At 37.0% G+C, this 72,089-nt stretch overlaps 2 protein-coding genes across 2 annotated transcripts; one reads left to right on the top strand and one right to left on the bottom strand.

The window, feature by feature from the left end:
• Window positions 1-33,688: 33,688 nt before the first annotated feature.
• KRR1 (KRR1 small subunit processome component homolog) lies at window positions 33,689-48,319 on the top strand. The gene is made up of 10 exons (XM_023216532.2): window positions 33,689-33,840; window positions 36,901-37,073; window positions 38,435-38,569; window positions 38,758-38,883; window positions 38,968-39,051; window positions 40,105-40,161; window positions 41,283-41,453; window positions 43,359-43,436; window positions 43,541-43,634; window positions 45,268-48,319. The coding sequence occupies exons 1-10, from the start codon at window positions 33,756-33,758 to the stop codon at window positions 45,408-45,410; spliced, it is 1,146 nt and encodes a 381-aa protein (XP_023072300.1). The 5' UTR covers window positions 33,689-33,755; the 3' UTR covers window positions 45,411-48,319.
• GLIPR1 (GLI pathogenesis related 1) lies at window positions 43,423-64,720 on the bottom strand. The gene is made up of 6 exons (XM_023216602.3): window positions 64,347-64,720; window positions 63,303-63,548; window positions 55,454-55,566; window positions 49,571-49,656; window positions 46,518-46,544; window positions 43,423-46,414 (listed from the first exon to the last, which is right to left on the bottom strand). Exons 1-6 carry the CDS (start codon window positions 64,518-64,520, stop codon window positions 46,260-46,262), a joined length of 801 nt encoding a protein of 266 aa, XP_023072370.1. The 5' UTR covers window positions 64,521-64,720; the 3' UTR covers window positions 43,423-46,259.
• Between the last annotated feature and the right edge of the window lie 7,369 nt (window positions 64,721-72,089).

The following is a 72,089-nucleotide window of genomic DNA, read 5'->3' as shown; positions in this document are numbered from 1 at the left end:
CTTTCAGTTTTACTATCTTAAAATCCAGCTGCCTTACGAGAAGATCCCAGCCAGCTTGCTGGAAAGCCCATGTGGAGGGGAACTGAGGCACACTAGCTGAAAGCCCTAGTCAACTGCCATCTGGGACCAGCTAGTAGCTAGGTGAACTGCACCTGACCACAAAATACATAAGTGAGCCCAGCAATACCCCAGGGAGCAGGGACAAGGTATCTCAGCTGATCTCTTCTTCAACTGCCAAACCCAGAATTGTGAGCAAATATATAGTGACTGTTTTAAGCTCCTGAGTTTTGGGTGTTTTTTTATATGGCAATAAATAACCGAAAGAGAAGCATAACAAGTTCTACTTTACCTAGGAGATAAGAAACAATCTTCGAAAGATTTTTAACACGGCAATGACCTCAACAGATTTTTATTTTAGGAATTTTACCCAAATGCCAGCATAGAGGGTTGATTGAATAATGTTACTGAAAACAAGTACGGAAGATAGAAGGTATTAGGAGTAATAGTTAAGTAAAACTTGATGAAGATCTGGACGATGGTAGAATAGCAAGAAAAAAGCTACTTGCCTGAATGAGGAACCTCAGAAATGGCCTGCACTCTTCATTGAATGCTCTGTAGAATCCTTCCTAAAATTCTTAATACTTTTTGAACAAAGAGCATGCAGTTTTACTTTGCACAGAGCCCCGAAAATTATGTAGCTGGTTCCAAGGAAGGAATTCACAGAAACTGAGTTTCAGGCCTGACATATTAGGAGGTAAAAAGGATCTGACTCAGTATGTTCTTGTTTGTGGCAGTTTTGAATTGTATAGCCACCAAGACTCTCAGGTTTGTGAATGTTTGGATCTCTCAGCGGCAGTCAAGCTTTGATTACTCTGAGGCTAAAATCAGTGGCAGTTCCACACAACAGAAACATCAAGAAAAAGAAAAGCATTTCCAATCTTCTCTTTCCTAAGAGCTACCTGAGCGGCCTTGAGTGAATCAACCTTCTCCAGCTTCCTCATTCATGAAATGCAGTGCTAATCTTGTCCCTACACAGCCACAGGATTGTGACAATTAAGCGGACATGTGAATGAAGCACTTTAAATTCCCCACAAAGGAATGCATTCAACTAAATAGAGGGACTAAAAATAATTCTATTAACAACCATAATCCTCAGGCAGTGTCCTCAGCTCAGGTCCTTCTGAGGTGGCTATGGCTGCTGTTTAGAATTTCTGAATCAAAATGCCTGACACTTTTCTGAGAGATAAAGAGAAGATGATAGATAGATAATTATTTGATTGGGCTGGCTATGTGTTTATACGTTATAAACTCCTTTTCCTTTTTATTTTTTTACACTGTCTCAATTTAAATTTTCTGCTGTATTCAATCATCAAACATTTATTGAACATATTGTTATGTACTGGGCACCATGCTTTGGGCTAGAAAAGAGGAACCAGTAAGGTCCCCTGTCCTCAAGGAACTTGTAGTATATAAATTGGAGATTGATACAAATAAATAACTAGAAAGTAATGTGCCAATGTTAAAAAAAAAAGTCATAAGCCAAGTGTCAGTGGAAAGAAACCATTTATAGTCTCGAGGGACAGAGAGAATAAAGGCTTCTCTGAAGAAGTAACATTGAGTTTTTAGGATTTCATTCTGGCATGTTAAGAAAAAACATAATCGGGCCGGGCACGGCGGCTCAAGCCTGTAATCCCAGCACTTTGGGAGGCCGAGACGGGTGGATCACAAGGTCAGGAGATCGAGACCATCCTGGCTAACACGGTGAAACCCTGTCTCTACTAAAAATACAAAAAACTAGCCAGGCGAGGTGGCAGGCACCTGTAGTCCCAGCTGCTCGGGAGGCTGAGGCAGGAGAATGGCGTGAACCCGGGAGGCGGAGATTGTAGTGAGCCGAGATCCGGCCACTGCACTCCAGCCTGGGCAACAGAGCGAGACTCCGTCTCAAAAAAAAAAAAAAAGAAAAAACATAATCAACATGGAATGAATTTTCAAGATTGAAAAATATGTCCAAAATGTGAAAATAACCTTACATTGATAATGCTATATACATAGGGGCTTTTTTTTTTTTCTTCCACCATGCTTCTGAGTTCGTCGTGTATTCTTCATGATTTGATACTGACTTACTGTAATGCTGATTTGGCAATTGAACCAATGTCAATGAATATTTATAGTCCCTAAACCTTCTGAGCCTGTTTCTTTTGAAAATAAGATATTTAGAAATAACACACAAGGTTGTTTTAAGATACAAATTCGAACAGATTTTTAAATGAATACATCAGAACTTACACTTGTGAAAATGTCAGAAATTTGAATATGGCTCTTCTGGGAGACTATATTCACATGCTAATGGTGTTACCATTGTTCAAAGCATTTTTTTGCAACCATACTTTAGAACTGACTTAATGATTTGAGGATTTGATAGAATAGGAGAACAACCCAAGGAATGGGGAAAATTCCTCTCTGGGATAAGAAATCCCCTTGGAGACAGAAAAATCAGAGTTTGCATCAGAGTGTATAAGCTCATTCTCTTTCTCTCTCTCTCTCTTTTTCTCTGTCTCCCTCAGGTTCTTTATAAGCCAGGCTTTGTTGTACCTACCCAGCCTAGTCTAAAGAATTGCAAGTAGATACAAATGGTAAGGTTATGTGAAATTGTAACCATGAAGCATAATATAAATATCTTCCTTTGAGTATAAACTTGATTTTGGATCTGAGCCAAAAGGCATATAAAGTATTGTCAGGTAAATAAAGTGGATGCTATTTTGGGTCATAAATGAGCATTGATTTTTGTCTTCAATTTGTAAATAGATCCCAAAGGTAACTCAACAGGATGACTTTTAAGAAATGAAAGAACTTCTTGTTAGTCCGAAGACATGGTATCCCAGCTGGGCATGGTGGCTCATGCCTGTAATCCCAACACTTTGGGAGACTGAGGCAAGAGGATTACTTGAGCCCAGGAGTTTGAGACCGGGCTGGACAACATAGGGAGGCCCTGTTTCTACCCAAAATAAAAATTAGCCAGGCACGGTGGTGTAAGACTGTAGTTTTAGCTACTTGTGAGACTGAGGTGGGAAGATCACCTGAGTCCAGGATGTCAAGGCTACAGGGAGCCGTAATTGCACCACTGCACTCCAGCCTGGGCAACAGAGTGAGATCTTGTTTAAAAAAAAAAAAAAAAATTGAAAACATGGTATCCCAAGATGACTACTTTTGAAACATTACCAATTTAAAAACAATTGTACTACCAATACTAGAGTCATAATTTATAAGGTGTGTTATGTATATGATTTTGAAAAATTATCAGTGATAGAGATTAGTATCATAAGTCATGTTTACAAAGGAGTGAACCACTCTAAAATGCTCAATGATACATTTGTATGAACTTTACCATTTAATAAGTGCTTTGTACAAATCATCTCATTTGAGCCTAATCACAACACTGTGAGGTATGTTTTAGTTTTATTCTCAGTTTACAGTTGAGGAAATTGAGGATTAGCTGAAAAATGATACTGGGCCAGTTGTTAAACTTCATGAGCCTTAAATTAGCCACAAGGCAGTGTTTCAGTCCCACAAAGCCTGAATCTGAAGTCCTTCCATGCTTATACACATATTTAGACTACCAGATATCTTCATTTTACTGATGAATTTATTAAAGCTATGTCAAATTCATCTGGATGTCTGGGACTGTCCAAACAGCTGTGTCTTCTCACCTACTCAGGATGCCAGTGATCTGGGTTTATGACATGTTTAAACTCATTTCTTTGTGTCTATGTCTTGGAAAGGGGCTGTTTCCCACCCTAAGGTTTCATCTGGTAGTCATGTGGCATAATGAATAATGGATTCTTTTCCCCTTTTTGAAGGTATGTAGCATGGCTAGAAACAGAGATTTGACTTGCTCATTTCCAACCTCTTCCTTCAATTGTGCTTAAGCCCTGGCCTTGAAATGAGGCACCTGTTAGTGCTCACATCGCGTGATAAATAGTCAGTAAGGCGGGGTTCCTAATGGACTCCTGGGCCCCCACCAGATTCCCTCTCTATGGTTTGCTAGCCACACCTATAAACTCTCTTGTCTTTTCCATCCTCCTTCTCTTCCTCCTTTTGTCACACACTCTAAGTGTCCACAGATGTCAAGTGTAGAAAAAGCCACGTGGTGCTAATGCTTTAGTGCTGGCACAAGTGTACTTCCTGGAGAAGATATGGCTCCTCACAGAGTTGCTCCGCAGGCTGCCCATCCGTATTTATCACTGCCTAGTGCTGATTCTTGATTCAAATGGCTTGACAACTTTTGAGCTGGCATGATGCCACCCAAGATATCAGTCAACGGGCCATCTAGCCGTATCAAGTGAGGCTGTTAAGGGCAGGAATCCTAGCCAGGAATTTCTAAGCTGCTGTCTGTGAAGAGGTTCTATGCATTTTGGCTGGGGAAAACTTCCAAAAATAAAAACTAGATACAGAGGCCATTTGTTTGGACTTTGTGAAAGAGTTATTAGTCACTGGGGAGAGGGAAAAGACAGCAAAGGAGACAGCATGAAATTAAATCTAATTAATCATTCTGACAAGCAGAGGGAGCACTGAGCCCACTCTTCCCAGAACAATTGTTGGAAACCTAGGAAATGGAAAAAAAAAAGCATTTAATCTTACTAAATTGTATTTATTTATTCAAAAATTGGAAAGTGCAGATGAAAATAAGTACATGAAAGTAAACGATGTAGTCATCCGAGGAGTATGTACACACTTTCTGAGACTTTAGATAGAAGAGGGTCAAAATGAAGACACTTGTTTCAATCTTTGTAATCTCCTTATTCCACATGATGTTTGCTAATTTAGACCTTCCTGTTGGAGGAGCAAATCCACTGCTCTTTTAAGTCAGGGCTGTGAGTGACTTTGAGGGTCTGTGAAGTCTCTCATCAGGGCATGAGGGAAGTTGATATATACCTTTGTTAAGAGCATGGGCTCTTGAGTCAAATAAAACTGGAATTAATCCTTGCCCCCTCATTGGAAAAATTGTTTTCCTTCTCTATATCTGTTTCTTTGTCTATTAAAAAGGGCTACTAGTGATTCAACTTCATAAGATTATTGTGAAAAACAAATAAGAAATTACACAAAGAGCTTCCTGGCATTAATAAGTTCTCAATAAATATTAATGAACATAAAATTGGTCCACTATATACATGACTCACATAGCAAAGGAGTTTTTGTGTTTGCCTTGTCTAAATATTCCCATGGCTTTTTATGCCTGTTTTCTTTTTCCTGGTCTCCCTGGGATATGCTGAAGTCACTTCGTGCTGCCCTGTGAAGGCAATTGTTACATTTTTTTTTTTTTTAATTGAGATCTGGTTGTTAAATACTGCCAATATTTAAAAAGATAAAAGAAATATACAATTAAATAAGTTATATTTGAAACAAAGTTGATAATTGAACCTCTGGCCAATCACCAAATAAAAATAATATAAGGTTCCAAATGTGTCATAAAAGTACGTGAAGCAAGATATGTTTCCTACCAGAGAGTAAAAGATTCTTTTTACTTATACAAAGATTCATAAAGAACAAATCTAAGACCAAGATTGATAAGCCAGTTTGTGATTTTATATCTATTCAATAGGCTTTCTTTACAAACAACTGAATATATCTAATTTACTCAGAAACTTTTGAAGTTGAGGCTTGTCTCAATTTTAGTTTGAATGAGTAAAAGAATGTATCTCTAGTAAACAGGGGAAAAATGGAAATTTCAGGTTTTTTTCTACTCAATGCTTTATAATAAATTAGAGTACTGGGGTGTAAGTAAGAGACCTAATTAACATTCATCAAGTTATATTTGGTTACATCTATTCTCTTCCTTTCTAGCTGACTTACCTTTCCGGTTCCACAGGTTCTTTTCAGTTTGGGCTCCTTGAGATCCTTTATCCTTACAACCCACCCCTCCCCACCAATCCAGAAAGTACCACAAGGATGAGTTAGAAGTAAGTAAGGAAAACAAAGGAATGCTTTGCAACTTTCTTTCTAACTGATCACTTTTTACTTATTTCTTTCTCTCTGAGCCATTAATTTTTACAGAACGGCTACGAGTACTCTTTTAATAAAAGTATGGCTGCATTTTCTAAATGCATTTAAAGGATAAATGCAGTAGAATTAAAAGTAAACACAAAATCATGCAGATCCAGAGTGGTTCAAAAGAAAATAAACTGGTAAAGAGACATGCAACAGTAACATGTCATGCAACTTTAGTGTGATAACAGAAGATGTATAGCCTTACCACATCCCTTTTTATTCATGTCCTATGATTTGTTCATAACTTCAAGAATCAAGATGCAAATCATGTTCATAAAAATTTATCCAAGCATGAAAAGCAGGTTGTGAAAGAAAATGTAAAAAACTGTAAATCTGGTATAAATCAAAATTTAGCCAGCTTCCAATATGTAAATTTTTTTCACAGCAGATTGAGAGGAACATCTTTAATTGATAATACCTGGTGCTTATGGAATTAGAGCAGGGATAACTACTTATGCTTTGCAGACATTATTCTATTCTGATCTGATTAGAAATTCATAAACGTGTCCTTTTATAAACATGAGGATTACACAGCAACCAGTAAGTAGTCTCAATGGGGATGTCCAGTGAAAAGCAGTAGAAAGAATAAAGGATTTTGCTATCATTTCTGCTTAAGTTGCCATTTCAAAGTCCCCATATTTGTATTTTTTTGCTTTGCACTAAAATAAACTCAAATTGCTTGAAATAAGTCAGTTGTTGGAAGCATAAAACAGAAAGATTGTAACAAAAGCATCCCATTGTTACAAATTCTCACTCTAATTCCCTTTAATTTTGTCTTTCTACCTTCGCCTACCATACACACACACATGTCAGATGCTTCTCTCTTTTATGATTTCTCTCACTTCATTCCTATGTCCTGACAATTCTCTTCTATTTTAAAATGAAATTTTCTGGCCCATAGAAAATGTAAATTTGGCTTCTTGTCTATTTTTATGCCTTCCATGTAAATGTAGTGCAGCAACTCAGATGGAGGCACTCAAAATTTTAGAACAAAATCAGAGCAGGAAAAGCCCTTAAAGTTGTGTAGAGCTTCTTCACTTTAATGTAGATATAAAAATGGACTGGGCGCTGTAGCTCATGCCTTTAATCCCAGCACTTGGGAGGTTGAGGTGGGCAGATCACCTGAGATCGGGAGTTGGAGACCAGCCTGACCAACATGGAGAAACTCCGTCTCTGCTAAAAATACAAAATTAGCCAGGGGTGGTGGCTCACACCTGTAATCCCAGCTACTCGGGAGGCTGAGTCAGGAAAATCACTTGAACATGGGAGGCGGAGGTTGCCCTGAGCTGAGATCGCGCCATTGCACTCCAGCCTGGGCAACAAGAGCGAAACTCCGTCTCAAAAGAAACAAACAAACAAAAAATCCATTTCTTTCCTTCTTGCCTCAAAACAGTCTGGTAAAGAGAAGGACCTTTGACTATAAATTTAATCTGATTTTTTGCAATTAAGTATTTCAAAACTTGGGCAGCTATGGGCAGTCATAAGAAATTTGTGCTATCAAACTCAGGTTTCCAGGTCTAGTATCCAGTCTCCTGCTCCTGCTTCTGGTTGGCTCTCTCTAATCCTCATGCACAATTTCAGTCTGTTTCATGTTGTTTTAAAAAGGATTGCTCAGCAGCATCATGCTTCAGGATGAAGGGTTGGAGTGCAGTGGTGTGATCTTGGCTCACTGCAACCTCTACTCCTCAGTCTCAAATGATCCTCCCACCTCAGCCTTCTGAGTAGCTGGGACAACAAGCATGTGCCACCACTCCTGACTAATTTTTTGTTGTATTTTTAGTAAAGACGGAGTTTCACCATGTTGTCCAGACTGGTCTTGAACTCCTGAGCTCAGGCGATCCACCCACTTTGGCCTCCCAAAGTACTGGGATTACAGGTATGAACCACTGTGCCCAGCCAAAAACTACTTCTTTTTAATGTCATCTTTTTTTAAATGACTCAATAAATGCTTCCAGTAACAAGTTTAATGCATACAACATTTAGGGAATAAAACTAGGGATCCAGTCGACCTTTGGTATCTAGTTTAATTCCATATAACTCTCTTAATACGTGGAAGCTGGGAATATCTTTAGAAAGGCATATTCCAAAGGAATCCTGAAAACATTGAAAATCATGAGCATGTCCCATATATGGTACCTTGGATCTGTGTATAAGAATGACGTTTCATTTGCACTTTTTCTTGCTGTCTCCTCTAGTAGCAAGATTATGAATTCTGTTAAGATTTGCTCTAATAACCTATCTTGTATTTTTTCTTAAGAAAACTTTTTTCCTTCCATTATTAAGCTATGCTAATCAGATCTGTTTTACTCTACCTGAGTATGTGACGACAATGTTGCCTTCATTCACTAAGCTCTGAGTCTCAGAGTCTACTGTGAATCCCCTTCAAATGAGTCATCAGTTTGCTCTCTTAACATATGTCATAGATTTACTAAATGTTTTGTCATCATGTGTGTCATTGGTTTAAGCAACTTCATTTCATTTCATTGACTTCTTGTCTGACGTTTCTGTTTTTCATGAACTAGAACAGAATGTCTTCCTAGACAAACATTGAGAACTTAGTAAACAGTAAACCAAATAAACAAACAAAAGCTGTGATTAGGCCCTGACTGTGAGTGGTGTTTTTCATTCATGAACAAGATTGCTAGTATCTTGAGGAATATGCTCTCTTAAAAATTCTGCATCAGTCATCCTTATATGCACTCTTTAGCTCCTCCCAATTCCCTTTCCTGTTACATTTTTTTCCCCTAGTTTTGCTTAATGTGGTCTAAAATGTTCTTAGGCTTTTATATGACTAGACTAAGAAACTCATAGACTTGTTTGAGCCTTATGGAAGATGGAGATGCTTTAGAGGTCAAAGGAATGTTTTACTCATTTAGAGAAACAAAAAAGTTCTTTAGACAATGATTCATCAAGTCACAGTGTGATTCTCTTAAAAAATCGTTCATATTAAAGATTCCTTAAGCAGTTACTACATATCAAATGGGTGCTAATAAAATGTCCCCTGTCTAGTGAACAGCTGTTATTATTGGTTAAGCTGATTGAAACAAGAGAGAATTATAGCCAGCTGCAAAACACATTCACGAGTGGTGAGAGAAACTGGCAGCTGTTATTCTACTTGCTATAAATACTTTTAATTAAAATTTGTCCCCTGGTTTTTAATTTGCGTAGTAGCAGGGATTTTTAGTTAGTTACTTTGCCATAAAGGGATGTCTCTCTCTTCAAAAAGAGCTTTTTAGTTCTTCCATTAACAATGACTGTTAACAACAGTGGCAGCACCCTGCTGGCCGACAGAAAAATGAACTGTGAAACTCTCATTCTTGTCTAGAATTATATTTACTCAGTGGTATTTTTCATTCATGGGCAAGATGACTAGTATCTTGAAAAATATGCTGTCTCGTAAGAAATACCAGAAATATTGCATCAAAGTCATCCTTGATATACTCTTTAGCTTCCCCCTACTCCCTTAACTGTTCCTTTTTGAAATTTCAGTTTTGTTTACTTTTAATACTTGCATTTTCATATAAAAGTTTCTGCTATGGATGGTGAATTCTTATAAAGAGTGAATATAGTGAATAGAATTACCTTAGAAGTATCTAAATGGGACCACCATTAGCAATAAAACATACACAGAAACACAACTCCATACATTTTCATACTGAAATTCTGCCCTTTTGGCTTATAGGACGCTCCTCCCACTCTTGACAGTCCACTTTAATCTCATCATCCATTTGCTCCTCAAACATCGATGCTAGCTAGAGTTTAGTTAACCATGATCTATATATTAATGATGAAAAAAAAAAAAAAATCTCATTCTGTAGCCTTGCCTGCTCACCTAAGCACCGTGCTTGTATATCTTGTTCCTGAAGGCACTTAAAAACTTATAAATTTCCTCATGTCTGCTTCTTTTTCTGTCTTCCTCATCTCATTTAATGGCACCACTATGCACTACATCACTGAAGCCAGAAGTCTTGGAGTCACCTGAAACTTCTTTTTTCCCCTCATATTCTTTGATAAATCTCATGAGTCTCTAAGCCCTAAAGATTTACTTCTTAAATATTTCTCAGTTCTGTTTCCTACACCTCCATTTCTATTGTGACAACCCATTATCTGTACTGATTCTTCCTTCGAATATTGAAAGAGCCTCCTAACTGGTATCCCTATCCCTAGATTCAGCCCTTCAAGTTTATCATCCACCTAAAATGAAATATGACTATATAGTCACTTCCTTGCTTAAAACTGTTCAATGGTTTTCAGTCATCTTCCAAATCAAGTTTGAAATTGTTAACATGGAATATAGGGCCCTGGACTCACATTATTTCTTCTGCCACTCCCTACTTTGTAGCTAAGGCTGAATGGTACTGCATTGTGGTAGTTTGTCACACATTATCCTTTGGAAGTGTAGCTCAAACATGTCAAAATATAATACTCTGTTTGCAAAACCCTAGCGAAGGACTACTTAATCAATAGTCCTGAGATGATTGGTTTTTTTATTTGGAAATAATACAGTTTGATTCCCACTTTACACTATGCACAAAAATCAATTTCAAGTGAATTAAGACAAAAATGTAAAAATAAAATCTGGATAGCCTTAGGAAAAAATGAGAATATTTTATGATAGTAGTCTGTGAAGAGAAAAAAATTTGAACAAGCTACATAAACCTCAAATCATAAAAAAGATATTTACAAATTAGAGTTATGAAAATTTTTAATGTCTATTCATCAAAGAAAACCATAAAAAATAAAAAGAAAAACTACATACTAGATGAAGTTGTTTGCAAGACAATGTGATACCATTCTATGATTATCAGACTGATACAATTTGAAGGCTAAAAACTGAATGTTGGTGAGGATATGGAGAAAAGAGAATACTTATTTACAGCAAAAATTGGCACTATTTATGAAAGATGAATATTCGACTATGACCCAGTTGCTTAATTTCTAAGTGTATTTTCTAGAGAAGTTCTTACACATTGCAGAATACATGTACAGAAAAGTTCATTGCTTTCATTACAGTAGCAAAAACTAATTAAAAGTATCTATAAACAATAAAAAATAAGTATATATATCACGTTGGAAGTTAAAGGAAATGAATGAGAGCTGTGTGTACTATGATGTATAAATCTCAATAATATAGAGTACAAAGCATGTTGCAAAATATGCTCAGTATACCATGTTTATCAATTAAAATGAACATAAAACAATACTGTATGATTTTACGGAGCATGCATATGTAATAAAAGCATAAAAGTATGCATGAGAATGACACTCTCCACCCTCAAGGTAGTGATAGTAATTGGGCCTGAAAGGTTAGGAATTCTGAAAAAAAAAAATGACAAAATGTTATTGTAGATACCGGGTACTAAGTGACTTTTGTTTCTGTAGTTTTCATATGCTTAAAATATTTCATAACTAAACAAAATCTAAATAGGCATTCAATTTAAAATAAATACATATACACATGTGTATATATTTGATTAATTGGAGGATATGTAAATTGCACGATACCTTCTAGTCAAAATTATATTGAATTTTTTTTTTTTTTTAGGGAAGCAATGGAAAAATTATTTCTAAGAAAAGTCTTATATACCTTAATCTGGACACCCAAATGTTAAGGCTATACTTGGCAAATAACTTTGATCCCTAGGAGGATGAAACAAATTGTGTTTTCAGCCCTTGCGCACACCTGCATCTTCACGTAGTGCTCTCTCTGAAATGATTTGGGTTCCAAAGATGAACTGGATAGAACGGAAAATTGGCGGTGGGTAAATCTGGTCTCCTAATAAATTGAATTACTGAAAATGTTGACGGATACAGATATAATTTATTGCTTTCAGCAAATTCGGCGTAAAGCCCAGGATTGGGGATAACTGAGTGAAATTTACGCTTGGATAGATTTCAGTTTACATTTTTCGTTTTAATGAGAATGCAGAAGAGGACCTAAACAGGGTCAGTGCAGTGATTTTTGTCTCTCTGGGTCACACCTTGCTGTCCCTTGTTTGACATTCAGACCAGCAACGTGAATGCATGTTAAAGAGCCCGCCTACTAAGCACTGATGGCTTTTCCTAGTTACTGGCCTAAGCCAGGTTTAGGAGCTTCTGTTTATGGGAGTGGCAGAACTGCCTCAAGGGTGCTGATGGGGCTGAAATGGTTCTCTGACGTGTAGTACAAGATTCTCAGGCCCTGCAGATCCCCTTCTATGCGGCCCTTGTCTCTCTCACACCACCTGGCAAAGAAAGTTTCAAGCCACCCTGGTTTTCCTCACTCCCTCTTCTCTTCTCAGGTTTACTTCTGTGATAGTACCTACCACCTGTAACATAGCATGTGTCTTTGGAGTTCTGTATTTATGGATTTGGGGCTCCTTTAGGGCAAGAACTATGTCTCAGACAATATGCAGGTAATTTGCACATTGTAGACCTACAGTAGTATCTGAGACAGGTCTCAATCAATTAAGAAGTCTACTTTGCCAAGGTTAAGGACACGCCTGGAAGAAGAAAACATGGAATCACAGAAATAATCTGTGGTCTATGACTTTCTCCAAGGATGAATTTGAGGGCTTCAATATTTAAAGGGGAAAAAGTGGGCCAGAGGGAAAGAAGGGTGGTTACAGTAACCCACATGTTGCAAGAAAATAGGATAGGTAGGGGAATACTCAATTATGTATTCATCTGCCAGTACTTTACATAAGATAAGGTGAATACAACCTTTTATTTGTAGCTATTTGCTTAGGAACAAAAGGAAAGGCAGCTTCTTGTATGACTCTGCTTTCAGTTTTATTTTTTCCTTTTGGCACAGTGAATTGGGGTCCTGAGTTTTTATTTTCCTTTCACAAATGTTTGCAGGAAAATATATCTGCTGCGTGGATACTATCTGGATACTCTAACAAAGAAATTAAGGGATTGTTGGCAGCAGTGAATCCATACAGGTCTGCAGCAACCTCACTTCTTGCCCCATCAGAAGAAATAATTCAACCAAGGGGCATAAGGCAGAGGGAGAGACTGAGGCAAGCTTTAAAGCAGGAGTGAAAGTTTGTTAAAAAGTTTTAGGGCAGGAATGAAAGGAAGTCAATTACACTTGGAAGAGGGTCAAGCGGGCAACTTGAGGGATTCAAGTGGCCAGTTTTACCTTTGACTTGGGGTTTTATACGTTAGCATTTCACATGTGCAGTGGCCTGCCAGAATTTTCGAGGGGCCTCATGCACAGTGTATTTACTGACGTTGTACACATGCTCTCTTGAGGCATTTCTTTCCTTACCAATCGAGTGTTCCTAGAGAAAGGTTATATATGAGTTAAATTCCACCATTTTGCCTCGTAGTATGCATGCTTGAACCCACTTGCCCAACTCCTGAGATCTTATTAGGAAGCTGCTCACCACCAGCTTCGGGTGCTTTTTATCTGTTGGGAGACTGCCTTTCCCTGGCACCAGGTGTGACCAGTTATTACTTTAGAGAGACACTTCAATAACTACCTGACCATCACCTGATGGTCACTTGACATTCCTGGGTGGTGGGGGGACCCTCTTCTGCCCTGCTCATGTCTGTCTAACTACTTACTCTAACAGGATTACATATTAAAATGTCTTTGTCAATTCCAATTTAGTGAGCCTGGGATGCGTGTGTGTGCACACACACACGCACACATACACGTATGAACACATTTTTAAACTGTTTTTTTAAATATATTGATGTTTCTGTTATATTTGTCCCTAAATCAATGTAGAATTCTATATTGCTTTTTAAAAATATTCTAGGCCAGGCATGGTGGCTCACACCCATAAGCCCAGCACTTGGGGAGGCCGAGGTGGGCAGATCACCTGAGGTTGGGAGTTTGAGACCAGCCTGACCAACATGGGGAGACCTCGTCTTTACTAAAAATACAGAGTTAGCCAGGAATGGTGGCGCATGCCTGTAATCCCAGCTACTCAGGATGCTGAGACAGGAGAATCACTTGAATCCGGGAAGCGGAGGTTGTGGTGAACTGAGATTGTGCCATTGCACTCTAGCCTGGAAAACAAGAGCGAAACTCCATCTCAAAAAAAAAAATTATAAATTGTGACAATGTTTTGTTATTAAGCAGAAATATAAATTTTGGAATTAGGTAAGAGTTCATTTTAATCAAAACAGCAAAACCATCACATGGAATTGCTTAAGTCTGCCAAATTTCTAGTTAAAATGCATGAGTTTGTTGGAAAAAATATTTAAGAATATTTGATAAGTTTATACCAATCTAGGACTGCTTATCTCTGGATACTTTACATGAAAGAAAATAATCTTCTAGGTAGTTTAACCTGCAGCTTTTTTAGTTTGTTTTGTTATTTGTAACCTAACAAAACTAATGGAATTCATAACAGATATAGTACCTAAGAATGTGTCAAACATTAACAAGGTAGCAGACATCAACTTTTTATCTAACCTGAAGTTTAGAAAATTGCAGTTCAGTGTCTTCAGGAATTTCTTGATTCTACCTGTTCTATAGTGACAGAACCTGAAATCATTGTTTTATTGTCTCTCTTTGCAAGAGGTTGGGTATCCCCAAGCATGCCTAAGGGAAATCAGGGACATATGTTGAGTTCCCTTCTCTCATCAGTTTACATTTTTATTTGTAGTTATATTTTTGTGTTTTAGGACAATACATGCCAGTCAACTACAGCATAAAACTGCTGAGGAAGGCCTATTGTTGGGCAAATCACTCTTTAGAAGACAAAAACATTAATCTATTATTAATACAGTGCCTGCAGAAATACTAAATTGGCTTCTTGAAACTTGAAATTTGTTTCTTGTCTGGTTCTGCTTTCCCCTGCTTGAACATGTTAGATTTTAATACATAGCTCATATGGTTTCAATTTAATTCCCACACAATTGCTATACTACTTGAACAGAACAAACAAAACTAATAAATAACAAAGAGAACCCAGGCAATTGAGGTCTTTTCAAGATGCTAGTAACACTGTAGATAAAAACAAGTTCTAGGAATTCAGAAGTTAGTATACAGAGACATTGAGTACTTTGTGCTCTAAATATAGCTCTTATATTGGCCCCTCATAAATGTAAAGTAACAAAGAGTTGCCCAAGGGATTTTCTTTATCTCCTTTCCTAGCACTCACTTGTTTATTTAACAAATGTTTGTTAAGCACCTACTATGTGCCAAACACTGTGCTCCACACTGGGCAAAAATGTTTCTTGCCTTCAAGGTGCTTCAAGGACTCCAAGGAGTCTAGTGGGCTTACATATCATCTACTTAAAAACACTACTGATGACTTTTTATCCATAAAGACCCACATAACTTAAACACAGGTAAAGAAATGTAATATCAACCAAAAATGAAACATAAACAAACCTTCAAGGTAAAGATTCTGTCACAATAATTGTAATTGATAACATTTACTGGAAATGTAACTGTTATCCAGTAGATGCAGTTTTAGGAGGTAATTGTTATAACTCCTTTTTACAAATGAGGAAACTGAACATTACTGAAGTTCCATAACTTGTCAAAATTGTACTGCCAGTGAGGGTTTAAAAAGGATTTTAGCCAGGTAGTATGACTCTAGAGCCTAGAGTGGTGATATTTTCAAAACATTTTGTTTAATAAGACATGAAGAACCTCTCCTATTCCCAAAACATTTAAATACCTGAGGGATGTTTATGGGAACTTTTGTTTAACATGCCCCATGATATGTAGCTTGAGACAATCTTGCATTTCTTAAAACAAATATTTTAGTCTTAGACTCTCTCCCTCTGAATGGGGAGCAGCACCTCACTGTTGAATTCAGAGTGATCACAATGCTGAACTTCTCAAAAGTAAAAGTATTTTAATCTTCTTGTCAGTAAAAGTAGGGACTGGCAGCTTTTTTTCCATTTAGTTTGAATATTCTAATATTTATTGATCAAAATCTTATATCTAGAAGATAAAATACTGTGAAATAACAAGGATGATTTTATACAACCTAAACAAGTATGAAGATATTCTGATCAATTTTAGGCTACTTCCAAGTAAACCAAGGCCACCCTGAAGTTTCTACATGTGAGCTTTCTGTATACAATCAGTATTATTTTTAGAAGTTGATAAGTTAGAATTATATTCATTATGACAAACAAAAACCCAGTAAACACTTACATATCAGGTTTAATGAAGATTGCTCAAGGCTGAGGCAGCTTCCGTAATATGTCATCAAAGAATCAAGTTCATTTTCTTTCTGTTCCATCAACTTCACCAGTTACTTTCATCCTCACAGTTTCATGATGGCTGCTGTATTTCCAGCCATCACATGCCTGTTCCAAACAGGAAAAATGAGAAAAGCAAAGCAATAGGAAGCCCTTTTGGTTTCTAGGGACTTCCACTACATCTGATAGGCCAGAATTGAGCTATCATGACGTATAAGAGGCTGAGAGCTAAGCATTTCCATTTTCTGGCCTCAGTAGTAGAGGAAAACAAAAGAAGGGTTGGAAAAGGTATTGAAAGAGCCATACTACAGCATCTACTACAGAAGTCATTTGCATCTTTACTTCAGAAACCATAGAAAACATAGGCAGGTTTCTATTTCTCTGTTTATGTGACTCTTCCCCTTATTTTGGTAATGAAAGGCTAACAAGAATAATTTGGGGTTCTTGTTTATCTATTTGATTACTTAAGGGAGAAAAATGAGAGGATACAACCTTCTGAGACAGCACCTTTAGGGTACGTGACAGCTCACTATGAATCAGAAGAGAGTAGTACCCCTACCCAGCTTGGTATACACATAGAAAAGGGGCATTTGGGAAACAGACAGTAAGACCCTACAGGATTCCATAAGGACTTTCTTCCTAGGGTATTTCCAGTAGAGATGAGTGAGCATCCCAGGATTCCAAAATCGAGCTTCACTGCTGGCACTCTAGGGATGGTCAAAGACATAACTATTGTCTGTACTTAGTCATTAACAAGTCCTCAAGTTATTCTTGTAGAGAATATGCCATGGGAATATGGTTTTGGGATTGGGAAGATTTGAAAAGGATTCCAGCACCTCATCACTGAAAGGGACTTTAGAAATCATTTATTCCAATTCCTCTTACTTTTATCCAAGGAAACCATAGCCCAGGAAATTAAGTCATTTGCACTTGGATACCCAGATGAGGGTCACTTTGGTGTCCTTTTCTATCAGTTGGAAGAAGGAAGGACATTCCTATAACAGGTTTCCATAGCACTATGTGCTTGCCATATGTAACACTTGACTGCAAACATGTGTTTAGCACTGCTTTTTAGTTTACTGTAGTTTAGTGTCTCCCTTCACCTCTACACTGCAAGTTCATAGGCAGGTTAGGAACAACATCTGTCTCATTAAATGCAGTATTTGTAGGGCCCAGTACACTTTGGGGAACAGAGAAGGCACTTGATATATTTTTATGGAATGAATAAAAGACTAGATGGTTCAAGAGATGCGAGCCAACATTGGATAGAAGTTGTAATTTTTATTTCAAATTACCAGCATCTCTAAGGCGATTGTGATTTAGGTCATCTGCAGAAATTGGATGAAGAGCCAATACTACATTCCACTAAGAGAACATATTTCTACCTGAACCGACCTCACCACCCACTTTCCCAGGACTAAGGATCATTTAATCCCCTACTGTGTGTGAATCTCTGAGTGAAGGCAAATAAAGATATTTTCAGTAACATGTTCCACCATCTGGGAAGACATTGGTTACCTGACAGTGATATCAACCCAGTAATTCTTGGTGGGGATTGAACCAAACATATGCTTTTAAGTGAGAGCTAAAGAAAGTGTAACAGTATCTGTCATAATAAATCCCAAGGAATCTTCACTGGGCTGTTTAGAGTGGTATGGAATGTGTAACCAGTTTTCATATTCTCCACCTTGTACCCTATATCCGGCTGGAGTTCAATGATATAAAAACACTTTTTTAAATTTTTGGCATATCTTTAGGATCTGCTGTTTATCTTATGTTTTTACCAGCTTACTTCTGTGAGGTAGTCTTAGTGTTTGTAAGGTTACAGGGATAATTTTCTATCTAATTTTATTCCAAATAGAGTTGCTATTTGGATGGCTGAAGGCTACAGAATGCCCTCAGATTGCCTGGTCAGAAAGGAATGCAAATAGTTGGAAAGCTTTCAGTTATTTGTTATCCAAGGTAAGAATGCAGTTTAGAAGGAGAAATAACTTGTTGCTATTTCTAAATCTATTTATAATTCTTATGTTCGCTGAAGGATGAGATACCCTAGAATTAGGACTGATACAGATTTTGAAAGATAGGATGGTTATTTTAATACCTTTTGAGAGCAGATAAGGCTCTCCCTAGAAGTTAAAAAAGAAGAAGTTCGAATCTTAAAGGTTATAATTTCTATCACTTAAAGGGATTATTATATAACCTGAATATTAGCATTATATTTTCTGTTAAATTACAGTCTAAACAAATGGCTCTGGATGTTAAGCTGATTGTCCTAACCAAAATGTTATCTCACTATCATTCATTTTCAAACACTGGTGCATCTCAACCACTATGTGTTCCCATTTTGCCAAATAATCCTATGCTCTAAAATTATAATTATAATAATATCTCATTGAATTTTGTTGAATTCTGTATCAGTAATTCCTCATCTACTTAGTCCACAAATATGTGACAAACATAAAAATGGCAAAAACTCTTAATTTATGTCATTTTTTTTTCTTTCTGTACCCTATTACCTTTCATTGAAGATCAATTTATTGTAAAATTTCTACTGGGATTCATTGTAGGCAAGGACATTTAACTTATCTCATTAATATCATGGGACTTTTCAAGGTTTTCATGAACAGGCATTGTAAGATTAACTCTTCTGGCATTAGACCTTTAGGTTGTAAAATACATCAAGTTTGCTGTTTCTTTCCTCTGTCCTCCTGCCTCATTTCCAACAATAGACTTCAACTACCACATAATTATTTTAAAACTAATATTATTAAGTTTTCAAAGTGGTGACTCTTGATAAAATATCATAGATGCTTAGATATTGCCAGTTATTGTTGGCCAACTTAGAAATTTGTCTTAGAAGACAGCAAAGTTTAAAAAGTCAGTATTTGGCCGGGCGCGGTGGCTCAAGCCTGTAATCCCAGCACTTTGGGAGGCCGAGACGGGCGGATCACAAGGTCAGGAGATCGAGACCATCCTGGCTAACCCGGGGAAACCCCGTCTCTACTAAAAAATACAAAAAACTAGCTGGGCGAGGTGGCGGGCGCCTGTAGTCCCAGCTACTCAGGAGGCTGAGGCAGGAGAATGGCGTAAACCCGGGAGGCGGAGCTTGCAGTGAGCTGAGATCCGGCCACTGCACTCCAGCCTGGGCAACAGAGCGAGACTCCGTCTCAAAAAATAAATAAATAAATAAAATAAAATAAATTAAAAAAATAAAAAGTCAGTATTTAAGTAAAAATACATTCAAATCGAATTCTAACAGTAACGATCTTCACTTTTCCCAGATTTTATCTAAAGGCAAATAACCTCTATGAGGGAAGGATTACATTTACAGGCACACACACATATATATATGTGTGTTTATATATATGTGTGTGTGTATATATATGTGTATATATACATATAAACATCTGTAGACATATATACATGTGTATATATACATACATGTGTACATATACATATATACATATGTGTATATATGTACATATGTACACATATATATGTATGCCTACAATTGATTGAAAATAATTAAAATACATAATACAAATATATACATATACGTGTGTATATGTATACATTATACACACACACACACAGTGTTGCCAGCATTAGCTGTCAATGGCTAAGTGTCTATTCTAATTTATCAAGAGTCACCATTTTGGAAACTTAATATTAATTTTAAAGTAACAATGTAGTGGTTGAGAGTAATTAAGAGTAACTTGACCAAGATCACACTGCTAGTAGCTCACAGAGCTGGGTTTCAAATGTAGGCACTGGTCTCTTAATCCGACATTCACTCATTTAACAAATATTTATTAAGCATGTACTATGGGCAGGATATGGTGTGACAGGATAAATAAGCAAATAAATTAAGACAGAATTTCCTCTTTCAAGGAAGTCATTGCTAATTTCAGAATAATGTGGAAGGGTCTCAACAGAACATTCACGGGATATCACAGAGAACCATGCTATGTATGTGAAAGAAGAGTGGTTTTTCTAATTGTTTTATGAAAAATGCCCTTTCTTCAGAAGAAAATAAGTAACTGAAGCCTTCCAGAAATGTAGGACTGGAAAATATCTAGTTCCTTGATTCTCTTGATTCAAATTTATTTTCATTTGAAGAAATAGTTTCAACTTCTATTTTAGATTTAGGAGCTACATCTACAGGTTTGTTAGCTGGGTATATTTTGTGATGCAGAGGTTTGGGATATAATTGATCCCATCACCTAGGTACTGAAAATAGTACCCAGTAGTTAGTTTTTCAACGCTTTTGCCCTCTCCCTTCTAGTAGTCTGGAGTGTCCATTGTTGCCATCTTTATGTCCATTAGTACCCAGTGTTTAGATCCTACTGGTTAAGTGAGAACATGTGGTATTGGGTTTTCTTTTCCTTCATTAATTTGCTTGGGGTAATGGCTTCCAGCTGTATCTGTGTTGTTGCCAAGGACATAATTTTATTCTGTTTTATGACTGCATAGTATTCCATGGCATGTATGCACCACATTTCATTATCCGATCTATCCTTGCAACTAAAACAAAAATTGACAAGTGAGACCTAATTAAACTAAAGAGCTTCTGTACAGCAAAAGAAACTATCAACAGAGTAAACACACAACCTACAGAATGGGATAAAATATTCACAAAGGTCTAATATCCAGAATCTATGAGGAACTTAAACAATCCAACAAGCAAAAACAAATAACCCCATTCAAAAGTGGGCAAAAGATATGGACAGACACTTCTCAAAAGCAGATATACAAGTGGCCAACAAACATATGAAAAAATGCTCAACATCACTAATCATCAGAGAAATACAAATCAAGTCCACAATGAGATACTATCTCACACCAGTCAGACTGGCTATTATTATTATTATTATTGTTATTATTATTTTAGATGAAGTTTCACTCTTGTCACCCAGGCTGCAGTGCAATGGTGTGATCTCCGCTCACTGCAACCTCTCTCTCCTGGGTCCAAGTGATTCTCCTGCCTCAGCCTCCCAAGTAGCTGGGATTACAGGTGCCCACCACCATGCCTGGCTAATTTTTTTTTTTGTATTTTTTCAGTAGAGATGGGGTTTCGCCATGTTTGCCAGGCTGGTCTTAGCCCCTGGCCTCAAGTGATCCGCCTGCCTCAGCCTCTCAAAATCCTGGAGTTACAAGCATGAGCCATCACGCCTGGCCTCAGACTGGCTATTATTAAAAAGTCAAAAAAACAACTGATGCTGGTAAGTCTATAGAAAAAAGGGGACACTTATACACTGCTGGTGGCAATGTGAATTAGTTCAGTCACTATGGAAAGCAGTTTGGAGATTTCTCAAAGAACTTAAAACAGAACTGCCATTTGACCCAGCAATTCCATTACTCAAAGGAAAATAAATTGTTCTGCCAAAGAGACATATGCACTCATATGTTCATCACAGTGCTATTCACAATAGTGAAGGCATGGAATCAGTCAAGGTGCCCATCAAATTCATTTTCTTTGAGTACATCAATGGCTCTGTCTTAGGGACTGTGTTAATAGACAGCATGTGGACCAGCAAAATACCTGTACCGCCAGTGCTAGCACATTCCATTTTTACTTCCCTAAAAAGCTAATAAGGTAGGAGAAAAACATCTAACTCACCAGATCAGTTTCAGTGTTAACAAAGCTAAGACTCAAAGTACAAAATGGGAAAGCTCTGCCCACACCATGAATTGTGGTATTTACTCATAAATAGAAACTGGTAATTACGTTACAGATAATTAAACTGTATTACCATCTCGGAGTGAACATTTTCTTTCTTTTTTTCTGTTTGTTAGTTTATTGCTGATGCATTGTGGGGAACCCTTAGAAAGACTCTGATGATAATGCCGTCACATTATCCTTCCCAGATTAATTGCATTATCACCAACTGAAATCATCGTTTTGCTTTGGTTGTTGTTATTTGTCTTCCCCAATTAGGATATAAACACTATGAGATCAGGGAGCTTATCGATCTCATTTAGCCCTACAGACATTTCTTAACTTATGATGGGATTGTGTCCTGATAAACCCATCATAAGTTAGAAAATATAATCTAAATTGGAAATGTACTTAATATACCTAACCTATAGAACATCAGAACTTAGCCTAGCCTATCTTAAATGTGCTCAGACACTTATACAAGCCTGCAACTGGGAAAAATAATCTAACACAAAGCCTATGTTATAATAAAGTGTTTGATATCTCATACAATTTATTGACTACTATACTGAAAGTGAAAAACAGGATGGCTCTCCAATTTATGAAGGTTATACTTGCAATTTTTTGACTTTCCGAGTACCATCAGAAAGTCAAAAAATTGTAAGTCTAACCATCATAAGTTGGAGACCGTCTGTGTATAATCCATATGTTAAATGTTGATAGGTGTTTCAAATATCTATTGCTGTATAAGAAACATGCCAGAACACGATGGCTTAAAAACAATCTGGACTGAACAGTTCTTTTGCTCCACATGGTATCTACTGAAGCTGAAATGTCTAAGATTGCTTCTTCACTCACTCACGTCCAGAACCTCAGCTGGGATGACTGGAATATCCGAGAGCTGGTCAGGCCTGTTTCTGTCCCTCTTTCCACATGGCTAGCTTGGGCTTTCTCATAGTGAGATGGGCTCAGGGTATTTGAACTTCTTATCCTGCATCATTCTTCTAAGATAGAGGAAGCAGAAGCTGCCAGTCTTTCTAAAGGCTTGACCTAGAATTAGCAGAGTCATAGTCCAGTATTCTATTGATCTAAACAAGTCACAGGGCCAGGCCAGAGTCAAGGGGGTAGACTCACTCTCTTGGTGTGAGGAGTAACATGCATATCAACAAGGAAGGAAGCTATCAATGGTGGCTATCTTTGGAGATTATATGCCACAATAATGAGGTGGTTCTTCTCGAATTGCCTGCCTGTCTGTCTTAGAAATGCTGTAACTCTGTCCCAGTGTGCGCCAAGCAGAGATGATGAACAAAGCAGTGTGTGAAGTAGGCTGCTATTGCACCCTCCTGGAGCCTAACTTGATGTGGCTGACATATTGACATTACTTTATTGCTTTGGTGTGGCAACAGCTCCAGCTAAGCCACCACTGCCAGACACTTGCCCATCTGTCCTAAAATATGACTAATTATCATTATAATGATTCTTTAGCTTTATTAAGCTTCTGTCTTCTGCAAAATCAAATGAGATTCATGAAGACTTTTTCATTAATCATCACAGCATCCCTGCTGAGAGCTTGAAAGAGGTAGGTGTATTCTTATTTTAAAAATGAAGAAGGTGCAACAAAATGAAGCTCTAGGAAGGTTAACCAATATCACAAAGCTGGTTCGCTGGAATAAAGAAAAGAAGCAATAAGTGTGTGTATGAGAGAGAGAGTGGTGTGTGTGTGTGTGTGTGTGTGTGTGTGTGTGAGAGAGAGAGAGAGAGAGAATTTTTCTGGGAAAAAAGGAAGGAAGGTCATCTTTTTTTTTTTTTCTTTTCCATTTCAGTGTTACATGGCAATCATTTAAATGTCTCAACAAACTGAAAGTTTCCAGAAGCAACAAACTTCTGGTATAATCAGAGGCTATGAGCTGTCCCCTAAGAAAAATATTGCAAAGAGATTTAACCTCTATGAGAATCAAATTTGTTTTCCTTCTTCTAGCTATGTGTCCTTTGACAAGACCCTGACCCTCATGCATTGATAGGCATAAGTTTCAAAGCTTCATTATATAGGTTAAGTGAAAAGACATGTAGCACATGTGTATAATAAGTTGTTCATAATAGGTACCCAATAAATAGCAATGGTTGTTATCATAAATTTTGTGATCTTAGGAATTTTAACATGCTAGTTGAAATGAAAAAGATAAAGCCTTCTTTATTTGTACCTTGTGACTCAGAAATAGCAGCATTAATTAATAGTTAACTGATTGGCACAATAGGGTGACTGTAGTCAATAATAATTTAATTGTACACTTTAAAGCAACTTAAAAAATAAAAAAATAAAAAATAAAAAAATTAAAATTAAAATAAAAAAAAATTAAAAAAAAAAAAACAACTTAAATAGTTTAATTGGATTTTTTGGAACTGAAATGATAAATGCCCAAGGGAATGGATAACCCATTCTCCATGATGTGCTTATTTCATATTGCATTCCTGTATCAAAACATCTCATGTACCCCATAAATATATATACCTATGTATAGATGTATAGGTGTATATCACAAAAATTAAAAATAGATGTATGGGTGTATGTCACAAAAATTTTTAAAAAAATGTTATTAACTGCAGCTGAGTTCTTACATTAAGATCTAGCCTGTGTGAATAAGTAAGTTAATGTCCGTGGGCATTTGTATACTCATCTGTAAGGCAACAGAGCAGATAGTCTCTTAAGAATTTTTGCATTCGACATCTGAGTTGTATGGAAATAGAAAAAACCATCATTTGTGACCATTTGCCCTCTAGTGGCAAGAACCAGGGAAAATTATTCCTACTGAGAAAAAGTTTCATGTCTGTATCCCCACCAAAGCCTGATACATTGATAGACCCTTAGATTTGCTTCAATATTGTGTTAGTTATGTTTGTCTGTGTAAAAATTATCCCCCAAATTAGCAACTTAAACATTTATACAGTTTCTGAGGGTCAGGAATTTGTGAGCAGCTCAGCTGGGAGCTTGCAGCTCAAGGTCTCCCAGGAGGCTGCAATTAGGTAGGGCTGTAGTCATCAGACACCTTGACTAAACTACATGAGCTGACTCCAAGCTCTCTCACGCGGCTGTTGACAGGTTTCAGTTCCTTACCACAGGGACCTCTCCACAGCGCTGCTCACAACACGACAGCTGGCTTTCCCCAGAATGAGTGATCCCAGAGAGACAGAGAGAGAGAAAGAGCTAGAGAGAGAATGCAACAAAGATGGAAGTACAATGTCTTTTATAAACTAATTTCAAAAGTTATTTACTGTGGATGAATGAACTAGCCTTACAAGGATTCAAGATGAATATATCTAAAAACAATATGTTCTACATAAAAAGCAAGTTTCATAAGTACATGCACATAATATATATATATACTTTTGTATATATAATATGCATATACATTATATGAATGTAACTAATATAAAATAGTTATATGATAATTATATACATATTTATTAAGTATTATGTACAATATGTTATATAGAATATGTAAATCCTACTTTATCTTGTTTAAAAATTGTATGTGTGTATGTGTGTGTGTAGTAGCCATAAAAACAAAAATATGCATGGAAATGATAGATACCAAACTAAATGTAAGTGGTCACCTGGGACTTTTGAGATAACTCTTCAGAAAAAGAAGCTCTTCTTCTGTTGAGAATGTACATCCTAGAACTGCTGATAGACACAGAAGGGGGACAGAAAGAAAGAGAGAGAGAACATGCCAGTGATTGAGAGAGGGCATGACTGTCTTGATGACACTGATGAGTTCCTCCAGGTTATAAGACTATACGTACTCTTTTTTACTTAAGTTACTTTGAGTTTCTATGACTTGGTGTCAAAGGAGTCTTGAGAAGTATAGTTTTATGCAACTATTTAATCATACTGAAATCATAATTGTAGAAGAAGGCATATGCTTATTTATTAAAGGTGAAGAGTCCTTCCATCCCGTCTGCCTCCCCTGGGCAACTCTAACAGCAGGACACTCTAGTGCTTGTAAGATCAGATTGAGGCTTCTGAGACACTCCTCTCATGTTGTGTTAAGACAAGGCCCCCTAAACTGGTAGCCTGATCCTCTAGGGACTCTATGGAAGAGTGCTATTATGTCTATGCAAACGTGTGCTCTTCTGGGGAAAGAGTCTGTATTTCATCATATAGTAAAGGGAATGGTAAACAAAAAGAGGTTAAAATCACTGTTGGGTGATAAAAAGTCCTATGTTAAAGCTTGCATTTACACCTCCCAGTGTCAGGTAGCTAGACTTTTTAAATAGATAATTTGAAATAATGAAGAAGCAAGGCCACCATCTTATTAACATCATGAAATCACTTTTAAAAATATAAATCTATTAAATGTTTAAAATATTTCACTTAAAATGTTCATTTTATTATGGGCCATCTGCAGTTACTGCCGTCTAAAGGATGGGAAAGGCATGTAGCTTCAACAAATGACTAAAGATCTGCTTTCCAGAAAATTTCAAATGTTCTTTCAGTGTTATGTTTACAAATAAAAGACTGTCATTTGCTTTTTATATTAGCATTAAATAATAATTCTCAGTAGTATCAATACATTTCACATGCCACTGATTAGATCCTGAATATTCATGCATGCATTAAAAAGCCTTCTGTTGCTATAGTGGAACCTAATATGATGGAATGTATTCCAGCTTTCCTTTAGGAGGAAGAATGTTCTAACTGAAAATTATATCAAAGTTGGTCCTTATCAATGAAAACAATCACAAAGAGAAAGAGGGAAGATTGCCTGTAAATTATAGGAGAGGCTAGATTCCCAATGAAAATATGAACCTTTTATTGGCTTGGGGCCTGAAGATACTAATATTCAAGTAGCAATGAGTGTCTTTCAACCCAAAGGGTCCACTGTATTTACAAATCCCAATGTTTTTTCAGGTCATGAGGCAACAGAATTCCACAATGATATGGTTGAGGAAAACGGAGAACTGTCCACTGAGGAGCCCAGCATAATAATGAACAACTATCTGGAATCTTTGGCTTTGGTACCAAGCTAATACTGCCCTAGGTAGGTTAAATTAAAAAAAAAAAAAAAGTGGAAAATAACTTTGCTTTCATGGCATGCTTGGTTAGGCACTTATTCGCCCTTTAAAGTAGAATAACAGCAACTTAGAACACCTTTAGGCCAGAGTGTCTTATCCTTGGCACTATTGATATTTTGGGTTCAATAATTCTTTGCTGTTGGGGGGCTGCAAATTCTCAGGGCCTACTACACTACTATAAAGTGAGAGTGGCGCCACCCCTCCAAGTGATTCTGAGGCTGGTTAAAGTTTGAGGAACAGTAATCTAACCCTACTCTCTTATTTTACAATAAAAGAAACCAGTTGGTTAAGTCTTATCTCAGATTAAGTGTCTGGTTAGAGTCAAAACAGTACATTATATCTTATTCTCCACAGAATTTGCTAAGTGTGGCCTTGGAGAAACAGGTGGGTATCCTGCAAAAGTATTTCATCCAGGCACCAACTACATGAAACATCCTGCTGCAAAGCAGAAAGCATTTCAAGACTTACTGAATATGTTTCATAAATCTGGTCTCCTAGATTCCCAGGTTCTTGGGTTACATGCAGAACAATTCACTTTTATCAACACTTTATTTTTCTAAAGATAGGTTAATAATATAAAAATTTTATGACTGATTATGTATAATTAGTTTACAGCTAGAGTACTTTTTTTGTGTGTACTTGACTAGATACCTATTTCATCATGAAATAGAGGACTTACTTTTACAGCCACAGGTATTATTACCGTTATTGATGTTGTTAGATATATTGATTTAGAATTTTAAACTTTTCCATAAAGTTGACTGGAATGAAAAGCAGCTAATATATGCTAGAAAATAAAAATGTGACTATGCAGCCATAAAAAAGAATGAGATCACGACTTTTGAGGCTCCATCCTCCAGCTCCATCCATTTTTCTGTTCCTACATTAGCAAACTAACACAGCAACAGAAAACCAAATACCGCATGTTCTCACTTATAAGTGGGAGCTAAATAATGAGAACTCATAGATATAAAGAGGGGAACAACAGACACTGGGGCCTACTTGAGGGTGGAGAGTTGGAGGAGAGAAGCAGAAAAAATAATTATATTGGGTACTAGGTTTAGTATCTGGGTGATGAAATAATCTGTACAAAAAACCCCTGTGACACGAGTTTAGCTACATAACAAGCTGACATATGTACCCCTAAACCTAAAACAAGATTTAAAAAAATAAAAGAAAAATGTGTCAACCTTATGTATTTGAGAAATCCTATCTAGATTATTTAAAAAAGAAAATAAAGTTAGCAAGAAAGTAGATTATTGTGCAAAATTAATTTTTATCTCTGATAAATGAGTGTAGAAATGTTAAATAAAAATAAACCACATTTATTTGCCACTTTCCTGTTTGCTTTAATAAGAGATAATGCATTCTCCAAAGACATTGTTAAATCTTATCCTTACTCTCTCTTTCCCCTCTATCCTCTGGTTACTGTGAGAATTAAGGTCTTTAATTCCAAAGGAGAGTTCTTGTGAGGCCAATTTGTGCTTTCCCTGGGAAAATGAATAAGCTGGGTAAGAACAGGTGGACCACATTTCCCACAGGAAGATGATGGTGGCTGCATGTGGGTCTAGATTGCCTAAGAAGCCAAAGGGGAGAGAAGTCACAATCAAAAATGGCCTGCCTGTAATCCCAGGACTTTGGAAAGCCGAGGTGGGTGGATCATCTGAGTTTAGGAGTTCAAGACCAGCCTGGCCAACATGGCAAAACCCCATCTCTACTAAAAATGCAAAAATTAGCCGGGCGTGGTAGCGGGCGCCTGTAGTCCAGCTTCTCCGGAGGGTGAGGCAGGAGAATTGCCTGAACCCAGGAGGCAAAGCTTGCAGTGAGCTGAGATTGCACCACTGCCCTCCAGTGTTGGCAACAGAGACTCTGTCTCCAAAAGGAAAAAAAAAGGGCCTGCCTGTGGCTGTGACCCCAGGACTTTCCAATCTAGATTCTAGATTTGTGCCAAGAAACCCTTTAGAGATGTCCATTTTTCTTTTCCCTTTTAGTATCATTTAAGTACATATTATATTTGTTTATTTATTTACATATTTATGTTCAGATTTCCAAGGATGTTAAAGAAAAATGATGTATATTGTGATTGATTTACAACTGTATTACTATTTAATTGCCATACTTTGAAATGTCTCTATATTGAGAGGTAACATAGTCAACATACAGATGACCATCTTTTCATGCAGAAACACACACACACAGTCATATGTAACAGGATCATATTATACATGCCATTTTATCATGGACATCTTCTTTTGTCTTTTTGCCTAGTTTCATCTTCTTTTCTAATCACCTTAATCTCTAAGTTAGCCAGTCTTAAAAGCTTAATGTGTATCCGTCCCAATTTTTTTATTGTACAATCACATACAAACTCATATATTCATATATTATGTTGAGCACATAGAATATAACCAAGTATTTAGAACAATGTCTTGAACATTATAGGTGATCAATAAATATTTGTTGAATAAATGGGTGGTTTGCCTTAGAAAAATGAGATCATATTATATATATATGTGTGTGTATGTGTATATGTATGTTTATATTACGTATCTGGCTTTTATTGCTCAATATTCTATGTATTTTTTTATATAGATTTAATTAATTCTTATAAATGGTTGTATAATAGCCCATGGTTATGAAAGTAACATCCATTTATTTAACTAGATCCCTAATTGATAGTTCAAATGCTTTTACTTTTTGCCAGTATAAACAATAATAGCTAACACCTATTGAGTGTTTACCATGTGCTAATTTATTTATTTACTTTTTGTACTTTACATGTATTAAGCTCTTGAGGGGTTAGTTATTCTTCCCATTTTGAAAAACTGAGCAGGAGTAGGTAAGAAATTTGCCGCAGGCTATATAGCCAATACATGGCAAACTAGTCAGTATGGCTCCAAAGCATATTTCACTAAACTACTTTCACAGAAGGTAATAAGCAACACTATTGTGCAAACATTGTAATGAATGGTCCTTTATTTCTATTCAATAGTTTATCTGGTATGGAATTACTGCAGAACCATATGTGTATATTTTATATTGCTAAACTGCTCTGCAAAAAGGCAGTAACAGTTTACATTTGCACTAGCCGTGTATGAGAGTATTATTTCCTCTAGCAGTATTATTTTTAAAACTGTATGTTTATTATTTCTTTTCTTTTTTTTCAATCTGGTGGGTGAGAAGTGATATTTCATTGTTAAGTCTGTATATTTGTTGACAGTAGTGAGGTTGAACATCATATGTTTGTCAATCATTTGGATTTGCTCTACCATAAATTGTTGTATTAATTAGCACTCTCCAGAGAAACAAAATGTATTAGGGCTCTCCAGAGAAACAAAACCTCTGTGTGTGTGTGTGTGTGTGTGTGTGTGTGTGTGTGTGTGTATGTGTAATTTATTTTTATTTATTTTAAAAAATTGGCTCACATGTTTATGTTTATGGAGACTGGCAAGTCCAAAATCTGCAGGGTAGGCTGGCAGGTTGGAGACTAAAAGACGAGACAATACTATAATCCAAGTCCAAGGGACTTCTGCTGCAGAATTCTTCTTTCTCACCAGAGGTCAATGTTTTTTCTCTATTCAGGTCTTCAACTGATTGGATGAGGACCACCCACAGTATAGATGACAATCTGCCTTACTCAAAGTTCACTGATTTAAATGTTAATCTCATCTAAAAGTACTCTCACAGAAACATCCATAATATTGTAGGACCAAATATTGGGACAACATTACCCAGTCAAGTTTACACTTACAATTAACCATCATAAATATCTACTAATATATTTTCCGTTTTTCTTTTTTTTCCCTTTTTTTTGAGACGGAGTCTTGCTCTGTCACCCAGGCTGGAATGCAGCAGCATGATCTCGGCTCACCATAACCTTTACCTCTTGGGTTCAAGCAATTCTCCTGCCTCAGCCTCCTTAGTAGCTGGGACTACAGGTATGTGCCACCATGCCCGGCTAATTTTTTGTATTTTTAGTGGAGATGGGGTTTCACCATGTTAGCCAGAATGGCCTCAATCTCCTAACCTCGTGATCCGCCCGCCTTGGCCTCCCAAAGTGCTGGGATTACAGGCATGAGTCACCGCACTTGGCCTTTCCTTATTTTCAATGGAATTGCTTATATCTTTTTATCACCTTGAATATTATTGTAATCAATCATTAAATGTTTTGTGAATATTTTGCCCCATCTCTCTTATATCCTTTATTTTTCGTATCCTATTTCTCATCATTTTAAATTTTAAATTATTATTTTGAATACTTTATAATCAGTGAATCACTGAAAATGAGATGAAAATTTGGACACTATCATTTTGATAATCACTTTGAGTTTATAGTCTTTTAAGGTGATTTTAGGAGATTTTTCAATATTTAGTTTCAATATGTATTCAATAAATATTTATCGTATTTAGTTATTATTCAATATTTATTTAAAATTAAATTGTTCTTTCAATTCTAATGAATTTTTGGAAGATGTTGAAATTAGATCCGCTCTTTTCCAAAGTAAGGAATCTAGAGCAAATAGCTCCTACAGTAGTTTATGTGGAAACTATTGTTTAGAGGTTTTAAAAGTTTAAACCATTCATATGTAATATCGTGGTTATAATGTTTAATTCTTAGAAGAACTAGTCGAATTAATTTCTGAATTTATTTATTCCATACCATGTTTATTTTAAAATTTTTCTTCACTTCTTATAACTGCTAGCATCAAATTAGTATCTTGCTATATTTTTATCTCATATTATCACAGAGAAAAAGTACTGTATAATTATATACACTCTTCAGTATATGATTATTAGTAATTACAATTAATATTTTTAAATTAGTGATTTTTGTTGCAGGATTTATTTTTTAGTAAAAGTTTTTATATCCTATATGTAAGATAACTCCCTGTTCCTGTGATATAACTTGTATTAGATTATTGGCTTCTGGAAGGCAAGTAACAGACTTTTAAAAAAAATTCACTTAACTTCCAATCATATATTGTTTTTATATTGTATATTCAGTTGGTTGACAACGTGAGGGCTTTTGAATTAGGCAAGAGAAAGAATCATTTAATATTGAAATAACTTATTGTAGGAACCTGATGAATCTTTTCCTTTGGAAAGCAGACAGGACAGTTTTAGTGTGGTGTCATCTATAATAGGAGGTCTAGAAGAGCTTAGAGAATCTTAGAACTCAATTGTTATCTATGTTGTTACATCCCTTTCAGTAATGATTTGGAAAAAAATGTAAAAATTTCAAAAAGGGAAAGATGAACCCTGGGCTCTGCATAGTATGGTAATTAAAAGGTTGGATTTTACAGACTCAATATTGACAAGAAAATGATGGGTGGGTTTCATTTTCCCATCTCCATCATATTCTCAATATTTCTCAAATAATAGCAATACTAAGATTTAAAATATACATGTAAATGGGAAGAAAAGCCTATGTAGAAAATTTTGCTAGAAAATAAAGGGCTTTTAACACAAATATTACTTCTAGACTATTCCCTCCCCTTCACCCCTATCAGCCCTCTTTCTAACACGTTTGAAGCTCCTAATGAATAGTAGCCCCCTGAAGCTGCTAGGTCAAACTGCCTGGACTTGAAGACGAGCCTTCCACTTATTAGTGATTGAGTTACTTAAAATAAGGATGATAAAAACCTGCTTCATGAGGTGTACTCCTCACTTTATAAGTTTCACCTGTTGCTATTTGTTTTATTTTAGGGATTTATCATTATTTTTTGAGGAAATTAAAAGAACAGAGATAAAATTCCTGTCATTTATAAAACGCACAGGATAAAAGCAAAAAACCTTTGCTCTGTCGTTTGGGTTCTTCTGTCTATATGTAACAATCTGTTTCATACATGGATCTCATATATGAAAACCTAAATTTTTGTATAAGATACAAGAGAGTGGATTTACCAGATAAACGTGTATTTCACTAATGCAAGGAATTTAACCTATCAAAGACTTTCCCTATTTGCTGCAGAAAATTTTAGAAATGCATGCAATAAAATCAATAATTTAAAAAAATCTTGTCTTTGGCACGTCGAAGAACTTTTATACTTCTAAAAGTGTAGTTATTTGTAGTCAGTGATGAACCTCTCTACACATCTTAGCCCTATGCAATGTTGGGGGTAGAAAACGAGTAGAGATGTTGAGAAATCTTAGGCTAGTTGAAATACTTCAGAAACGTCAGAATGTTGAATTACCATCCCTCTGACTTAGAAAGAGAAATACCAACACTCGGGAAGGTTACCATCAGAAACAACTTTGGAAAGTTTAATTTGGTCATTGTTTTTAAAATTAGAAATAATGTACAGAAAGTACTGAAACAAAGCATTCTCACAATAAATAGTAGCTATTCCTGTCACTTCTTATAGTGGAGGCCCAATATACATTGTATTCTCATATTTGTACTTCCTTCCCACATGTAGCGCATATTTGGCCAACATATAAATTTTCATCCAAAGAATGAATGACATCAATGACAGGCTGGTCGCACTCCGCACTCCGGTGGTCCAGGTTAGACCCTGAGGCCACGAGGAAACTGCGGATAAGACAGTGTCCAATTTGCCTATACCGCCTGCTAAACTACAAGTCCCAGTACGCAAACTCCATGGTTGCAGTGCATACTGGGAGAAAGTCTCCAGCTCTTCATTGGCCACGTAGGAGAAGCTCCGGTGTGTGTAAAAGCGCGGGCTTTAACGCACGTACGCACGGAGACTGCGCAGATCTCCTCGTCTGAGTTCCGCGGAACTCATTTTGAGTGTAGGCGTTTCAGCCGGTAGGATTTCAGAACAGGTTCATTTCCGGCGTCACCGGAAGCAGCTTGGAAATGGCGTCTCCCACCTTAGAGCGGCGAGAAAAAGGGGCTGGAAAAAGTGAATTTCGTAACCAGAAGCCAAAGCCGGAGAACCAAGGTGATGTTATGTGGGAACCGAAGGCTGGGGTTTTTGGACGTTGAGTTGCAATGTTTTTTTTTTCTCGTTGCTTGTGGACTTATAAAACCACCTGGAGCCTGTGCGGTGTGTTTGAGTACCAGAATAATCGCTGAAAAGATTGTTGGCCGGGCCCACAGGAACGACTGGCCGATATGATGCCACCCACGTGTTCCTAATTCATTCCTTTTGCTAAAGGGTCCCCAAAGCGAAGCCGTTGCGGAATACGTCTTCTGTAAAAGGATGAGTATTAAGAAAATGCCGAGGGCGCCGCGGAACCTTGTAGCCTACAGGGGACTGAAAGTCATTGAGGGAATGAGGAATAGGGTGAGGTGGGAGCAGGTAGTTCTGATATACAGGAGTGGACCCTGATAATGGGGTGAGATATGGGGAAAGGAGCTATCTGACATGTCCTTAGCTCTAGTTTGTCAGTAAAGACATTTTGAAAGATTTATCAATTCTTGTTTGTCAGATTGCTAAAATATTAGACGACACAGCCCTTACTCTTTAGGTTGTGCTACCTTTTAATTGTGAACTCCTGCGTTGTTGTCTGGTTTTACCCGTTTTCTTCAGTATGAATGACAGAGAAGTCAGAAATAGCCTAGGGATCTGTTCAACCAGGCTCATAGGAAGTGTTAAAAACATTGAACTCTCAATTTAGATGCATTGGGAAAGTATTCAAGGCTTTGTTGTTGCTCATTAAATGATTATGTAACGTACATAGCAGAGGATACAACTTATATATAGTTTAATAAAACCATGCAAGAAACTAGCATTCAGACTGTTAAGTAAAATAGAGCATTACCATACCCCTCAAACCCTTACGTGCACTTCTCAGATCATATTCTCTTTTCCTGTATCAGAAGTAACCACTCTGAATTGTGTTGCATTCATCTTCCTCTTCTTGTAGTCACGAAGTGGCTTAATTTTGGCTCTTTTTAAATTTTATATACATGAAAGTGGACCGTATGCATTTTTCTGTGTCTTAGATTTAGCTTTGTTTTTCAAACAGGGTGATACTTGTAGGTGTAGTTTTAGTCTTTTCACTGTTATGTGGTGTTTCCTTGTATGAAAATACCCCAATTTTTTTTTTTCATTTTACAATTGGTGGACATTTGGATTGTTCCTATTGCTCGCAATTATAAACAGTACTGCTAAAACATCTTTGTACATGTCTTCTGGTTAACATGTTCAAGGGTTTCTTTAGGATGTGAACATAGAATTGGAATCACTGAAGTGTAGGGTGTGTGTAAGTAATGCTAACCTTTTTCCAAAGTGCTAGTTTTAGTGTCAGTTTTGTTCCCACTAGCAGTGGACGAAAGTTCTCATTGCCTTACATTCATATGAATACATAGTGTTATCTGAATTTTGAATTTCTGTCATTTTGGTAGGTGTGAAATGGGATCTGGTTGCAGTTTTAATTTCCATTTTCTGGTCACGTATGAGGTTGCGTATCTTTTCACATGTTTTGGGGCTTCCTTAATTGTGAAAATCCTGTGTATTTCTTATGTCAGTTTTTTTTCTGAGGTTGTAGTGGGGACTTAAATTGATCCATAGCCTTTGAAGTGTTTAAATTGGATAGGGACTTGGTCAGGTAAGCATTGTAAGTAACCAGTTGCAGTGACTCATGCCTACAATCCCAGCACTTTGGCAAGCTGAGGAGGGGGGATTGCTTGAGCCCAGGAGACGAGCCTGGGCAACATGGCAAAACCCTTTCCCTACAAAAAAAAAAATACAAAAATTAATCAGCCTCACAAGTAGCTGGTACTACTTGTGGTACTACTTGTGGTACTACTACAAGTAGCTGGTACTACTTGTGGTACCAGCTGGTACTACTTGTGGTACCACTGGACCAGGAGGTCCAGGCTGCAGTGAGCTGGGATGAAGCCACTGCACTCCAGCCTGGGTGACAGAGCGAGGCCCTGTCTTAAAAAAAAAAAAAAAAAAAAAGTATATAAGTAATCACTTTTGTGGAATTTGTGTTCTTTAAAGAACATTGGAGCGTCCTTTATATGAAGACTAGCCAGTTGTCTGTGATTTGAACCAGAAATAGAAATAGAAAAGTGGATGTGAGTATAAGCAGAAAGTTTACCTGTCTGAGGTTGATAACATAGGGTAATGCCCTGCTTTTCAAATTTTACTGTGCTTAAGAGTCTCCTGTTGAGCATGGTAAAACACAGACTTCTGTCCCTCGTCGAAGAGATTGTGATTCAGTAGGTCTGGAGTGGGGCCCAATAATTGCATTTCTGACAGACTTAACAGTTTATGCTGATACTGCAAGTCTATGGAGCATACCTTTTAGTGTAACTGAATTAGAGCATAGCTGTTGAATTTAAGGAGTTCTTAAAATTCAGTACCAAGTTTTTAAAATATATGATTCAGAAGATAATTTATGGCCCTTAGGCATTTTCTTGTAGTGAAAGGAGTCCCAGGCTGAGTCAACTTTGTGTTCCCTTAGGCAAGTCACTTAGCCTTCTTAGACCATCTTCTGTAAAATGAGAATAATAATACAGATTCTACCTTTTATAGTTATGAAAGGCATGTGGAAATAAGGAACTCAAAACGCTTAGGAAAATCTATAATTAACAGAGATTATTAACTGAAAGATAAACTAGAATCCTCTTTCAGAAGTTGTATACAAACACACACACCCAGGTTCCATACACTCCAGGAAAGTCAGAAAGGTTAATTGTATTTAAAATACTAAACAAAATGGCATTGAGATCTTCAGTTTTATGATAGTGTAATGCAGTACACGTTTCTGGAGTGCCCACTGTCTGTCTGGCATGTGCCAACTGGCATGAAGAGGGATTCTGCTCTTAAGGAACTTTGTCTTATGAGGCAACTGAAGTGTGTACAGATAATTTTAATACAGTGAATTGATAATGACAGAGGAATGTTCTTCGACTCTTGAATCATATAAAAAACGGGGAAAAGGAAATGCAAGGAGTACTGGAAAGCTTGTGAATATGTGCATAGGATGTTCATAAAGTGTCCAAAAGATAGTTAAAATGTGATGTATAAATTTTTTCCTTTCTGTAGATGAATCAGAACTCCTTACTGTTCCCGATGGTTGGAAGGAACCAGCTTTTTCCAAAGAGGACAATCCCAGAGGACTTTTGGAGGAGAGCAGTTTCGCAACTTTGTTCCCAAAGTACAGAGAAGCTTACCTGAAAGAGTGTTGGCCATTGGTGCAGAAAGCCTTGAATGAACATGTATGTGTATCTTACAATAATACATTTATTTGAGACTTTGCTCTTGCTTATGCCTTTAAGTGTATGTATGCTGATTTTTTTAATGGTGCTAACATAGCTGGTTCCTTTGGTTCCTTTGGTATTTTAAACTATTTAGGTACGTTTTCTTCTTACCTAATGTTCATTTGTTTTTAATTTTATGAGTAATAAATTACTTTGAAAAATTTGCATACCTTTAATATTTTAGGAGCTTCACAACTGTCTGAAATTCACCTGTGAAGTCCCAATTTCAGAATGCCTGCTCCAGGCCATGATAGTTGTCATGTATCTGTCCCAGTCTGAGCTGAGTCGTGTTCCTAATTGGATTACTTTTCATTTTAAACGGAAGATGTGGATGTGTCCAACTTTTCCATGTTTATTGCTGATGCTGTGCCCCTAGATAACTACATTTTTTTTTTTTTTTCCAAACTGGGTATTGAAACCCATTAGTGTATTGAGAAGTCAATTTAATGGCTATAAGGAGCCTTTAGAAAATAACATATCACATGGTAAAAGTATATATTTTTTCATATTGGCTTAGTAGTATATGTGTGTGTGTGTGTGTACATTTATTAGGTTGTGATATAAAATGTGTTTCTCACTGTGGGACTGCTCTGGAGTTGGTTGTGCCATTGTGGGTGAAGGTGGCTCAGCAAGCTGCAGGTTGTGTTTTATAGCTGCGTCTGGGATTGAGCTCTTTTTTTTTTTTGTAAACTCATAGAGACCCAACCATATATTGAATTGTTCAACACTTAACTATGTTGAAATATTTTTGAGATTATGCTCACAAGTGAGAAAATAGCATTTTAATTTGCTTTGTTGAAATCTGTTTTTTCCTGTTGAAAGTCAATGCTTAAGTTTTCTGATCATTGCTTTTTTCTGAAACTATGTTAATTTGCTTTTACTTAGTATTTAGTCCCCTGATTAGCTAGAAAAAAAGTTTGAAAGCAATTCTTACCCAGTGGAGCAGATGGTAGACTGGAGCTGGGTCCAGAATAGGGAAGCTGTACAGCTTTAGATTTTTATCTTACTCAGATTTTAAGTATGACCCCATTTGTTTGATTTATAATTTTAAAATCAGAGGCAATCTGTAGTCCAGTGGGTACAAAGTATTCTAAAACCAAGTGTAAATGGTTTCAATTGCTCCAGTTTCTTATAGTCTGTAAAATGTGAAAGTAATTGAGTATTCATTATTTATACTTAACTACCTAGCTTCTTCAGGGAAGTAATTGATAGGAATTGAGAGGTGACAGAAATTAATAGGTTGGTTAGGGTAGGCTTTATATTTATCTAAAAATAAACTCATTTTTAGACAACTGCTTGTTTGCTCTTTCTTTTTGTAGCATGTTAATGCAACCCTGGACCTGATCGAAGGCAGCATGACTGTTTGTACTACAAAGAAGACTTTTGATCCATATATCATCATTAGGGCAAGAGATCTGATAAAACTGTTAGCAAGGAGTGTTTCATTTGAACAGGTAAATCTAAAATTACAGAGACTTTGCTTTGTTTGCATCAGTGTTAACCTATAACATCCCGTCTTTTCCTCCTTCCACCATCAAGTTTTCGTATTTGTGCTTAGATAACAATAGCATGGGCTTGGGAAATAAATGTAATTGTAAAAAATATTGATAATGTCTTTTTTTTTTTTTTTTTTTTGCAAAAGGCAGTACGAATTCTTCAGGATGATGTTGCATGTGACATCATTAAAATAGGTTCTTTAGTAAGGAATAAAGAGAGATTTGTAAAACGAAGACAACGGCTTATTGGTCCCAAAGGATCTACATTGAAGGTATTTTTTTATTAGTGGAAAACTTGAGTCTCTCCCTTAATAATTTTTCAGAGTAATGAATTTTAACCTGATCTCTTGATACAGGCATTGGAACTCTTAACTAATTGTTACATTATGGTTCAGGGAAACACAGTTTCAGCCATTGGACCTTTTAGTGGCTTAAAAGAGGTGAGAACTATGTATTATCTTCAATTCATTTTCAGCAGAGAACAAATAATTTGGTTATAATATAGTTTATTGGATAATGCTTTATAATTTTATTTTTTTAGAATGTGCTTTGATTTCCCATTAGTAAATACTTTTTATGTCATATAATTCAAGGGAATCATCATTTCTGGACCCTAACATGTTTTGGCCAACTTTGGCAACTATCGAGACATCCATTTCTGAATTAGAAGGTCTGCACACTATCACTCCTCCCACTATAACATTTAAATGAGCATTTAAGATCTTCAGTCTGTAGCACATATGAAAAACATGGAATAGTCACATATGCCCAAATGACGGGAAAATTGAGCAAAAATCCAGTTATTTGCAGTAGTGTATACAGCCAGTAGAGGTCACACTCTGAAAACTTTTCTTCCAGATGTATTTTCTTTTGTTTGAATTTTAATATAATGTTTAATAACTTTTCATGAACATTTTAACTTTGTAAATGTGAGAAAATCTGTGGAGCAAATGCTATTTCTGTTAACTCCTTTTGGTAGTGTTACTGTCTGGATCTGGCTTGTGAGGTTGTGCTTCCTTTCCAGGGCCTTTAATAGTAATCCTATTGGCCCTTTTTGTCATAAATTGTCTGCTCTTTTCTCATGGAGCAATAATTAAGTATATTGAATACTTTAGTTTTATAAAGTCTTTAAAATATTTAATTCTTACAATAGAGTCTTGAGGCATATGATTTTATCTTTATATTACAAATGAGAAATCTGGAACAGGAAAGTGACCTTCCTGTATGCAGTGGCAGTCCTTGTATTCCAGCCCTCTTCTTCCTAAATCACGTTGCTATACAGTGTTGTATTAGTTCTCTGTGCTACATTTTAGCAGTAATTGAGAAACTGTGTTGTATTCAAGACTGCCTCTATGAAAGGTCTAGATTAATTATTTAATTAAATTATTTAATTTGATACCCATTACCTGATTAGATATTTTGCAGTGTTTATCCTCTTCTCCATAGCTCATTAAAATCCTTGTGACTAATTCATTTTTCTTTGCAAATTTCAGGTTAGAAAAGTAGTCCTAGATACTATGAAGAATATTCATCCAATTTATAACATTAAAGTGAGTGGTAATTATATGTAACTGTACCAGTGATTATCATGCTTCTTTTAGCTACAGAATCCTTTCTTGAAATTAAATGTTTTATGAAATTCTAATGCACAAACAGATAAAGCAGAGCTATTTTGGGTAAATTAGGGGTAGAATTCAGCCTACTTAACGCTACCCCAGTTTTGTAGGTACTTCTTGGAAGCTTTCTATGGAGCACAGTGTGAAAACTGCTGAAGGGGATAGTGTGTAATGTGTTATATAGTTCTAATCAATGAAAATAAGCTTCACAGAATTTGTTGTAGATCATATCAATGCAGTTTTCTTAGATTATGCACCCATATATTTAAAGATATGATCTTTCAGAATTCTGCCTTTTTCTATTAAAATCTGGAATATCTCATGTTGCATTAAAACCTTTTTTTGAATTTAACACTCAAATTGTAGCCCCTTTGAGAGAGATCCATTATATCCCAGTGTGCACAAAGTTTGATTATTCTTGGAAATGTAACCATGGTATATAGAACTATAGAACTATTTTATGATGGGTTTGTTGAGCAATCCACTTAAATTTGATGAACTTAAGTTATGAAGTCATTGTTAGATTGGGGGAAAGTGATTTTGAGTTACATTGGGATATTGCAGATAAAAACAAAGCTATATGTCTGATCCCTGGTTTGTATCCTCTGATGTTCCAAGGTCTAAAATTTAAATGGAATAGGGAAATGTGAAAGTATTGGTTTTCTATAATCATGAGAAAGTTTACTTTTGTCTTTTTCTATGATGTTTCAGTTGCTACTGAAAACTTCTGCTTGCAGGGAATATCAGCTAATTAAGAACCCTCCCTGCTTTTATAAGTTGAATTATAAATGTTTTAATGAAATAATAGTTGAAAAGTCAGTTTTATTTTCATCTCATTTTAACAATTCTGCATTTTGTAATTAAATTTCTAATAGTTTTCTAATAATTATACGTGTTTGTGATAACTTATCTTTTTCCTTATGTGATTGGTTTAATTTCACCAAAGAAACTAGGAACTGTTTCTTTTATTATTTATAGAAGCAATATTTATGTCTGAGTTTGATAAATGTGTGACTTTGGAAAGTAAAAATTTTTACTTTGTTGCATGACTAAAGAGCTTAATGATTAAGAGAGAGCTGGCAAAAGATTCTGAATTACGATCACAAAGTTGGGAGAGATTTTTGCCGCAGTTCAAACATAAAAATGTGAATAAACGCAAGGAACCAAAGAAAAAAACTGTTAAGAAAGAATATACGCCATTCCCACCACCACAGCCAGAAAGTCAGGTTAGTACTAGATGTTGAACTTTATATGAAGGGAAATCTATTTTAGTGTATTTGGTCGGAAACTTTATTGAAGGTTATTTCAGGTGGGATATGCATATATATATATATATTGCGTGTATGTGTGCAGAGCTATAAGAAACTGAGGGTAAATATAAATAGGTATATTTTGAGTTGTGTGCATGGGGGTGTGCAGTGGGGCCTTCACATTGATTATAAACTGCATTCAGGCGGTTTGTGTCCCTGTAGCCACTGTAAATGTTCCATGGATAAAAGTTCAACAATTTAGTCTGCAGTACTCTTTTCTCTGCTTTGGCAACATTCTTGTGACTGTATGCTCTATGATTGTTCTAGTTCTGAAATCTTAAATTGTAACACCCACCGTTTTTTCTAAGTTATGATTCCTTTCCATTTTGTCAGCTGTCTTCTGCTTCATTTCCTTTCCCACCATGACCAGTTGCCATTTTGTTCTTGCACATCGTTTTGATTCATGCCCCTTTTTACTTCTGTCACACCTTCTCAGCAAAACTCTAAAACTTGGATCAGTCTAAAAACTTGACTTCTTCCCCATAACGTGGCTACCAACTTAGGTTAGAGAAAGTTTTATCTTTGGATTAAATTCATTCAAAATTCATGTTTCCTCTTAATTCTCTCAGTGCCCTTCCACATTTAGCATATGCCTTTGCATTTTATTGAAATATTTGAGACCACCAGATAAGAACCCCTTTCTGTTTGCTCTTCTCTCACATCTGTGTTTTCTTCCGCCTGCATCAGCCTTTTCTGTGTGTTCTTTGAATTCCATCTTCACCTATCTCCTGGGGGTTCTTGCTTCATTATTCCCTTCCTTGGCTATATCCTAAAGCCTTCCCTTTCTGCTTCTGCTCAGCATGTGAACTCACTGATTTCTATGTCTCTTTTTTCCACAACCATGTTTGGAGTCTTTCAGGGAAGATTTGATGATTGATGGGAAAAATGATGATCATAGTGAAAAAACAATGGAAGTGTTGGATCATGGAGGAAGTTGATAGTAGTTGCAGGGAAAGGGGAGTGATGCAGTCATTAAACCATGCTTCCATAACAGCTGCCTTACTTCTTATGACCCTTTCTTGGAGTTAATTGACTTATCTTTCTTCCTTAGCTGTGTAAGCTTCTTGAAACAGTGATGTCTTGATTGACTTGTTCTTACTTACTCATTATGTGACTGGGCAAGTTATTTATCCCATCTGTACTTAAGTTTCCCCATACCTAAAATGGGAGTAATGATAATACCTGTCTTAAAGAATCGTTAATGAGGATTAAATGAATAATTGTAAAGAGCTTAGAACAGTGCCTTAGATATAATAATGCTGTATAAGTGGGAGACAGGTCGGTTATACACATTTTACATGTTGGCTGTATATTGAATGAACAAGCTGTTGCTTTTGCTAATTAGTCACCAATTCCTGATCGTTCTGGCTTTTATTCTGCATGCCACTACGTTTATTCCAGGCTCTCATCTATTCCTCATTCCTCTCCATTAAAATTGTGCTTTGGTCTTTTCAGTCTTCTCGGAAACCCACAATCATTTCTAAATCTTATCCCTCCTACTTTGTCTGCCACTGAAGCTTCTTCAGATTTTCCCAAAACTCTCTCTCCAGTTTCTTCTCACACTTTCCTGAATCAGTGACTTTCCATACTGTATCCCTGAACTCCTCTGGGTTGTATTCTGTGGAGGTGCTTTCCTACCTCCACACTTTTGTGTATGTATTCCCCTCAGCTTAGACTCTGCTTCCTTTTATGTCACTACCATTTTTATTAATACATCAGTTTGACCCCATTGTGTTTACCCTAAGGATACTGTGACTTGCTTAGGACATAACTTCTCCTCTACATTATTTCTGATGTAATTGTAAATACTGTTTTCAACAGATTGATAAAGAATTGGCTAGTGGTGAATACTTCTTGAAGGCGAATCAGAAGAAGCGGCAGAAAATGGAAGCAATAAAGGTACTTTATGTCTAGCTCACAACATTAATAGCAAAGTTCATAGATACTTGAATTATTTAACTATAAATACATTTAACTAATGTATTTTTTATTTACTAATGTAGGCTAAACAAGCAGAAGCCATCAGTAAGAAACAAGAGGAAAGAAACAAAGCATTTATTCCACCTAAAGAAAAACCAATTGTGAAACCTAAGGAAGGTAATGCTTTCTGTGATGTAAAAGTCTTTATTAATTATGAAAAGTAAACCCATAGTGAATTTGTCTGAATCTCTTTAAGAAATAATCATGTTTTCATCAGTTCTCTTAGCATTTCATTAATTACTGATCCTAAGGACTAGAGGCAGCTAATGCCTGTTTCATTGCAAACTGGATTGACAATCCTCTCCTGACCTCTGGTCTGTGCTTAGGAAAGACTGTTTGTTGTGAAAGATACAAACCCAGGGCAGCCAGTATGTCTTCTGTAGAAATGCAAGCAAGACGATCCCTGAGCTCTGCTGTCATGCCTCTCAAAGAGGAATTACCAGAAGTTGTACTTTTTCTTCTCTTTCTGTGATTTTGGCTTAGAGTTTGGCTTCTATATTGGTAACATGGATTTATCATCACTTTGGACTAAAGGACACTGACAGGTCTTATTCAGGAGCTATTTATTAGTGTGAAAGTGATAGTGGTTTTTAAATGGCAGAAACCACAATCACTTTCCCACTAACCTAGTATTTAAAAGACACTAAGAGAAAACATTCTCATAACATTTCTAGTCTCATTCTGATGCATCCTCTCCTCTTCTGCATTTTTCCCCCCTGTGGTAACACTTGTCCTCTTCCTAAAGTAACCCTCCAAAGTGAACAGTGACACTGAGGGGAGAGGGCCCCCCAGCAATATTGTACAGACTTGGTCAGAAACAGATATAATACATTATGTAACATATTGCTTGTTAATAGTTTTAAAAATACTGTATTCTGTGGTAGATTATTGGTTATATGAAAGGTAAAAATGTCATAAGTATTATAATTTCCAGTTTGTACAACCTGTCAGTTGAGTGCTTTGAAGGTACTCAATAGCTAGTTAACCTAATGTAGTTTCTCCACACGGTGGAGGCTTTAACGCTCTGTGCTTCTCAGGTTGCTGGATAGTTTGTACATTATGATGTTTTATCTTATGATTCTTTTATGCTGTGATACTGTACTTTGAATAGTAAGAAAAAGTTGCATTCTTTTTCACTGCTTCCTTTCTCTATTTTGCTCCTACTTTTGTCATTGATTAGATAGTTGGGTCCTGTTAGGGGAACTTCCAAGTATGCCCAAATTGTCTTTATTCACCAAAATGTTGTTAAATACAGCAAACTCTTGTTAAATAGAATACTATTAGTCATTCATTGAATTAATATTTGGAAAACTTTAAGTTTTTGTTTTGGTATTAGAGGAAGTAGATTTTGACCTGTAGCTTATGGTTAGCTGATTAAACTTACTGAGAAGGGATACATGTAAATTATTTTAATATGCAAGATGGAAAATAATGAGGACTCAAAAGTTCCAAAATATGGAAAAGAATGTAGGTAAAATAATTTAGTCTGAAGTAGGATTTAAGGAAATAGTCTTAATATAGTTGAATCCAGTAATTGGTTCAATCAATCATGCCATTTTTATGTATTAAAGTATTTTATGGTTTTATTAGTCTGAATAAATTTCTGACCCCTTTAGGCAGGTGTTTTTATATTTTATACTGTGATTTTTCAATTATAAGAGGACTCTGAAGTGACTGCTTTAAAATATATTCTTTGTTTCACTTGGTAACATCTAAAGTGTTACATGTATTGTGCTTTTAATTTGTCTAGCTTCTACTGAAACTAAAATTGATGTGGCCAGCATCAAGGAAAAGGTTAAGAAAGCAAAGAATAAGAAACTGGGAGCTCTTACAGCTGAAGAAATTGCACTGAAGATGGAGGCAGATGAAAAGAAAAAGAAGAAAAAAAAGTAACATACCCCAAACTCCTTGACTAGAACTATCTCCTTTTGTAAAGGATTTTGAGATACCAGGCATTAGTTGCCTTATTTGTGAGAAATTTTCTGAGGGTTTTGTTTTGGTGGTGGTTGTTCATAGAAGAGTGTTCTTTATAAATTATTATATTATTGTGTTTTTTGAAAATTTTGTACTAGAAAGTGGTATATATGTCTTTGTATACATTACGACCATTGTGATTATCCATTAAATCCAGTGTCTGATGCCATTGGTTAGTCTTCAGATATAATGATGTCCTAGCATTTGATGCTCCCTTTAATGATAACAAACAAATATTTAGGTTTATCCCTTTTGAAAATTTGGTTTTACTTTTAACAGTCCATGAACAGAAAAACAAGGCCTCTAAAATCAGATCCCCTAGTTACTCTGTTCTGAATCTGGGGAAGTGGTAAACCAGAAAGACATCAGGTTGCAAGAGAACAGGGAAAACCAGATATTTAGAGTCGAAGCAGCGTGCAAAAAGTAATAATGGCTACCAGAGTTACTAAGAATCACCTTAAAAAGTACTACTGTACCTTGCTCATTTTGCAGATTTAGAAGCTGAAACATGGGTTAAGTTACTTACTGAAAGTCCACCTGTGGCAACCTGCAAACAATGCTTATTTATAGAAAAGTGGGAAGTAAAGATGAGTTTATCTGATAGTTAGGAAGTTTCTTCTTTTGAGTAAGAGTGTGGCTGCAACATATACTTTTTTCTGAAATGTTTTAAAATAGAATTACACCTAATTGTTATTCACTGTTATTGGTTAAAAAAAAAACCATATTTGAATCAGGTTGATATTTGGGTTTTTTCTTTCCTGGATTGTATTAGTCCAAAAGAACTAAATTAGGGTACTTGTGCTGTACCAAAATGGTAATTATGACAGACAGTATCAGAATTACTGAATTAACAATGAGAAAGAGAGAAGTGTATCTGTTACGTGGATATATGGGCCAGCCTGGATGCACAACCGAGTAGTAACCTGTGAAACAAACATAGAATATCCTCTTAGACATTGTTCTTCATAATGCACTGACAGAATTCACATAGCTCTTAATGAAACAATTTAAGATTGATGTACATACGTTTGACTTGATCTCGCTGTTGGTTAACTGTAAAATTAGGGAGAAGAAAGAAAAAAAATTAAAAGGGTTCATACAGGTGAGGGTTTTATTTTAAAAAGCTAAATCTTTAATTGTAACCATTAACTGGCTTTGGTTTTGGCTTTATTGCAGTGACTTTCCAAGTTTATTCATAATTTTTTGAACTGACTGAATTAACTTGGTATTTTTAAGTTGACTTTTTATATAAACTTTATAAACCTTTTATAGAAAGGAAACTATACCATTACTATAAATGGAAAATCACTTTACATGTAACTAGCAGGTAATAAAATTTAAAAAATAAAAAATACTAGAAATAATGTGAGAAATTTATTAAAATATATTTCTAAAAATAAGTTTCTTCCTGAGAAGAGTGATACTGTTTATGATGAGTCCATAATAAAAAGACAGTGACCTCTCTTTCATCCAGTCTAGTATGTCACTAACTCATCATTACGATGTTTGGCTATCAAGTCATTAATTACACTGCTCCTTTCCCTGAGCTTTATTCAAATTTTGACATTCAGAGCACTGGGAAGAAATAAATTCCACAACTGCCTTTAGCCTTCTGGATACTTTCTTTTATGAAATAGAAACCTTTTCCACAGCAGTTCTGCAGCAGTCGCTAATAGATGCTCATAGTAGAACCCATCAATCATCTGGTCCTCTGGGCACTTGTGAGCATCCCTGGTCTTCATACCTGTGAGTTGGCTTTGTCTGTGGCGAATTACTGTAAAGATGCTACCCTCACTTTTCTTGGCAGTTAGTCCATGAAATCAAGAGTGTGATGTTCTAGTTATTTTTTCTTATATATATATATATTTTAAATGTTCAACTATTGAAACAAATGTACATCTGTGAACTAGCTAAAATCATCTGATGTACCACTACTATGCCCAGCACATTTTTAAAACAGTCCTGATTTGGCGTCCAAGGGTATTTGTTGAACTACCAGCAGTATCTAGGAGACCATGAAGGAATTTATGCTCCAGTGCTAGCCATAATTTGTCTGAGATGGAATCTGTTAAATAAAAGCTTTTATCCTCTAACCTTTACCTTCATCAGACCTTATAAAAGGTCAAATGGTGATCCTTAAGTTTTTTAGTCACATCTTACTTATTCAGTATTAGTGCGAAGAGTAGAATACTTTCAAGTAAGCCTAAAGTTACATGAAAACAAATTACATAAATCTAACTTTGAGAATAGGAAATTAGTGACAAGATCAATCTGTAAGAGCACTTATCTGAAATAAATGAGTAACGAGTTTCACATCCTATAAACACAAGTTAGCATGTGTTTTCTCAAGAGTCCAAGGGTTTTCATTATTGGACTAAAGCTTTAATCTTCTAAATGTTACTCCCCAAGATTAAAGATCATCTCAAGTTAGATCACCAAAGATCAAAAGCTAAAACCAGAAGTATTTTTGTCATTGTGGTGGTGGTAGTGTTACTAATTGCCTAAATTTTTAAAGGGAAACTTATTTTTTTCATTGGACTGTTTCATTGAAAAAATAGAAGCAGAAACTTGCCCAAAGTCACAGTGGTCAAACTGGAAATTGCACCGAAACTTGGCATACTGGTTCTAAAATCCAAAGTTTTAGCCCTTATGTATACTGGTCAACTTGGAAGGAAGAAATATATATATGTTTTGAGGGGCTACAGCAATGTGAAAAGAAGAATTCAGTGAATATATGTTGATACCTTGATATTAGCTGCATCGTGGCTACATGTTAACTGAGTGTTCTTCACAAGAGTGATAAGAGTGAAATAAAGAATGGACTGGGAGAAAAATGGCTCAGAAAACTTTGCAAAAGTACTATTGTGTGTAAAGATAAGTATTCAACATTAAATGGTAAGGAGGAGAACAAGCAGTTTAATAAGTAAAATTTTATAATTTTAGGCCTGGAAGGGACCTTAGAAAACATGTGAGCAATGGAACACTTTTTTCCAAACTAAATTTCACGCAGTGAAACTTGGCCCACTCTGTCCTTCCTCTATTCTAAGCACCCTACTCTAGCCCGGCTGCTCTGAGTTCAAGTTTGTTACAAATGTGGACACAAAAGTACCACAGGACTTTTTCTATTTGCACAGCTTAATAGAAGTTTCCCCTTCACACCATGGTAAAAATAAAAACATACTGGGATGGAAGGGCTTGTATCTAGAACAAGAACCAGAAGTAAACTCTTGGCCAATTACTAATATTTCAAAATCACAAAGCAAAATTTTGCTTGGATGTTTAGTAAAACATCCTTGGAAATTTACCTGCATGCAGGTTCTACACTTCTTCGTTAAATGCTATCTGGCTAATAAAAAGTGCCATGTTGCAGCTTTATTTTCATTTTTTGGAGATAGACTCTCACTGTGTCACCCAGGCTGGAGTGCAGTGGCATGATCTCTGCTCGCTGCAACCTCCACCTCCTGGGCTCAAGTGATTCTCCTGCCTCAGCCTCCTGAGTAGCTGGGATTACAGGGGCCCACCACCACACCCAGTTAGTTTTTGTATTTTTAGTAGAGGGGAGTTTTACCATGTGGCCAGGCTGGGCATGGTGGCGTGGTAATCCCTGCTACTTGGGAGGCTGAGGCAGGAGGATCGCCTGAACCCGTGAGATGGAGGTTGCAGTGAGCTGAGATTGCACCATTGCACTCCAGCCTGGGTGACACAGCAAGACTCCGTCTCAAAAAAAAAAAAAAAAAAAAAAAAGAAAGAGAATTCTGTTTGTTTGGATGACCTGTTTTACTTACTTCTGATCTGGCTGAAATTAACAGATCTTAGGAATCTTAGTCTACAGTTTCTGACAGTTTTTTTTTTTTTTTTTTTTTTTGACCAATGAGAACTAAATAAAAAGAATGTGATTTTCACATTTAAATTTATCTTAAACGTATTCCTAGAACAGTAAGCCATTGGTTTAATTGCTACTTGATGCCAGTTTCCTTGAAGATAGCCGTTAGGATAAAACATGGTTTCACTGTTAATTCTGTAGAAAGTTACATGTTACTGTTACATTATTCTATTGGTAGATTGTTCCTTTTACTCACCACAGAGATTGTCCAAACACTTGTCATTCTTGGGGCAGGCACTGCAGGTGGCTCCTCTCTTATATGGCCAAGTTGGGTAATTGCCTCTGTAAAGTAGAAGAAGGATGTCCATTAGGAGTTTTTCAGTTTTTTCAAATTGTAATTTACTATGAATCTTTAAATAAATCCAGAAGAATAGTAAAGTACAAAGGTTCAGAGTTGGTCATAGAAGTGAGGACAGGAAGGCCGAAATGGACAGCTGCTAATATTTGCAGAGTTCATTCTATGTACCTGTGTCTATGAACCTGTTTTAATCTATACCCCATTTAATTGTGACAGCTCTGGGAGGAAGTTATTGTTTGTTTTACAGATGAGACAAAAGATGTAAGATGCCTTTAATCACAACTTACACATTTCAGAGTCAGAGGAAACCTGGATTTAACTCCAGGGCTGTGCTCCCTCTCTTTACCTACCCTCTGGCCTATATGATTACTGCCATTCAAAAAACTGTCCATCTTAGAAAAGCTCTGGTGACCCACATTCAATCTTCTCAGTTGGTCAACCCTCCATAATTTTCACTGGATAGGAGCCATTTGGCTGGTGCCCTCCAAAAAAATAATAATAACTAATGGTATGGGGGAATTTCTAAAGTGCAAATTGTTTTCACATACAAGATGTGATGTGAATAATAGCTACTACTTAGTGAGCACTCACCATGTGTTTGTCTTTGTTCTAAACAACCTTGAATAATCTTCACAAAAACCCTATGAGGAAGTTACTGTTATCTATTTATCCCCATTATATAGCTAGAGGCTGAGTTACAGAGTGTAATTAATTGACCAAAGTCACAGACTAGAAAGGGAAATAATATCCAAGCATTTTATATCCCCATAAATATCCCCATAGTAGTAAGGGTGAGAGGCTGCACATTTATCTCAGTGAACCTGCCAATGCACTAAATTTTTTTGGAACTCTGCTTTTGGAAAAAGTTCTAAACTGTTTTGTGTAATCGTACCCTTTGGCAGTCTGGTGAAGCCTATGGGCTCGCTCTTAACATAGTTTGTTGTTAAATGCATAAAATACATAGGATTATAAAGGAAACCAATTAAATTGAAATAGTTATCAAAATATTTAAAACAAGATTTGTGATAAAGTAATATGTGCTTCTCTATTAAGATCTACCGGGGGGCTATTAGTTTCAAAGTAGTGATGAACATAAACTGTATTTTGAGATCTCTGCAGCAACTGAAATATGGTATGAAAATATGATATTCACCAAGATGATACTGCTAAGTCAGATCACATTGATTGCTAATATGACGGTGGAGTGTTGTCTTCATTCATAATGAAAGGAAATGTTATTTTTAATAGAGGTTAGTGAAAATAAAAATAAAACAATGTTTTTCTAATCGAAGTTTATGGCCCTCCTTTCCCCAATACTCTACAATTACCTCCAAAGTTGAGAACTCTCACCTTAGACACACAACTTTATAACGACACCTTATTTCCAACCCCAAATACATGTTCTTATCTCATTTTGCTCCAAATTTTAAGTTGCTTCAGAAATTAAATTTGCCCTGTGCTTACTCTCCACCATGGAAAAAAGGTAATATAGTAGCAATTCTGATAGCAATTTCAAAAGATGTCCAAAATAGACATCAATAATTGGAATGTCTTTCATTGTTAATAAGCACAGTATTTATTAAGTGGTTTAAGCTCTAGAATGGTTTTAATAAAGTCATTTATGATACTTACTTGTGCATTCCAAACTGTAAAGGAAAAGGTAAAAGATCCTACTTAAAAATAAGCTAAAAACCAAGACAGTTGGTGCGGTCTATGGAAATGGTAGTATTCATCCCAGGAGAAAGATGCTACTGGAAAGGCCTGGATTTGTCTAGATGGGAGTCATTAAGACTGTGGGAACTAAAAAGTATTCAGCACAATAAAGCAACAGGATATTTCAGTGTTTTCCCTGGCAGCCTGAGAGAGAAGAGGGTTGGGGTTCTGGGACCCAGGGGAAGACAGAAGATGGATCTTTAAAGAAAAAGATAAATATGGGTAAGGGACCCTAAGGCAGTGATGACCTAAGCACACTGGTACTATCTTCACTATCTTGTGGTCAAAGTTATTTCCTCTTCTGTGCTATAATCCTCTCCTCCACTAATCCACTCTGAGTAAAGAACTGTTACACACCATACCCTTGTTCATGGTGCCCAGGGGAAATGAAGAGGAGAGTGTTACAGGCAACTGGAAGATTAAGCATCCCAGCCCCCATTCTGAGGTATCCTCAGAAATAATGGGGAGGATACTGGACTTCCTAAGATTATGTGGAATGGGGGCCTACAACTTTTTCTTTGTATATAGGAAAATAATACCTCAGAGGGCAAAGGGAAATGAGGACATTCCTAACTGGTCTCTGTTTTACCTTTTCTGCTCTTCTAATCCATTTTCCATCCAGACTGATCTCCAAATTTAAAAGTCTCATCCCTCCCCTGCTTAATATACTTGAATGGCTTCTTATGTAAACTTTGCCGTGATCTAAAAGTTCCCGCTAGGTCTGCACTGCCTTCCTCCCCCCGTTTCATCTGTTTAGCAGACGGAGGGCACCGGGTTTCTGTGATTTAAGCTTGCCAAACTTTTCTTCACGGAAGTTTTGCTGTTCTTTTCTCCACTAGACAGCTGTTCCAGAAGTTCTTATGTCTGATTCCTTCTCATTCTTCATGGCTAAGCTTAAATATATCACGGGAAGCCCTTCCCTGATTATTTTAAATAGGGGCCTTGCCTATTGAAAGTTTCTATTACAGTATTATTTATAATTGCCCCTAATTGCCCTTAATTGCCCCTAAAATGATGCAGTTATTTTATTTGTATTTTTATTATCTCTTTGCCCCATAAATATTACTCTCATAAAGGCAGAGACTGCCTTATTCTCCTTTGGAGCTCAGTAAACAAATATTTGTTGAATAAATGAATATTTGGAGTTAGTCTTTATGGAAGCATTATAACTTTGGTTATAAGTTTTGCAGTTTAATATTGTTTATAATTCTGAAGATAAGTGAGTCTAAACCTGGAAAATTTACATTTGTACTTTGACATAATGAATAAAAATCATGAATACTTATAAAACATTCACCATTGCCAAGCATTATATATACCTGGTATTTTACAAAGCCTTCTCTTGTCACTTTCACAGCTACTCTAAGTGGTAGGTGCTGTTATCCTGATCTACTGGAGATTAAACAGATTCAGAGTTAATTTGTCACACAGTAAATTAACTGTATCTTAACCATTAAAAATGTCATATGAGGCCAGGTGTGGTGGCTCATGCATATAACCCCAGCACTCTGGGAGGCTGAGGCAGGTGAATCACTTGAGCCCAGGAGTTGGAGACCAGCCTGGGCAATATGGCAAAACTCTGTCTCTGCGAAAAATTAGCTGGGCATGGTGGCGTGTACCTGTAGTCTCAGGTACTAGGAAGGCTGAGTTGGGAGGATTGCTTGAGCCTGGGAAGTTAAGGCTGCAGTGAACCATTAGCAAGCCATTGTACTCCAGCCTGGGTGACAGAGCGAGAGACCCTGGTCTCAAAAAAAAAAAAAAAAAAAAAAAAAAAGTCCTATGAAAATTTACCACTAACTGAATTTGTCTAACTGGCATTGTCTAGTTTTTTTCTGGGTTTTCTTTATTTTCCAACTCTGAGATATTCAGTCAAAGCTGTCATCTTCTGAATGACGCTTGGTTTGTCTCCTCCTTCATACCTATAGCACTCAGAATATTGAGTATGTCTTCTGAACATTACTTCAGGGAAATGGCTTGCTTTCAGCCAATCTCCAGGAATCAAAAAATTCAAAGGCAACAAATTAAAGATCGTTATATATACTGCAAATGGTTGAAAAAACTTTAAAATATAAACAACTTTTTTTTTTTTTTTTTTGGAGACGGAGTCTTGCTGTGTCGCCCAGGCTGGAGTGCAGTGGCTAAACAACTTTTATAAATAAGAAAAGCTAGTAGAAAAATGGTCAGCTCACATGGTTCACAGTAAAAGGAATATAAATAGACAATTATGTGAAGAAATTTATAATTACTAGTAATCACAGAGATGCAAAAGAGAACAAATGAAATGCCATTTCCATCAAATTAGAAAATACTAAAAAATTATAATACCTAGTACTGATGATGGAATACAAATTGATGGAATGGTGGAATGTAATTTGGCAATATGTACTTAAAACAAAAATGGTCACAGTCTTTACATGCTAGTATCTTAAGGAATTATAGGGAAATAGAAGTGACTGAAGATTAAATGTACAAGGTTGTTCATATATTAAAAGAAAATATAGTGAACAATCTAAATTCTTCAACAGGATAAACTGTTGTGGTACCATCAAGAGCATGGACTCGAGCCAGACAGCCAGATCAAAGTCCATCAGTGATAATCACTAACTGTAGGATTTTGGTGAGGTTGCTCATCACGTGTGTGCCTTGCCGTTCTCATTTGCCAAACGGGTAGTAATAGGACCCATCTCATAAACTTTTAGTGAAGATGAATATATGTGAAGCACTTTAACAGTGCTGAGAGCATTGTAAGCATTATATAAACAATCTATCATTTTTAAGATTAAAATCACTTAAAATTTCGATAAGGGGAAAATTTTCACAGCATACTTTTAAGTGAAAAATAGAAAATGTGTATTTTCAGTATGATCAGTTTTCTAAATATGTGTATGACACAGGCGCACATATGTAAGTTTAAAGAAAGCAGGAGGAAGGTGTTTTCCCTGTTTCCCAAAGTGGGAACTAAGTATCTGTTTTAAAAACAACTGTCAAGGATTGTAAACTAGTTCAACCATTATGGAAAACAGTATGGCGATTCCTCAAGGATCTAGAACTAGAAGTACCATATGACCCAGCCATCCCATTACTGGGTATATACCCGAAGGATTATAAATCATGCTGCTATAAAGACACATGCACATGTAAGTTCATTGCGGCACTATTCACAATAGCAAAGACTTGGAATCAGCCCAAATGTCCATCAGTGACAGACTGGATTAAGAAAATGTGGCACATATGCACCATGGAATACTATGCAGCCATAAAAAAGGATGAGTTTGTGTCCTTTTGGGACATGGATGCAGCTGGAAACCATCATTCTCAGCAAACTATCGCAAGAACAGAAAACCAAACACCGCATGTTCTCACTCATAGGTGGGAACTGAACAATGAGATCACTTGGACTCGGGAAGGGGGACATCACACACCGGGGCCTATTATGGGGAAGGGGGAGGGATTGCATTGGGAGTTATACCTGATGTAAATGACGAGTTGATGGGTGCTGACGAGTTGATGGGTGCAGCACATCAACATGGCACAAGTATACATATGTAACAAACCTGCACATTATACACATGTACCCTAGAACTTAGAGTATAAAAAAAATTTTTAAAAATTTTAAAAAGTAAAAAAATAAATAAAAACAACTGTCAAAAGTAAATGAAATAGGTTATATAAGTTGAGGAATTTAATTGTTTTGAAAATTGTATAAAATTGCCAAGGTTTTAATAAACGAATGACTATAACATCAGTTCTTCCACTTTGTGGTATTTTATTACCATATGCAATTTATGTCCCTGACAAACATTTTAGTCTTACCACTCTTAAGAATGTGTGCGTATGTATTTAGATAGTATATATAAAGGATGCACACACTCTCTCTCTCTCTCTATCCAGGAAAAATGTACCAGAATGTTAATGAAATATATCTCTGGGCAGAGGAATTAAGGGTTAATTTTTTCTTTATACTTTATTATGCAGATTTTCTATAATGAAGAGGAATACTGCTAAAATAATTTTTTTCTTGTTTTTTTGGGGGGCGTCTACTATAAACCAGTTGATTCAGGCACTTACCCTGGTCCGTAGTTGCATATAAAATGTGCTCCATTGGAAAGAGCATCAAAGCCAGAAACTTTAGGGCAAAATTGAACTGCGCAGCCAACTTTGTAACTATCTGCCCAAACAACCTGAAAGGAAATAAGGATTTTTAACAGAGAGAAACTATAAGATAAACATTGGGTATGACTAGGTCTTCATAAACATGGTGAGGTATATCCACTCTAGTTACAGTGCTTAAAACCCAGGAAGGTTTAGATGCTCAGAAATCAGCTGGATAGACCTGTAGTTACTATTATTTGGGGGGAGGAAGTGTATGAAATAAACGATAATTTTTGACTGTACAATGAAGAAATAAAGCAGGGTAATGCAATAGAGAGTGATTGCTGGTGAGGTGGTGCTGATTTAACTTGGTTGTTCAGGGAAGACATCTCTGAAGAGGATGCATTTGAACTGAGACTTGGATGATGAGGATGCAGCACTCAGGACACACATTCGGGAAACTTAAACAATGGAGGAAGAGCATTCCAAGCAGATGGAACACCAGGGAGAAAGGCCCTGAGATGGAATTTGCTTGGCATTATAAAATGGCACGAAGAAAGCAAGTGAAGCCAAGATCTGATGAGTTGGGGAGAGTTGTAAGCAATGAGGTCAAAGGCAGAGAAACCAATCGCGGAGATTCTTGTAAGTGCTATGTTCTTTTTCGTGTTTTAGATCACTTTGGTGGTTACAAAGTGAACAGACTGAGAAGAGCAAGGGAAACAGGAAAGAGGTAATTTTGGAAGCTGTTTCAATGGTACAAGAATGAAAAGATAGTGACTCACACATGGGTGATGCCAGTGGAGTTCCTGAGAATGAATCAGGTTCATGGCTCAGCTTAGAGGTAAAGCTAAAAGGATTTGCTTTTGAGTGTAGGGTAAAAGGGATAGAGATAAAGTTTTGGTTTGGGGCCTGAGAAACATTTACTGAGATGGAGAAAACTAGGGAAGGAGGAGGGTAGGTGGGAGCATGAGCAGGGGTTTTGTTCAGAACTTGTTGATTTTGAGATGCCTAATAGACATCAAGTGAAGATTGACTTTGTGGCTGCAGTCCAGAGGACAGGGTAAGGCTAGAGATGTAAATCTGGAAAACATGGGGCAAGATTAAATCACACAGGCAAATATAATAGATCAAGTAAATGAGAGTCTGGGATAATGAGATCAGCCTGCAAAACAGACTGAAAAGGAGTGGTCAGTGATGTAGGAGGGAAACCAAGAACAGAGAGACCTGTACTGTTACCTGGGATCCAGCACTCAAAAGAGCCCCATGCTTGGTTTAGGTCAGTGCTGTCACATAGTTTAGCACCTTTAGTGGTGCTTTCCCCTTGCTTTCTGAACAAAAGATTCCACATTTTCATTTTGCAATGGGCTCCACAAATTAAATTAAATAGCCCATCTTGACCAAGAGTGTTTGGTGTCACAAAAGCCTAAAGAAGAGTATTTAAAGGTGGATACAGCCAGCAATTAAATGCACTCCTTTTTACAGCAGTACCCAATTACATTTTAAATTATTTTATACTCAAGTGTTTGAGCAATTTTGTCATAAGAACTGTGCTAAATACAGCGGACACAAAAATGAATGAGCTAGAACCAGTGGGTACATTCACAAAACTTAGAAAAAAAGCAGTCATGAAATTCATCAGGCGAGGGTATGACCACTGTGAATAGGAAGTGAAAGATGCTAAGGACATATGTGGCACGGTGCCTTTCTCTGAAGAAATGAGGTGGAGCTAGAGCTGGGATGAGCTGGTCTGGAGTCCTCCAGCAGAGGGCAGTATCCTGTGTGAACCTAGGGTGGGGCTGACCCATTGACAAAACTGAAAGCAAAGCCAGCGTGGCTACAGAAAACGAAGAGTTTACTTTAAAAATAAATGAAATTCGCTCCCTGTATCAGGTGTTGGAACTACAGCAATTCTATCTTGGTGGTGTGGTTTTTTTTTTTTTTTTTTTTTTTTTTTTTTTGAGACGGAGTTTCTCTCTAGTTGCCCAGGCTGGAGTGCAATGGTGTGATCTCGGCTCACAACCACCTCCGCCTCCCAGGTTCAAGCGATTCTCCTGCCTCAGGCTCCCAAGTAGCTGGGATTACAGGCATGTGCCACCATGCCTGGCTAATTTTGTTTTTTTTTTTTTAGTAGAGATGGGGTTTCACCATGTTGGTCAGGCTGATCTCAAACTCCTGACCTCAGGTGATCTGCCCGTCTTGGCCTCCCAGAATGCTGGGATTATAGGCGTGAGCCACCACGCCGGGCTCTAACAACTCTGTCTTGAATAGGGTCTGGGTAAAATGAGGCTGAGACCTACGGGCCTGCGTTCCCAGATGGTTAGGCATTCTAAGTCACAGGGGAGACAGGAGGTCAGCACAAGATACAGATCAAAGACCTTGCTGATAAAACAGATTGCAGTAAGGAAGCCAGCTAAAACCCACCAAAACCAAGATGGCGATGAGTGACCTCTGGTGTCCTCGCTGCTACACTCCCACTATGACAGTTTACAAATGCCGTGGCAACATCAGGAAGTTACCCTGTGGTCTAAAAAGGGAGGGCATGAATAATCTGCCGCTTGTTTAGCATATGATCAAGAAATAACCATAAAAATGGGCAACCAGCAGCCCTCAGGGCTGCTCTGTCTATGGAGTAGCCATTCTTTTATTCCTTTACTTTTTTAATAAACTTGCCTTCACTTTATGGACTCACCCTGAATTTTCTTGCCTGAGATTCAAGAACCCTCTCTTGGAGTTTGGATCCCGACCCCTTTCCCATAACTCCTGGAGGGAGAGTAGGAAGTGAGGCAAGAGGGGAGCTGAGGTTGGAGTCTCAGCTTCTCCAAGATTTAAAGGTGTGGCAGAGGTAGGGACATGACTAGGGAGATAGTGGGCAGAGTGTGGGCTGCCTTCTCCTTGGTTTGGCAACTGGAGAGGGTACCCTCCTTTGGCAAGGGAGAGTGTACTTCCGTACTCCATGATCTAAAAGGGGTGTTTCCCTAGAAATATTTCTTTATGCCCAGGAACCCCCTGCAGGAAACTCCCGCCTGAACAGGCAATGAATCAGCTTAAGGCCTCTGTCTCACTGAGAAAGCCCAGCTTTATGAGGGCTGTTAATCCTCAGGTTTGATCCTTAAACTTCTACTTTCTAATCAGTCTAATTTCATTTTTAAAATTTCTTAATTTTATTCTTAAAATTTCTTAATTTTATTCATATATCTCAAAGTGATTTTACCTAGGGTGCTTTGTTTAAAATGATCTTGGGCCCATCTGAGACCTACTGAATGCCAGTCACTGGAGTTGCTTTTGGAGTCTGCATTTTAACAAGTTCCTGAGGTGATTCCCATACATGCTGTGTTCAGTGTTGTCTTTATTCCTTTACTATCACCTTGACTCATTTTATATTTTTATCCTTTGGTCTTTGAGCACCTTCTTTTGTAGCATTGTTATATCAAAAGTATTCTTAATCTTTGGATCCCTTCCCCATTTTAATACTTTTTCCTCAGAAGTGTGCAAATGTTAGTTACTATTCATTTGGTGTGTTTTAGTTGGCCTCTTTTTTTAAAAAAGTCAGGTTTATTAGGGTATAATAAATATACAATAACATTTATGATTTTAGGTGTATATTTCTATGAATTTTGACAAAAGAATACAGTTGTGTAGCCACTACCATATTCAAGATATAGAATATTTTTATTGCCCCAGAAAGTTCCCTTGAGCCCCTTTGTGGTCAACCCCCACTCCCAGACCCCAGCAATCATTAATCTGTTTCTGCAGTTTTGCCTTTTCCAGAATGTTATACGAATGGAATCAGTCTAAATATAGCTTTTTGGATCTGGCTTCTTCCACTTAGTATAAGCATTTGTTGTATTCATTTGTAGTCACTGCTTTTTATTGCTGAGTAATATTTATTACATAGATGTAGCACAGTTTATCTATCTTTCCAAGTCGGTCTCTTTTTAAAAGCTTCATGGGCCTCTGGTTTTTGGTTAAACTTGTGGGCTTTGGAGCCACAAGGCTTGAGTTCATATTCAAGCTTTGCCACTTACAGTGTGACCTTGGTCTTAGGTTCCTTATCTATTAAATGAGGATAATAACAATACCAACTCCATAGGCCTATTTTGAAGTTTTAAATGAGCTTCTGGAACATAGCAAGCACTCAGCAAATGTTTTTGTGTCATTCCCTTACCACTAAGTTTCTTATGCTTAAAAATTCTTAACACTTTAATTTTTTTTTTTAATCAGGCAGGTTTCTGTTGTATGTTTTCTTACTATAGTAAGCAAAAAAAAAAAAAAAAAAAAAAACCATAATTATAAGAGCTACTCATTTTTGAGAACTTAGGTGTACCATTAAGCATTTTACATGTGACATCATGTTTAATCCTTATAACAACTCAATAAGTAAGTGTTATTGCTCTTACTTTTGTAGGTAAAAGATTGGAACCTAATTCTGCCTGGCCATGAAATACTGTGAAGACAGTCCATGCCCTCAGCAAGATGCTTTTAGAGTGCTTTCTCTTTTAGCAAGCTCTTCAGAACCAGGAACCACTCTTTAAACCTTTCTTACAAAAGCACTGCACCTGGGGAACCCAGAGGGGAGGAAGATGTCTCCCTTATAGGCCCACAACCCCTTTCCAGCATCTTTCCCTTTCAGTTCTTGGTATGAGCTCTTCTGGTTCATCATCAGGAGTATGGTAACACTGTAACATACATGAAACCTACTACAGAAATTATGAAACATGTCACATTTCCATGGTTCTATGAGCATATAAAAATAAAGATGTCAAGAGGGTAGGAGGAGGAGGCAAGAAGAGAAAAACTAAAATAAGATCAGTAGTGCCATCTAATGGGAAATCCTGGCACTGTCAAACCCAAGCAATCTGCTACCCTGCCCAGATACTTAAACTATTTCTAAACTTTATAAAGCTGAACTGTCAGCAACAGAATGTCGAATTTGAATCATCTTCCATTTTATACACCAACATTTTTCCTCAATGTCAGTCTATCTCCAGTGAAGATAAAGCTGAAGTGTTGAATGAACACATCAAGAAATATCATACATTTTGTGAGGAGATAATGGGTCTGAATCTATGTTCTTTATTCTGTACAACCTCCCATCATCAACTAAAATCTGCAAATAGCTTGATTTTTGAAGAGAAGATGAGGATAAGTAGGAGGTTGTAATATCCACTTAAAGTAACTGTCCAGCATGAATTTAACACAGCAATTGAGTAGTTTTGAGTCCCCCAGGAAGATTTATTGCCATGATGAAAACAGATAGTCTTTCACCTAGCTATCAGATCCTTCTTCCATTATAATTGCTGGAAAACCAGTTCATGTAAGGGATCTACCCTTTGTTCAATGCCTACTAAATACTAGTATTTTATTAGATAATTTATACGTATTCTGTTAGTTAAGCCTTCCAACTTATCTAATATCTGAACCTCAACTCTTCCTCTTACTAGCTAAATGACATCAGGGGAACAACTTATTAACCTCTCTAAGTCTGTTTATTCACCTGTCGGTAATACCATTAACATCTCCTTAATAGATTTGTGGTGATAATTGAATGAGGTCTTCAATGTAGAGAGCTAAACACTATGCCCATTTAAAAAGTGGTTGCTGCTGCTCTATCTTCCCAGTCCAGGGGGTTCTTGGACATTCTCCCCATGATGAGTGTCCCTCTTCTGAAGTGGGGGTAGAATGTAGTGGTCTCTTAAAGAGGATCACTTATGTTAGGATCACTGAGCTTGGGTTTTAATATCTGTAAGTATGGGACTGGGTTTTAGAAAATGAATCTCCTCATGACCAAAATATTAGCCCTCCTTTTTTCCCTTAGATGTAAGGGGAAATTTCACGAGTAAGCTCAGTTAATTTTGGGAGGGTCATCTGTGAAATCTCGGGCATTTATGATATAAATTCAAGTTTTCTCTTCTTTTGATTTCCTGGAATGGTGAACACGGAGTGTCTTAACTTGTGTATTGAGCGTGGTTTAGGAGTCTGTTGTCAATTTTACAGTCTTTTGACCTCTATGTACTTGGCATGCTGAGCTTCTTGCCATTGATCTAAAGTACCAGGCCCATTCATACACATTGTATACTTTCCACACCTTGCTGAGAATTCTCTTCCCTTTCCTTTTCATCTGAAAACTCCCACTCAGTTTTCAAGTACCAATTCACATGTCTCCTGCTGTGTGATGCTTTACACTTCCTTTTGGCTGGATAAGTTGCTGTCCTCCTTGTTTACATGGCACTTTGTCAGCTTCTCTAAATTGTACTAGCCAAACACTGTCATAATCCATTTACACATAAGTCTCTCCCAGAAGGTCAATTCCTGAGGGTCAGGGACCATTTCCAGCTGTATTTGTCCTCCTTCCCTGGCTCATTCCCTATTTCTCCTCACTTCCACTTCTCCAAGATTCTACCCCAATAAAATGTTAGCTCATAAACTATTGTCTCAGGGTCTGTTTTCCAAGAATCTGGACTAAGACATATCACTAGTGCCTGTTATAGGATAGAAGCTTAAACACTGACTAATAAATAAATGAGAGTAGGCACCCTCAAACTGACAATTATTTCTGAGTATTTAAATACCGCAATGCATAACAGTACCAAGTACCACTTGTAGGCAATCTAGATTTAGCTTTCTTCTCCCTTAGGTCTTGTTGTAATCCAAGGAAACTTATTTCCTGGTTAAATTTGTTTGTAAATGTAAACCAAAATTGGTTTATGAGAGAAATTTAGGAGAAATTCATTTTACTCTTATAATACTAAATTTTTGTAATTGCACCAAACTTGGTTCATCTGTAACAGCACGAATGAGATCACAGGCTTTGTAGGGCCGAGCTGGAGTGAGAGAGTTTTTCTAACAGCATGTTGCTCCTTAAAACCACCTAATATTTCAATGTAACTGCCTTGATAGAAACGTTTTTGCCTTCATACCATATTTCAACTGATTTTTTGTGCCCCCAAACAGTCAATTATAGGGTAAGTACCGTAAGTTATTGGTTTGACAAGGATGGCCAGGAAGTGACAGTAAATAAACAAAATGTGGCCAGGAGAGGAAGGCAGTGTCTGAAGACGATTGAGACAGATGCTCCCTAGGGAGTTGTTTCCATCACGCTGCAAATGTGAAGTAGGGTTAGGAGCCAGAATCAGCCTGAGTGAAAAATAAAAAAAAAACAAAAAACAAAAAAAAAACCTCAATGGGTGGCTCTGAATGTGGCTATTGGGACTAATAATGTGGATTCTGGGGGCAGAATACCCTCAGAATGGTTCATATAAGTTTACACGTTGGCCTCTCTGTTGGCCAGGGACTGACTTTTTCTCCCTCCTTGAGTAGCACCGTGTGTGGTGCATAATGTGTATGGCACACAGTAGGTTTTCAGTTGACGTTTGAGAGAATGAGAGGTTGTGGAAGCATCAGTTCTTATTGATGTTTCTGTCTGAGAGGCTTGTTTCTTCCAATTTTATAGTCCCAAAACAACTGCCTCAAATTTCACTTAAAACTTATGCCAGCTGGAACCTGAAAATCCTTTCACTCATAAGGTTCTTTGATTTCTCACAAATGGAATAAAGTCCTATGGGAGAATCGCTGTTACAGGAATTGTTCAAAGCCCGTCCAGGTGGGTGGGCCTCACATATTACCTATCATGTGTTTAGTTCACACAACTAAACTTTTCAAGCACTATTTTCTCTGTTATTGGAGTCTGTTCTATTTATTATTTTTAAAGTAAGTCTGTAACTCCCTTATATTTACAGGTATACTATATATTTTCTTAACCTCATAGTACAATTTTCTCCTCACACTTGAAAAGACAGTTTCAAGAAAATATAGGGCAGATACTTACCTGAGTGTAGTGGCCACAGACTTTTTTGCATATCCGAGTCTTGAAGTCGTAGTCCTGGATTTCGTCATACCAGTTTGTGATGGCGGAAGACACAGAAAAGATGGGCACAGACCCAGTCCAGATGTTTTCTCCCAGTGAAGTGAAGTTTGGGTGCAGCTTGTGGGGTGGCTTCAGCCGTGTATTATGTGAAAACTGGCAATTTCTGGCCCATGCTTTTGCAATTTGGGCTAGTGCTGGGTCCCAAGTCTGCAAAAATAAACATTAAACAATAGGGGGGTCAAATTTTAAATAATAGGGGGCTCATCTACAATGTAACTGGGGTGAGTACAGTGGGAATTTTAATGGAAAACAAGGTGAGATAAGGAGAGAAAATACCACTGCATATGAATCCTCTATAAATTATGGTCTTCAGGCACTGAGTACGGTTGGTAGGAAACGTGATGATTTAGTTTCATGGAATTTAGAATCTAGGTGAGGAAAACTGACAATTCACTGAAGGCTAATTATGGGCAAAATAGTGTGTGCCGTGTTTCACAACACTATTCCATAGCCACAATAGCCCATATCCTAAGAAGTTCAGAAAGGTTAAAAACCAGCTTAAAGCCACAGATCTGAAATTCAATCCCAAGCCTTACTGAACCAAAATCCCATCCTTTCCCCAGATGCTATTCTGCCTTCCTGAGCAACTCAGTACTTTGTCAGCAACAAAAAAAGTAAATTGAGAGGCAAAAAAAAACAAAAACAAAATCACAAAAATTAACATGGAAGAAAGTAACAAAAAGAGAAGTAAAATCCACTGAAAATCAGAAAACAGGAAATGTTCAAAAAGAGAAGTAAAATGTGCTGTGGCACTTGCTTACGACAACAGTTGAGCAGACAGAGCTAAACTGGATGTGTTTTGATCACAGATTGTGAATTTACTGCATACATTAATCACAATGAAAAAAAAAAATCATTCAGGATTACGAAGGCATTAACACCAAAGTCAATACACATTAGCTGTTTCTGACTGACTGACGCCACAATTAATGATATTTTCCTTACCATGTATAGCATATCACTGGCTGTTGGTTTCACCTCTGATCGGAACTTGTTATGGATTCGAACGCAGTCTTTGATGAAATCTTCATTTTCGATATCTGGCAAAATATTTGCTGTGTGTGAATAACTGGAGACAAAAGAAACCATCCAGGCTATTGTAGCAAGTGTGGCACACATGCTTTGTCTGGCATGGAGCCTTGGGAGGCTGCAGTGCAGAGCCGCCGCAGTTTCTGAGAGTGTGATTGCCTTCCTGAGTGCTCAGCCCGCAGCTTTGCAAAGCTAGCCGACTTCAGCTTTGAGAAAACAGAACAGAGCATGAGTTCATCACTAGTTTTAAGAAACGGGTTTCTCCATATATGGTGTGCAGCTCACTTTGTGTTCTTAACCCTACCCTGTCTTTTCAGTGGTTTTCAGTGACACAGCACCTATTATGACATAGATTTTTATGAGGCTGTGTCAGACTTCCTTTTGAATTGGGGGATATTTCCAAAGAAAATTCTGAAGTCTCCAGGAATAATAGTCTCCAATTTTTCATGGAGGTTGTGGTGATAAAATGAAAACATATCTCTTACTTCTATAAATGCTTTGCAAAATGCTTTCAGAAATCTTTTTCTTTTTAGAGTCATATCAACACAGTGGTTGGAATATCTGGTTAATATCATAAACGTGACCTAGAATTCATTCACGATGGTAGAAACATGTAAGCGTGTGTGTGTGTGTGTGTGTGTGTGTGCATGAGAGAGAGAGAGAGGGAGGTAGGGAGGGATTGAGAGAGATAATACTAGAAAGAATACAGTACTCAAGTTGAGAATTTAGTTTCTGTTTCTAACTAGCTGTAAGACCTTGGACAGGATACCAAACTCTCAAAACCTCAGTCATCTACTGAATGAGGCTATGGGATCTTTTCTGCTTCCTTAATTATAGAGGTTCAGCAGGATCAAATGAACTAGCTAATATTAAATTCATGCCTTGTATATTCACCTTAGTAACACAGAAAGAAAAACACAGTCACTGGCCCCAAGGAGCTCACAGTGGTAAGAGCTGTGAGATGGTGACGACAAGGATGGTTACAACAGGGGCTGTTGGAGATCTGGATATAGGAAAGCACAAGAAGATATGGACACACAAGAGAGCATACTTGACCCATTCTGGAAAGGGCAGAGCTGGCCTCCTACATACAACAGGTGAGGCCTTTGCTAAGGCTAGAATCAGCTAGGTGTTGATCAAGTGAAAAAGGGCTGGAGAGGAGAACGGAATTAGAAAGATAGGAACTATATAGCTAGTTGTGAAGTTGAAGACATGGTGTTATGGCAAGAATGGAGCAAGAACCTCTCCATGTTATCTCCCTCTGTAAATATGGTCTGTAAATAAGTACTGATTCTGACTGGTAGGAAACTTGATACCTGGGGTCATGGAATTCAGAATCCAAATGATGCTTTCATGCTACTTGGGGGAGAGAAGTTAAGAGTCAGATCAGGAAGGATTTCTCAATTCTGCCAATGATTTTTGATTTTATCACCAAAGTAATGGGAAGTTATTGGAGGATTTTAGCTGTAGGTGGGGTTTAGACCTGGTTTTAGAAAACACCTGTATTTTAGAAAATTAAGAGATATGGAAAATGGAATGAAGGGGGAAATATTTCTAATGCAAACAAAAAGTAAAGAAACATTTCAGGCACACCTGTAGCCCCAGCTACTCAGAAAGTTGAGGTGGGAGGATAGCTTGATCCCCACAATTTGAGGTTGTGAAGAGCTGTAGTCATGTCACTGCAATCCAGCGTGGGTGACAGAACAAGAACCCCATCATTAAAAACAAACATACAGTCCAGGTGCGGTGGCTCACGCCTGTAATCCCAGCACTTTAGGAGGCCGAGGAGGGCAGATCACCTGAGGTCAGGAGTGTAAGACCAGCCTGACCAACATGGTCTCTACTAGACATACCAAAATTAGCCGGGCATGGTGGTGCATGCCTGTAATCCCAGCTACTTGCGAGGCTGAGGCAGGAGAATTGCTTGAACCTGGGAGGCGGAGGTTGCAGTAAGCTGAGATTGCATCACTGCACTCTAGCCTAGGCAACAAGAGTGAAACTCCATCTCAAAGAAGCCCAACCAACCAACCAAACAAAAACCATTACAGAACCATAAGGCAGAATTACTATTGCCACACACACACAAATAACCTTAAAAATACTCATATATACGTTCAAATTTTGTACAGGTTGCCTAATTTCCACTACCATGTCTTTATGTTATAGCAATCTGAGATAAGCAGTGTCTTGTCTAGGTCTCATAGGCAACTTTTTGATCATTGTAGTGACAATAAACAGAGACCTTTCTCCAGTTTGAAGTGGTAACCATGTCCAAGGCCTGCTTCTCATCTTCTGGGTCTCTGTGAGCTAGACTGAGTGTTGAAAACAACAACAAGGAAAATGAGACCCCACGAGCAAGCAAACTCAGTGGTGTTTTGTGGTTGCTGGCATAATCCCTGTTATACACATACAACTCCCAAGAATAAGCGATGTGATCTTGGTATTGAAATGATTTAATTTTTTTTTTCTGGAATTTCCTGAAAATAATCAGCAAAAGGGAAAGTCTGCCATCACAGAGATGATTTTTGTGTTATTGTGCAGACCAGGTTAGCTCCTTAGAGCTACAACTCTAAAACGTTTCAATTCATACTACATGTTTGCTCCAAAAGCCCATAGAAGTGGTTTGCCACAGAACAGGAACTTCACCTGGCAGCAAATGTAAGCCTTCACTTCTTAGAAGGCTTTGAACTTTGCTATGACTTTTTCCACTTCTTAACCCAAGTCTTCACCATGATCTCTTTGATAATTATGCATGTGTGTTAAGAGAGAGAGATTGGTTTTTAGTGCTCATCACTGCATGGTAGCATTTTAAAATATTTTTAACTTTCTTTTTAATTCTTCTCTGAATCGTTTAATTTTTTTACAGTGAGAATATGCTATCTTTCATAGTAATAAAATAAACTGCAATTATTTTGGAGAGTCATGGGATCTTTAAAATCATGCACAAATTCATACATATACATATCTTGATAAACCCATGCATAGATGAAAGACTAAAGGAATATCCACAATTTCAGTATTGTGGGTAATACTGCATAATGGACTGTCTCTCTATCTCAGCAAGTTTTACTCAAGTGTCGTATAAAAAGCAACAGCTTGTGTAGCTAGAGATAATCATTTATATTATGTGGAAAAATCTCAACCTTGCTATACTGTTCTAAATATATCCATTTATATACATGATGAGCTTTTTTATTTCTTGGGGAGAAATGATACAGAATTTTCTATAATCTCACACTTTCTGATTAGATTCCATAAACATTTAGGCTCCAAAACCTCTAGCCACCTATTCTATTGGGACTATATGTTGGGTGTGGGGATGGACCAAGATAAAGGATTCAGAAACAGGGAGGGACTATGATATTTATTAAGCAAACACATCACTGTTATATTGTTGTGTGATGATACTTTAATTTGGTATAAACTAGCTTTAAACATGTGACAAGGTACAACTTAACTATAGTCCATATTCTAGAAGCAGTTAATTAGTGCTGAAGTACTCCCATCAGGAATCCACACTCCAAAGGTGATGCTAACACTTCAGATATGGTTACGGAAATTGATACCTGAGAGTTTGTTCATTAGAACAGGGCATGTTAGAGAATCATTTTCACTGGCAAAATGAGTAATTTTCACAGTGGCTTGTAGGGAGATTGAACACATCCTCCTGCTATTGCATGAATGAAGTATAAAGAAGCAGACATCCTCAGATCTCTCTTACTGTGGGTGTAGTGTTCAAGGGGACCTCACAAGAGGTTCCTGTTTTCTGCCTTGACTCCAAGGCTGCTAGTCTTAACTTTAGAATGTCTGTTTAGTGAGCTTACCATTGGAGTGTCTAAGAGTAGAGAGCAGGAATGTTTTTGTAATTGTTTGCTAATGAATGTTAAGACATTTAGCAAAATTTTTCCAAGACTTACTTTCATAATAGCATACTATCAGGTATTGGGTTTGTAAGGGAGGGGAACATAGCCTTTGCATAATTCAGCTCTAACTGCAAGAGGCTTCAATATTTATCAAAAGAACCTGACATTTGAGGCCATGTTAGCTTAGGTCAGTTGGCAGCAGTGATGACAAGCACCAAGCCTTTTCAAACTCATTATCTCACTATGCTCTCTTAATAATCTTGTGACATATGTATGTGTGTGTGTATATGCATGCATAGACACATAATTATTCCTATTTACAGATGAAAATATTGAGACATAAAGAGGATAAATAACTGGACCAGGGGAATGACACTAGTAAGATGTTAACATAAGGTCTCACTGCAAATCTTGTCTGTAGTTAAGAGCACAAGTTCATTAGAGTGTCTGGGTTCAAATCAAATACGCTGTACTAGGTGTATGAATGGGCATTTTGTCTTTCTGTCCTTTAGTTTCCTTATCTGTGAAATAGGAATAATATCATCTCCTTCATTGGATTGATAAATTTAAATAAGAAGTTATTTGTAAAAGCAGATTAGGTAGTAGCTGACACAGGGTAAGTACTATGTATAACAGCTATTATTATTATTATTATTATTATTATTATTTTCTTTCCCTTTATTACTCTAGGTATGCGTAAGTGCATTCCATACAGATATGGTTTGGCTGTGTCCCCACCCAAATCTCATCTTGAATTGTAGCTCCCATAATTTCCACATGTTGTGGGAGGGACCCTGTGGGAGAGAATTGAATCATGGAGGCAGTTTCATACTTATTTACTACTTATTTAGACTTATTTACTACCATACTTTAGTCATGGTAGTAAATAAGTCTCATGAGATCTGATGGTTTTATTAGGGGTTTCCCCTTTCGCTTGGCTCTCATTCTCTTGCCTGCCACTAGGTAAGATGTGCCTTTCACTTTCTGCCATGATTGTGAGGCCTCCCCAGCCACGTGGGACTGTGAGTCCATTAAACCTTTTTTTTTTTTTTTTTTTTTTTTTTTGAGATGGAGTCTCACTGTGTCACCAGGTTTGAGTGCAGTGGCATGATCTCAGCTCACTGCAACCTCCACATCTTGGATTCAAGTGATTCTCCTGCTGCAGCCTCCTGAGTAGCTGGGACTATAGGCACACACCACCATGCCCAGCTAATTTTGTTTGTATTTTTAGTAGAGACGAGGTTTCACCCTGTTGGTCAGGATGGTCTCCATCTCTTGACCACATGATCCACCTGCCTCCCAAAGTGCTGGGATTACAGGTGTGAGCCACCGTGCCCAGCCCTTTTCTTTATAAATTACCCAGTTTCAGGTATGTCTTTATCAGCAGCATGAAAATGGACTAATACACATACATACAGTTGAGGCTATGTTTAACCTAGAACACGTTCATATTTATAGCATTACACTTTGATAAGAGAATAAAATCAAGTTAGGAAAAAATACATCTTGACACTGTATATTGCTATAGATCAATAATGGATTTTTGATACAAATTACTCACACTGGTGTTAAATTTGTTTCTTGATGGGTTCTTTACCTTGTGACGTTTTATACACTGCATTTGGTATTCATTTGAATAGTCTAAATAACTTATTTTTTTAATATTAGAAATAGATGTATTTCTAATGAAAAGAGAATGACTCATAATGATGTTTTTAAACAGTTTCAGATATCCAGGTGAAAAATGTTGGGCAAATGCCACTTCTTATTCAAAGGTAATTCTTATACAATGACACTGGAGCAGAACAATGCTCCTGCTAAATATACTAATTTCACTAAAATAATGTACAAAACAGTAATATTGGCTTTTTTAGTTATTAGACTGCAACAATTTTATGTTGTATTTTTGGACATTTTTAGCTTTATTATGTATTCCCTTTCTCTACCCAACAAAGGATCATTTTCAAAAATAATTGCCTTTTAAAAATATATGGCTTTGTAAAATTAATTTTTTATTTTGACGTCTTTTGCCTAGCTTGGATGATTTTGGGTTATACACAGTTCTCAGGACTAGGTTAATTATATTTGTATATTCAAGCATAACTATAGCTACATTGAATTCTTCTGATTGCTAAGGATTCTGCTATGTGATATTTCAATTTTTCAGACTTAAGAAATAATCTATTCTTTTGTACTCTTCCTACTTTCCTTTTCTCAATCCCTTTCGTTAGTGATAATATATATTATAACCAGATCTTTCTTCCCCAAATGGAGCCAACTGTGTCAGACTAGGACAATAATACATACCTCATTGCCTACAACTGCCTAACATAGGACCTCAACGCCTTGTAAAATCACCCACAAAAGGTTGTCTGAGGGTTTCTTTTACATTAGCTGGTGAAGAAGTCCATTTCCACCAAGAGCTTATGCTACTTTTCCAGACACTTGTCTTTTCTCTCGTGTGGCCACTGTTCCATGGGTTTCTATTAGGGGTGCCTCAAGAAGTTAGTCCATAGGGTCAGCCCCAAATCAGTGCTCCACGCTCAGACGCCATTTAGTTTTTACTTACATCTTCCCTGATTACGTATCTACAGAATTTGGATTAGGAGATAAATTCAAGTGATGGTATCCCTGCTGTTCAGAATCTTCCTTCTCTGTTAAGGGCTAAAGAATTTTCTAGTGGGTCAATTTCAGCACAACTTCCTTCCTAGGAGGCTGCTTCATTTACATGAAAATAGGACTTTGATGAGGCAAGCCCAGATATGCCCAGAATTGTACCCAACAGGAAATCCCTGCCTGCTATCCTACTAGTTGCCAGCTATTATGCAAGGCATTTTCCATATTTCTATCTCCAGCCTTGAGCTCGCCTCAGGTACTCAACAGCTACCTGTCACATCTGCCCCAAGATCTTCCTCATCTCAGTACACTGTCACCCAAATATCTTCCAAATTCTCAAGTCTAAATCTTGGGATTATTCCCGCATTTTCTTTCTCTCACTCCTCCAACGTAGGCATTTAGTAAATCCTACTATGTCTGTCTTTGAAATGTATCTAGAATTTGACTATTTCTCATCACTCCACCTTCTACCAACCTGGCTTTACTTTTTGCCTGGATTATTACAATGGCTTCTAAGTACTGTCCTTGCTTCCTTCCTTGCCCTTTACATATATGCTCCTCTGGCAGTCAGAATTATCCTCTTACAATACAAGTCAGCTATGTCATTCCTCTGCTCCGAGCTCTCTAAGACTTTGATCTGGAGATGAGCAACATGAAGAAACAGCCTCTGCATGAAGCTTCTATTGATAGTTGGCAACAGACATGTACAGCTTTTGGGGGCTGTAGTTTAAGAGGTGGTAGTTTTCTAGAAGAACAGTGTAGCCGGAAGTTTTAGAAAAGTTCTGTTGCTGGCATTTATTACTCAGTAGCAGCGACAGTGATGGTTTTCTTTACAGCAGACTTGGGCATTGCCCTAGGAAGCTTAGCCTAGAGACTGTTCTCAGCCCCCTTAATCATTCTGTTACCTAATTTCTTTTAATAAATATTATTTCCACTTTAGTGGCTTCTTTTCTTTCAACTAAGAATCCTGCCTTTTTGAGGATAAAGGAAACAAAAATTATCAATACATCTTAGAAGACTCCCTGTCAACATTCTCATGTGCCTCTATCAATCTTTTATACATATTCTCATATATATATATTTAAAATATATAATACACATATAGAAATTTTGTTAATCAAGGGCATAATTTCATGCAATTTTGTATCTTGCTTTCTGTATTATTTCATAAACATGTTTC

This window comes from Piliocolobus tephrosceles, chromosome 10 (assembly GCF_002776525.5).
Source record: "Piliocolobus tephrosceles isolate RC106 chromosome 10, ASM277652v3, whole genome shotgun sequence".
NCBI classification, from domain to species: domain Eukaryota; kingdom Metazoa; phylum Chordata; class Mammalia; order Primates; family Cercopithecidae; genus Piliocolobus; species Piliocolobus tephrosceles.
This window is presented reverse-complemented; position numbering and strand designations above follow the sequence as displayed.

Excerpts from the sequence above, each read along its gene's own strand:
- KRR1 (XM_023216532.2), top strand. The coding sequence starts at position 33,756 with ATGGCGTCTCCCACCTTAGAGCGGCGAGAAAAAGGGGCTGGAAAAAGT. Across the intron at positions 38,884-38,967 it reads CCAAAGGATCTACATTGAAG|GCATTGGAACTCTTAACTAA; the intron begins GTATTTTTTTAT and ends CTCTTGATACAG. Across the intron at positions 43,635-45,267 it reads AATTGTGAAACCTAAGGAAG|CTTCTACTGAAACTAAAATT; the intron begins GTAATGCTTTCT and ends TAATTTGTCTAG.
- GLIPR1 (XM_023216602.3), bottom strand. The coding sequence starts at position 64,520 with ATGTGTGCCACACTTGCTACAATAGCCTGGATGGTTTCTTTTGTCTCC. Across the intron at positions 55,567-63,302 it reads TCTGTGGCCACTACACTCAG|GTTGTTTGGGCAGATAGTTA; the intron begins GTAAGTATCTGC and ends ATTTCCTTTCAG. Across the intron at positions 46,415-46,517 it reads ACAGCGAGATCAAGTCAAAC|GTTACTACTCGGTTGTGCAT; the intron begins GTATGTACATCA and ends TTTGTTTCACAG.